Source organism: Antechinus flavipes, chromosome 1 (assembly GCF_016432865.1).
Source record: "Antechinus flavipes isolate AdamAnt ecotype Samford, QLD, Australia chromosome 1, AdamAnt_v2, whole genome shotgun sequence".
Classification (NCBI taxonomy): Eukaryota; Metazoa; Chordata; class Mammalia; order Dasyuromorphia; family Dasyuridae; genus Antechinus; species Antechinus flavipes.
The window spans coordinates 382,690,904-382,758,014 of record NC_067398.1 but is presented as its reverse complement, the minus strand read 5'-3'; the positions used below and the strand labels follow the sequence as shown (position 1 = coordinate 382,758,014).

General features: G+C 35.7%; 1 protein-coding gene and 1 pseudogene across 1 annotated transcript; both read left to right on the top strand.

The window, feature by feature from the left end:
• The first annotated feature begins 9,246 nt into the window (after window positions 1-9,246).
• Window positions 9,247-9,660, top strand: LOC127561245 (ubiquitin-conjugating enzyme E2 B-like; annotated as a pseudogene).
• Window positions 9,661-26,324: 16,664 nt separating this feature from the next.
• TERT (telomerase reverse transcriptase) lies at window positions 26,325-60,113 on the top strand. Its single transcript, XM_051969806.1, has 17 exons — window positions 26,325-28,653; window positions 28,689-28,812; window positions 30,260-32,183; window positions 32,559-32,754; window positions 34,345-34,534; window positions 35,369-35,551; window positions 36,698-36,859; window positions 38,207-38,302; window positions 39,842-39,927; window positions 41,047-41,160; window positions 43,641-43,712; window positions 45,536-45,724; window positions 49,219-49,345; window positions 51,422-51,483; window positions 54,236-54,360; window positions 56,804-56,941; window positions 59,928-60,113. Exons 1-17 carry the CDS (start codon window positions 28,532-28,534, stop codon window positions 60,029-60,031), a joined length of 4,014 nt encoding a protein of 1,337 aa, XP_051825766.1. The 5' UTR covers window positions 26,325-28,531; the 3' UTR covers window positions 60,032-60,113.
• Window positions 60,114-67,111: the final 6,998 nt, after the last annotated feature.

Below are 67,111 nucleotides of genomic sequence, written 5' to 3'. Positions count from 1 at the left end.
AAATTCCAGGATGAATAATTTTTTTGGTCTTTTACCTCTTAAAAACAGTATTATATGATGTAGAGAAGTTGTAACTTGTATCAGTGTAGAGAATTGCACAAAATTTTGGAACTTTGAGATATTAAAGATAATTAATTATGAAACAAAATTCTGAGAATAATTATTCTAAGAGAAGTTGTTGCAAGAAAAGTTAAAAACTTTGAAAAGGTATTAAACTATCCAAACCTAAGAAATAGGTTTGCAAAGAGGAAAATTGGAAGTTTTTTTTTAAGTTTTAATTCCTGTTAGGCAAAATTATATGATAGCTTAATTGTTCTTTTTGAACAACAAATGAAAGACTAAATGTTGGAGGGCTTTTATTATTCCAAGATTTTCTTGAGACTGATTTTTTTTTAAAAATAGAATAGTATGTAGGCAAATAATCAATTTTTAAAATATGTATTAAATTGTATATGCAAGGTACTAAGGACACAACTGAAAAAAAAAAAAAAACAGCCCTCAACCTCAAAAATGTTGCATTCTATTGGGCAAGAGAAAGAGATACAATTCATACTCTAAGAAGGGAAAAGAAAAGTTGGAAAGATAGCACCTGAAGTAAGCCTCAATTGAAGTAAGCTAAGGCTTACTTCCTGATAATTGGAGATGAGAAGAGGGGGTGTCTTGTGGCAAATCCACAAAGACTGGAAATGAAATGTCATTGAAGTGGGCTTATTGGTTACTTTAGAACACCTTTAAATTCAATTAGTGGACAAGAAGGAATAATATTGGTTTTACTTGTCTATGCTTAGAAAAGAAACTTCAAAAAGGGAGAGAGAAAAAAAGCTTATGTGGGGGATTGGCATCTGGTGAAATGATTATAACCTAGAATCCAAATTATTTTAGACATTTCATCTTGCCCTTATTGGGAAAAATCCACCTAAATTAGCATAACAGAATTTACCACTGTGTTTCTTTTTCATATAAATTATTGGAATCAGGAGAAAAGTACATTATTCGTCTAATCAGTAAATTTTTCAGGCATTTAGAAACTGGAATGAAAAATATGGAGTTGACAATCATGAAATGAACTGAAAAACTTTGCAAAGGAAGTGATTTGGAGGAGAAATATGTAGGTAGTGATTTGAAATAAATGTGATCAAGGATGTATGGAAGACACACTAGTTAGGAACTTAATGTTAATAGGACTCTGGATATGCTTTTAGATAATCTAAGGGTCTGGTGAAATAGGAGTCATTTGACCCAGGCAATAACAATAGAACATAGCCAATAACACACAATACTGCCTTGGAGTAAGGAGTATAAATTAATAGTAGCATTTTTGTAGTGCTTCAAGCTTTATAAAACATTCTTCAAATATCTCATTTAATCTCACAGTAACCCTGTGAAATAGGTGCTATTATTATCTCTACTTTACAGATAGGGAAACTGAGTCCTGTGGCGTCAGAGATAGTGTCTGAGTTTGGATTTGAATTCAGATCTTTGATTCTAGGTCCAATGTTTTATCCACTTCTCCATCTCTCTGTGTTCAGTAAAACACACAAAATTAAAGTGTGTGCTGAAAATATTAGGGGAGTTTTGCCTAAACATTGCTCATGATATTAAAAATTAGATCACATGATTTCATAGTTAACACTAGAAGGGAGATGAGCAGAATGAGGAGAAAAGCAACAATAAGGAAAAATATATATATGTATATATTATAAATACTATACATATGTTGAAGAGCTGAATATTCAAATGGATCAGTGATGTCATCAATTCAGATGTGCCCTCCAGTAACACAGATTACAGCCCATTTTGAGCAATTCTTATAGAAATCTTCCTGAATTTCTCATTGCATTGTGTGGGAACCTTTAAAACTCTGGCTGTTTATCTGTTATCCCTCCTTACCATATGACCAGCCCATTTTCTCTATCATGTGCGTTCTTTTTTTTTTTTTTTTTAAGATTTATTTTTTAAATTTTATTTTAAAGATTTATTTAATATTTTAATTTTCCCGTTACATTTAAAACTATTTTTTTTAACATTTGTTTTTAAAACTTAGAGTTCCAGATTCTCCCTTATCCCTACCTTCCATTATAAGAAAACACATGTGTAGTTATGCAAAACATTTCAATAGGTCATGTGGTGAAAGAAAATATAGATCTCCCCTCCTAAAAAAAAGAAAAAAAAAGTTTAAAAGAGAGTATGCTTCAAACTGTATTCAGACATAATCATTACTTTCTCTAAATATGGAGAGGATTTTTCATCCTAACTCCTTCAGAATAGTCCTAGACACATATTTTCTTAATGATGTTTTTTAATCCTTTCTTTTTGAGTTCCTCATTGGTATATGTTACAGATTTTTCGAGTGTGGCTAGTTAGAGCAAGTTCCTTTGAGTGATTATAGATTTCTCCTAGGAGATTCTATAGTATTCTAGGACCTGATTCGATTATCACAATGTCATCCACAAATAAAAAGATCTAGGCAGGGGTCCTCAAACTTTTAAAATAGGGGGCCAGTTCACTGTCCCTCAGACTGTTGGAGGGCCGGACTATAGTAAAAACAAAACCTTTGTTTTGTGGGCCTTTAAATAAAGAAACTTCATAGTCCTGGGTGAGGGGGATAAACGTCCTCAGCTGCCACATCTGGCCCGCAGGCCATAGTTTGAGGACCCCTGACTGAGGATCTCACCATCCACAAAGAATCCCTATTTAATCTGCCTCTCCTCCATCCCTTTGACAAAATTTTGGTTAGCATAAAATTTTTTTTGTGGCTTACCTATTTATGATAAGGCCAAAAAATAGTTATTTGTCTTGTTTTATTGAACATAAAACAAGACAAATAACTATTTTTTGATCTTGCTCTGTGAATAGGAGAGAAATTTCTGTAAGAGGGCCTATAAAGCAGTGTTTTATTGTGCCTAATCAAATATTTTTTATAATCAAGAAACTACAAGCACAGTGGGATTTTAAATTGCCTACATATTTCAGTTAATTATGAAATGATTAAAAAATATTTATTGTTATATTGAATACCTCCTGTGAAAACTTGCTCATTGCTGACTAATATCCTCATTGAGAATGTTTGTTTGCTCATTCAACATATTGAAATGTAGTGATGGAAGAATAAATTTACATTAGTTAAACTTATGGATAAAATTCTTATAGTCAGTGTTTATTTCAAGTTAATTTTCCATTTCCCATTTTTTACCGTCCACCATGTTTAAATTCATGATAAAGTTAGGTAGAGTTAGGATAAGTTCAGAGTTTTGTTTTTTTAAGTCAAGTTTGAACTTAGCCCTGATGAATTAATAGTCAGACTATATCTGAACAGCTATGTTATTCACAGTAAGAACAATTCTTTTTCCATTAAAATTTAATATATTATATTACCAATGTTATTTGGTACATACAATATCCAGTACCTATCAATTCTTTTTTTTTGAAGAGTGATTCAGGATGTAGAGATTTGAGGCTTTTGTGTATTATATTAGTCTGTGGCCTTTCTCATTACTTCTTCCTAAGCTTTGCTTTTCCATAATTTTCTACCTATACTTACCTTCTTTTTTTTTTTCAGTCTTTTGACTTTTAAAAAATATTTTCTGATGTCTTGTGGACAGCATTAGCTTCTATTTGTTCAGTTTTGGTTTTCAGAGTTAATTTTCTTGGATAAGGCTTTTGCATTCCATTCCAAGTTGTTAATTCCTCTTCCACATATTTCTCCCATGACTCTCATTTCTTTTCTATTTCCCACACTATCCTCTAACTCCTCTCATGTTTTTTGAAATCATTTTTCTCTCTCTCAAAAAAAAAAAAAGCAAACAACTTTTTCCTTTATTTCTTCCAAGAGTCTTGGTTGAATCTGTGTCCAAACTGCATTTTTCTTTAAAGTTTTGCTTGTGGATATTTTGGGATCTTTTCTCGGTTTTGTGTTTTGAGCTTCTCTGTCATCATACTAATTCTTTGTAGTAGAATTATTTTTCTTTTAATGGCTCGTTATTCCATCTTCCTTCTTGACTTTGAATTTTATGTTATGGATACAAATGTCTGGGCTAAGCATTTGTCTCCTTGAGTCCTTCTGCTGATTTTTTATGAATATTGAATGTTGTGTGATTCTAAAATCTCAGCAACAGCTCAGGCTGGGGACCTGCAAACTTTCAATGATCCCAGAGTGATATGATCCAAGATGAAATCTTCTTACTTCTCTTTTGGTCTGAGTTCTGCAAGTTCCTGACCTAGATTTGGGCAGGTCTGTACAAGATATTTATTAGCTTGTTCCTGGTTTAGGTAGCCAGTAGATATTCCCACACTTAACTACTCTTAGCTTGCTGGGAAGTTTTGTAGGTTCAGAGTGATCAAACTGCATACTTGCCTTTGATCTGGTATCCTATTTATTTCAATACATGTTTCAGCCTGAATTGGAGGCTGGAACTGAGTCCCAGCTCTGCTCCTAAGGTCAAAATCATACAGCAACTATTTGTTTCTGAATTTGTTCCCCAGTCAGTACACAGCTAAGACCTGTGACCACTCCTCTTCTTCACTGCTAGACATAGTTTTCCTCAGTCCTCGTATCTGTAATTTGCAAATGGATAGCAAGCAACAAATGGCACCTGCTTCTGCATCCTGCACTTGGTCCAGATTCCCTCTGGAACTTCTTCCTATCCTGGTATTTCCTGTCCCAGTGTCTACCACCTCAGTCACCCTTCAGTTCTTGGGTGCTGAAATTCTCTGTGACAAGTTCATGGCCAGAACCTGTCCCTAGTGTTCACAGACTTCTTTTTCTATTTTCTTATGCCAATCTAGGCTGGGAAAAAAAAAACAAAACAACACTGATTTTCTTCACCTTGGATTTCCTGATCAGGATTTGTTCTGGTGCATTCATTGATAGAACAATTCACAGATATGTTAGGAAATGCTTAATAATACTGAAAGAAAAATATATGCATGCACAGACTTTTAATTGTAATTTGTATTACTAACACTTTCTTAAATCTAGACTATCAACAAAATAAGTCACGCCCTGTTTTGTAGTAATTGATAATTTCTAAGGTGTAAATGCTCATACTGAAAATTTATTTATCTACTATCTCAAGATGAAACTGATTTCAGTATATCCCTGCCTACAATATACTTCATTTATCTGAGAGGGATTAATAATCAGGCCTGGCACATCATAAGTACATAATAAATACTTGTTGTTTTTTTTCCCCTTCCTTCCTTCCTGTGGTCAAACAAATCAAAACTACCCTTTTCAAAGGAAGAGAACGAGGTATTTGGGAAACTTCTACATAGGTAGATACTTCTATATAGGGATATTTCTTCACTTATATTATACTTTTTTGGGGTTACATGATAAAGGGGTCCTTCCCTTCCCACCTCCTGCTTCAGAGCAAATCCTCTGCTTTCTATTTGACACAACACAAGGATACTTTTTAATTGGGAATTGAGCTCAAGTTCCATGGACAATAGTCACCCATCAGATACCTCCAGAATCAGAAGGGGGATGCCCTCACCCTTCTGGATTAAAAACCCTAAGTAAACCAGTCTGGGATGTGACTACCTCCTATTTGCCTGATTGGGCTCTGCTCAATAGAGGTGCTAGACATATATTCATTCATTCATCCTCATGCCTCTCCTCATGTTTTTTTCAGCTTCCATAGTTTCAGTCCTACCTGCTGCAAGAAGCCCTGTCTTAGTCCCCTCAATCTTAGTCCCTTCTCTCAGAGACTCCATTTTATCTTCCATAAATCTTGTTTACCCATAATTGTTTGCATGTTGCTCTATTACCTGATTGTAAACTCCTTAAAAGCATGGATTGATGTATTTTTTGTCTCTGACATGGAGTAGGTGCTTAACAAATCTGAGTGGTCTGACTGATTAGAACAAATTGAATAGATAGAATACACAGAGTGATTATTACGGTTCTGATGTCTCTCAGGAGCACTCAACTCAGCAGTTTACTAAGATTAGGCAAAGGATCCAAGGGGCAAATTCTCATTTCAGAAGTCATATTTTGATCAGAACTTTGAAGTATGATTTCAGGGTGAAAAGGTAAGGCCACAGTAGCACAAGAGTTCTTTCAGCTCATTTATTAAGCACCATGTATAGACTAAGCATCTGAACACAGTGGATTCTCTCTATAGGAATAAAAAGAAAGCATTAGATTGTTGGAATATGGTGAAAACATGAAGTTAATTGGATTCCTATAGAGTCAGATTCAGTGATTCAAGACTAGTCTGGTGAGAAATAAAGGTCTTCAGTGCCCAACAGTAAGGTGGGCAGGGGTAAGACTAAGAGGAAAAGAGGAGGATTATATTCTTCATCATAAATTGGTTCTGTCTGTTCAGCTCATTTCTTTCTACATCAGTTGGTACAAGTTTTCCTTGTTTTTTTAAATCTATATCTTTACCTAATATAATAATAATCTATTATATTTATATAACATAATTTGTTCAGCCATTTAATTGAGTTTTTTTTCTTTTCTACTTTTTCCTTTGGTATTCCATAAAATACTGCAACATTTTCCTACATATGTCCTATTCCTTTTTAAATATAGTTTTACATTTTATCAATATTTTGTTATACCACAGTAGTATTTTATTACATGCATATCCTACAATTTGTGTAGTCATTTCCCAATTTATGAATATTAGGCAGCTAGGTAGTACAGTGGATAGAGTGCCTCTTTTTTTGTTCCTTATGGAAAAGGAACACACACACAAAAATGATATCTCAAAACTAAGACCAGCAGGACTAACTGAAGATGAAGAGGCAAAGGGAGAATCTAATGAGAGAAAACAGTAAAAATAAATAAATATACACACTCACACACACTCACACACACACACACATATAAATATATAATCAGATAAAAGCAAAAAAGAAAAAGAAACAAATAAAACTCAGATGTTACAGTATTTCAGGGTCCTTTGTAGCTTCCAGTTACACTTAGGTTTCTATTTTCCTTATGATGGTTTAGGAGGAAGCATGACATAGTAGAAAGAATAGTAAACTAGTGGTAGTAGAGTAGAGGTAGTTGCTAGAGCCCTGAGCCTGGAGCAAGGAAAACCTGAGTTCAGACACTTAGTAGTTATTCCATCTTGGGCAACTTCCTTGCTCCAAATCTAAAACTGGAAGGGACCTCAGACCCCGTCTAGTCTAGTCCATCTATCCTCCATTTTACAGATGGGGAAACCGAAGCATAGAGAGGCTAAGTGATGTGCCCAAGTATAAAAATAACAAACAGTATTTGAAAAATCTCATCCTGTAACTCATTCCAGCCCCCTTTCCCATGCACAGCCACTTGCACAAAGAGAAGCTAATTCCATCGTTCCCTCTACCATGATTATAGGGATAATTCCAGAAGCAGCCAGAGGCAAGGAGAGGATGACATCCAGCAGTACTTCATACATACACACATGTATTTTGTATGCATGTATGTGTATTATTATATATGCACATGGTTATTATACATACATGTGATTATATATCACATTATATATATGCATATAATTAGATTATATACAAAAAGCTTAGTAGAGCAGAGGATAGAGTGACAGATTTGGAGTCAGGAAGACCTGAAGTCAAATGTGACTTCAGACATTTTATTAACTGTGTGATCCTGGTCAAGTCACTTAATCTCTGCCTCCCTCAATTTCCTCATCTATAAAGTGGGGATAATCATAGAATCTACCTTCTAGGGACATTAGGATAAAAAAAGATAATATCTGTAAAGCACTTTGCAAATTTTAGAGCACAATTTAAATGCTAGATATTATATAGGTATATACATATATGTGTATTACACATAACATATATATAACACACATATGTATATAACATATAGCACATATATATATATATATATTACACATATATGTATATACATTTGTTGTTCATTCAAAACAAGAGTTGTGCTAATTCATTGTGACCCTATGGACCATAGATAGCATAGCAGACCCTTCTATTCTCCACTATCTCCTGAAATCTGTCCAAGCTCATGTTCATCGTTTTTATGACACTATCCATCTCATTCTCTGTCATTTCCTTTTCTTTTTGTATTCAATCTTTCCTAACATCAGGGTCTTTTCCAATGAATCCCATCTTCTCATTATGTGGCCAAAGTATTTAAACTTCAGCTTCAGTATTTGATCTTCCAATGAATAGTTTGAATTAATTTCTTTAAGTATAGATTTATTTGATCTCCCTAATGTCTAGGGGATTCTCAAAAATCTTTCCTAACACCACAGTTCAAAAGTGTTGATCCTGTGGTCCTCAGCTTTTCTTATTATCCAACTCTCACAGCCATACATTGTTCCTGGAAAAATTGTAACTGACCATATATACTTTTGTTCATAGGGTACTGTTTTTGCTTTTTATTATGCTGTCCAGATTTGCCATAGCTTTCCTTCCAAGTAGCAAGCGTTTTTTTAAATTTCAAGGCTATAATCACTGTCTGCAGTGACCTTTATGCCCAGGAATATAAAACTTGACACTAATTTTATTTCTTCTCTATTTGCCAGGAAATGATGGGGCCAATTGCAATGATATTAGTTTTATTGATGTTATGCTTTAAGCCAGCTTTTATACTCTGTTCTTTCACCATTTTCAAGAAACTGTCTGCCATCATAGTGATATCATCTGCATATCTGACGTAATTAATATTTCTCTTGACTAACTTATTCTAGTTCTTAATTCATAAAGCTTGGCATTTCCCATGTAGTATACTGAATGTAAACTAAATAAATAAGGTGACAAAACAGTCTTTTTATGTTTCTTTTCCTAATTTTAACCCAATCACTTGTCCCATGTTCAATTCTTGTTTCTTGACCTTCATATAGGTTCTCTGGAAAAGAAATGAGATGATCTGGTTCTATCATCTCTTTGAGGTCTTGCTACATTTTGTTGTGATCCATACAGTCAAAGCCTTTAATCTAGACAATGAAGAAAAAGTAGATTTTTTTTTTTCCTGGAATGCTCTTGCTTTCTTTATAAATCAGGGAAGATCTGGTCTCTAGTTCTTCTGCCTCTTCAAAAACCAACCTTCTGATAATTCTTGGTTTGTATGTTGCTGAGTCTAACTTGCAGTCTTGTAAATATAACTTTGCTGGTAGTGAAAATAAGCACAACTGCTCAGTAATTTTAAACTTTAGGATTGGAATATAAGGAAACCTCATGATTCTTTTCTCTCCCACAGACCCCAGGGGGAAATAGGGAGTGGGATGGCGGCGGTGAGAGGGGGGATCATGGCCTCCAGACAAAAGGAGATTTATTCAGGATTTCAGGGGATTGCCAAAAGACCTACTTGTGGGTGTCAGCAGCACACCATCTGAAAACATCATGAAGTGGAATGCAGTTATACTTGGGCCAGAAGGCAACTCCTTTAATGATGGTACCTCTAAACTCATAATAGAATTCTCAGAAGAGAATCCAAATAAAGCTCCCACGGGTAGGTTCTCATCAAAGATGTTTCATCCAAATGTCTGTGCTGATGATGGCATATGTTTAGATATTCTCCGAATCGTGTCCTCTATTTTAACATCAGTTTAGACTCTTCTGGATGAACTTAATCCCAACAGTCCTGCCAATAGCCAGGTGGTGCATTTTTATTAGGAAAACAAACAAGAATATGAGAAAAGAGTTTCAGCTATTGTTGACCAAAGCTGGAAGGATTCATAATAGACAACTGCTCTATTCATCTTCCTCATCACTGTATATAATTTACCTCTCAGTAGAAAGGCTACCAGAAATTTTAAGTATCACAGTTTTTAAGTACTTAGTGACTTTAAGGACTTAACTAAGACACTTAATGTGTCTGGAAAAAAAAGAAAAGGAAAGGAAAAAAAGCCTTCAGTTTAGAACCTTTAAAAACTTATATATCTTGATTAACATAGTTTTTATTGCATGAGATGAACTGTTATTCCTTTATAAATTTATAATATATGCTGTTTGTATTTTTCCCAAGTGTATAATATTGGTGTGAAGTTTTCATGATAGACTAGACTATACACATTTTGTAATTTGTACTTTTTTTCAAATATTGAATGCCTTATTTTTGAATTCTTTAGATTTTTTAAATTGGAGAACAGCATTTAAAATTTTTTTAAATATATAAATATTACATGCAAAATATTAAATACATAATCTCAGTGTAAGAGACTTTATCACTTATTTCCTTCTCTGATTAAGAAGGATTGATACATAAGTATCTCTTTCCAGTCACTGGTATTTGTTTTATCACCCCAAATTTAGGGGAATAATAATATCTTCTCAATAGTTTGCCAGGAAATGTAAGTCAAATGCATGCTTCTTCAACAACTCATAGTAATTTCATGCCCCAGTTCTGAATATGCATCTTAATTACTCTTAATAATCACAGTACAGAGCTATTTGAGTTCATTATGATGCTTAATTATTGAAGGATCACTTGCCTTTTTTGTTATTTCACTAAATGTTCTGGATTTTGAAAGTTGGCATGAATTTTTTTTAATTATTAATTTACTTCCTAGTAGAATGACAAATCAAGAACCAAATTTTTTGTTTGATTCAGGCAAAGTTTGTGAAAGAAATTATTATTTAGTCATTAAATGCCAACCTTTAATATAGACCTATATTTCTTTTTCCCCCAACGAGGTCTTCTAAATTGCTGTCATGGGGAAGAAAAATATCCTCCAATTTGTACAAAAGCTAATTACACATGAAGTTTACAGGGTTATTACAATGCTTCAGAAAGCTAATGCTAAGATGTGTAAGAATAAATGGGAAACAACTTTCCCCAAAAAAAAGATGGGGGTGGGGGGAGATTGGGTTGTAAATTGATCTTTTATAATCCAATGGCCACTGCTGAGTTTTCCAAATTTGCTGGCATATTGAGTGTGGCAATTTAATACCACCATCTTTTAGAATTTTAAATAGCTCAGCTGAAATTCCATCACCTCTGCCAGCCTAATTGATAGCAATGCTTCCTAAGGCCCATTTGATTTCATTCTCCAGGATACAGGACTCTTTATCAATAACCACATCATGTTGGTTATTGATGATGTTAAAATCTTTTTTATTTAGTTCTGTATATTCTTACCACCTTTTCTGAGTTTCTTCTAGTTCTCTTAAGTCGCTATCATTTGTTCTTTACCATGCCCATTTTTGCATGAAACATTCTCTTAATATCTCTAATTTTCTTGAAGAGACCTCTTATTTTCATTCTATTGTTTTCTTCTATTTCTTTGCACTGCTCATTTAAGAAAAACCTTCTCTTTCCTTGCTGAATGAAGTGAACTATGAAGGCTGTCTCACAATTTGGAGACAGTGTTCTAAAGACTGAGTGAAGGTCAGCTGGGCCCAAGGGCCAGGTTTCTCTCTCCAGAAATCACATGATTTACAAGGAATGGGACCTTTTCTTTGTGAGACTAAGTTGGGGCCACGTTGGCACTGAAACTACAATATAAGGTAATTTAGTAATCCTAAAAGATATGATTGGGTTGAACGTTTTCCCTCATTTATGACTTAGAATGTGAGGTCATTTGTCCTGGATAATCGGGGCAAAGATCCAGCCTATAGGGAGTGTTAGCCCAGGCCCCTATATAATTCTTGTCTGTCAACTCTGAGATACCACTACACACCTGTCAGATTGGCTAGAATGACAGAGAAAGGTAATGCGGAATGTTGGAGGGGATGTGAGAAAAAAGGGACACTGATACATTGTTGGTGGAATTGTGAATACATCCAGCCATTCTGGAGAGCAATTTGGAACTATGCTCAAAAAGTTATCAAACTGTGTGCATACCCTTTGACCCAGCGGTGTTTCTATTGGGCTTATATCCCAAAGAAATCTTATAGAAGGGAAAGAGATCTGTATGTGCAACAATGTTTGTGGCAGCCCTGTTTGTAGTGGCCAGAAACTGAGTGGATGCTCATCAGTTGGAGAATGGCTGAATAAATTGTGGTATACGAATATTATGGAGTATTATTGTTCTGTAAGAAATGACCAACAGGATAATTTCAAAAAGGCCTGGAGGGACTTACATGAACTGATGCTGAGTGAAATGAGCAGGACCAGATCATTATATACTTCAACAATACTATATGATGATCAGTTCTGATGGACCTGGCTATTTTCAGCAATGAGATGAACTAAATCAGTTCTAGTGGAGCAAGAATGAACTGAACCAGCTACATCCAGAGAAAGAACTCTGGGAGATGACTAAGAACCATTACATAGAATTCCCAATCTCTTTCTTTTTGTCCGCCTGCATTTTTGATCTCCTTCACAGGCTAAATGTACACTATTTCAGAGTATGATTCTTTTTGTACATTAAAATAACTGTTTGGATATATATATTAATATTGTATTTAATTTATACTTTAACATATGTAACATGTATTGTTCAATCTGCCATCTGGGGGAGAGGGTAGGGGGAAGGAGGGGAAAAATTAGAACAAAAGGTTTGGCAATTGAAAATGCTATACAATTACCAATGCATATAACTTCTAAATAAAAAGCTATTTAAAAAAATCTTGTCTGGTAACTGGGCCTTGCCTCTCTTTGCCTATTTGCTTGTGTGGGGAAGGAGATGCTCTTTCTCACAAGATCCGTAATAAAATTCCTTTCTGCTTTTGCCTTGAAAAATCTCCTTAATTTATTTGCACCAATGATCTTGTCCTACACATTGCTATTCTCTGGAATTCTTCATTCAGTTAAATATATCTTTCCTTTTTTTTTTTTTTTCTTTCCTCAACTATTTGTATAGACTCATCAGAAAGTCATTTTGCTTTCTTGTTCTTTTTTTTCCTTTGGAATGTTTTTTGTTGCTGTCTCCTGTGCAATATTGTGAACTTCCATCCATAGTTCTTCAGGCAACCTACCAGATCTAATCCCCACCACTCCCACCCCCTCTCTTTCTATATGTGTATGTGTGTCTATATACATACATAATACATATGCATACATAATATAACTCTACATATATGTACACAGAGACACACAATACCTCTGCAAACATACATATATGCCATTTATCCATCCAACTGGCTAAATGGAGAAAGGGGAAGAGAGACAGAAAGACAGAATCAGAGAGACAGAGACAGAGGAGAAAGAAAGATAGAGATAAAGAGACAGAGAGAGAGAAAAAAAGAGACACAGAGAGAGAGAGAGAGAGAAACAGAGAGAGAAGAGAGAGAGAAGAGAGAGAAACAGAGAGAGAAGAGAGAGAGACAGAGAGAGAAAAAGAGATACAGAGAGACGTAGGGGGAGAAAGAGAAAGTCAGTCAATCCTGGATGTCCAGAAAATTAAAGTTCTCCAGCACTACAACAGCTATGACAACTTAGTGGGCAGCTAGCTGATACAGGGGATAGAGTGCCAAGTTTGGGGTCAAGACTCCTCTTCCTGAATTCAAAACTTACCCAAGACACTTATTGTGTGACTCTGAGCAAGTCACTTAACCCTGTTTGCCTCAGTTTCCTCATCTGTAAAATGAGCTGGAGAAAGAAATGGCAATGTACCCCAGTGTCTTTGCCAAGAAAAATCCCAGTTGGGGCATGAAGAAAAGGACATGAAACAAGAGAATAACAACAATAACAAATACTTATTAGATTGTGAATACCTTAGGTGTAGGAACTATAATTTCATTTCTTTGTATCCCCAATGTTTAGCACAGAGCCTGGCAGGTAACATGCTTAATATTTAATGTTTATTGACTGACTCACTCATTATTTATGTATGTGCCATGACTCCATTAGATTGCCCACAAGGGCAACAACCATTGCTATTCATACTCTTCCTTTGTACACAGTAGACACTCAATACATGTTGTTGTTTTTTTTAATTGAACCAACTTGATTCTTACTCTAGCTTTTCCCATAACCCTTTTTCCAGACCACTCATCTGAGGGAAAGAACTTTGTGGCTTGTTTCCTACCTGTCTGGGTCAGGCTTTGAGAGAAATGCTCTCTGATTTTATTAGGAAAAAATAAGAGATTTAATTCCTAGAGTAAATTTCAAGCCTTCAGCATCCGAATAAGTAATTGTATCTCACATTTTCTTAACCTCCATCAGGTAACTTTTAGAGCTGCGGAAATCCAGACATGTAAAACAGAGACTGAGCCATGTTTACACAGGTAGAGGGATTAAAGAGCTGCCTTTGGAGGGATTTTTTTTTCCTAAGTACTTTTTATTAGTTTTTATTAGGTGGCTTGAAGAGTGAGGAAAGGCAAACAGGGAAATGGAAATGGTATCTGGGTGGATTAATACAGCAAAGTCACTACAGGGAGAGGATCAAATGTCTGATTCACTAAGAAAGTCACCAACAAAATTATATTCACAAAAATTTGTAATGCACTGACAAGTCAGTTTTTATTATATATATGCATATATATATATACACACACATATATACATGCTATTTATATATAACATAAATAATATATAAAAGCTTAATGCATGTATATGTATGTACATACACACATATATACATTTCATATAAAGGCTTGTTATATATGTATTATATACATATAGGCATATTTGGGGTATGTAATTAGCATATAATTTAATATACTATTAATTAAAATCCATAATATTTTCCATAAATATGTATATGTAGACATATTGTATACATATTTATATATATGTGTGTGTGTGTGTGTGTGTGTGTGTGTGTGTATACATATATGTGATGGTATATGTATAGTAAGCCTTGAGATAGATATCAATTTGTTGATCATCTATCCATCTATCTATCCATCTATCTACTCAGATGTGGCCAGAACTGTGCTAAATTTTACAAAAATAAAATGTTCCCTACACTAAAGAAGCTTACACTTTAAATTGTCTTACTTTTCATGCCTTAATTTGGAACTTTCTTGGCAAAGACATTGGAGTGGTTTACCACTTCCTTCTCAAGCTCATTTTACAGATGAGCAAACTAATGCAAATCCTTTGGGTTAAGTGACTTGCCTAAGATCACACAGCTAGGAAGAATCTGAGACTACATTTGAATTTAGGCTTTTTGACTCCAGGCATGGCACTCTTACTACTGCTCCATCTAGTAGTCCCCAAACATTTATAATACTGGACAATATAATAAATATTTATTAGATTCTACTGCATGTCAGGCACTGTGCCAAGAACAAAAATGTTCTACTTACTTTGTTTCTATGTCTCTTACTAAATTCCTTTGTTTCTATTTTTTTCAGATATTTGTAGATTATTATTATTTTACTTAGCTGAAGTTGTGGATTTATCGTTAATTTGATTCTACTTTCTTCACTCAACTCTACTTAATATTTTCCCCACATTCCTCTGAATTTTTCAAATCTGTTATTTTTTTGTGCTATAATAATCTCCCATGATGTAACAAATTTGGTACAGTCATTCCCTGATTGCTTGATACAAGAGTTGTTCCTAAATTTTTACTCTCAAAAATAATGCTACTATTAATATTTTTACCCAGACCTATATTCCAAAGAGATCTTAAAGGAGGGAAAGAGACCTATGTGTGCAAAAATGTCTGTGGCAGCTCTTTTTGTAATGGCAAGAAACTGGAAACTGAGTGGATGCCCATCAGCTGGAAAATGGCTAAATAAGTAAGGTATATGAATGTTATGGAATATTATTGTTCTATAAGAAATGATCAGGAGTATGATTTCAGAAAAGTCTGGAGAGACTTACATGAACTGATGCTGAGTGAAATGAGCAGAACCAGAAGATACATGGCAACAAGAAGACTATATGGTGATCAATTCTGATGAACATGACTCTTTCCAACAATGAGATGATTGATACCAGTTCCAATGATCTTGTGATGAAGAAAGCCTTCTAGAGAAGAGAGAGGACTGTAGTAACTAAATGTGTATCACAACATAACATTCTCACTCTTTTTGTTGTTCTTCACTTGCATTTTATTTTCTTACTCATTTACTTTGTTTTTTTTTTATCTGATTTTTCTTGTGCAGCAAGAGAATGATATAAATGTTTATACATATTAGATTTAACATATATTTTAACATGTTTAACATATATTGGATTGCTTGCCATCTAGGAGAGGGGGTGGGGGGAAGGAGGGGAAAATAGGAAACACAAGGCTATTCAAGGGTCAATATTGTCAAATTTTTCGTGCATGTTTTGAAAATAAAAAGCTTTAAAAATTAAAAAACAAATTTAAAAAAATGTGGCCAGAACTATTAATATAGCGATATAGATAGATAGATATACCCAGATTAAGTCATTTTTTTCCTATTCTAGCCCCATCCTTATGGCATAATCCTAGTAGTGGTATCATTGAGTCAAAGGGTATGACCATTTGTAACTCTTTCTGTTCTCATATAACTCTGAAAACTACCACAATTCCTAGCTCTATCCACAGTATAATAGCATCTCTCTCCACAGACCTGCCAACAGTGACTTTAATCATTTTAATTATATTTGAGAATTTAGTGGGCATAAAGCATTATTAAAAGATTAGCCTTTAATTTTTAGAAAATTTGAACAATTTTCAAGTGGCTATAGATAATTTGTGTTAGGTTAATTTGTGTTGGTTCAATTTTTTTTTTTTTTAGTCACCTGTTGGGTAAGTGTTGGAGAACTGTCTGAATTATCCTCAGCTATCTATTTCATCTTATTTAGAAACAACAAGATCTCTCTATTGCAATATATTAAACAGTGTAGAAAGTATTTTTTGAACCATCAGAGCATCATTTTCTTAGAATATTGTCATTTTAGTATGAAGTTCATATCAGTCTTCCTTTTATAGCTATTGGTTTTGTGAAGGAAGGGCAGCTAGGTGGTAGAGTAGATAAGTTGCCAGATGGCAGAGTGGATAAAGTACTAAGCCTGGAGTCAAGAAGAAACATCGTGAATTCAAATCTGACCTCAGACACTTACTACACATGTGATCCTGAGCAAATCACTTAACCCAGTTTACCTCCGTTTTCTCATCTATAAAATGAGCTGGAGAAGGAAGTGGTAAACTACTTCAAGAAAATCCTAAATGGAGTCACAAAGAGTGGGAAATGAATAAATAACAACACTAACAAGTTTTTGAAAATAGATTTTACACTAAATTCTGGGAAAGAGTTTTTTTGGAGAGTAAGTCTATCTACTGGCAATTTTGAAGAAAATATTTTATTACCAATAAATCAACTAAATATACCTGTATATGACTTTCTGCTTTCTATCTGATTTGCACTTATTTATTGAATTTAATTCTTGTTTTCATGGTAAAATATTTAATCTTTATGTTTTCATAATCCCTTTGTGGATAGAATGCAAATCTATTAAAAAAAAAAAAACACCCATTTTGTGAAAGAGAGCCAAACCATCTGCCAGTAGAAATAAGTAATTCTCAAATACAATCCTTAAAACTAGGCTTTATACAGTGCAGCTCACAAAATGTGGCTTAAAAAAACCTAATCCTGACTATTTACAATACTGTGGCAGTTGAGAAATGTTGAATATGATGAATGTGAAAGACCTATATGTCTAGCTGGAAGCAGATGAGCAAAGACCTATTTATATGCTGTCCTCCAGAATAAGGGAGAAAAAAAAAGCAGTCATTCACAAGAGTTTAAACATCATAAAAGGTTAGCATTTCCATGTCTAACCAAAAAATGTTTATTGACTGACTGACTAACTGAATAACCATGGAATCAGGAGGCCTAACCAATACAATGGTAGGCTTGGGAGCAGAAAGATTCTTTTTTTTTTTTCTTAAATTCAAATTTGGCCTCAGGTACTTTCTAGCTTTGTGACATGGAGCAAATCACTTAATGATGTTTGGCTATCATGTGTAAAATAAGCTAGAGTAGGAAATGGCAAACTACTCCAGTATCTTTGCCAAGAAGACCCCAAATAGGGTCACAAAGAATGGGACATGGCTGAGCAACAAAATAAAAATTTAAGCATTAAAGTATTAATTCAGAAAACACAACAAAAATCACCTACAGTCAATCATTTCAGTCTATTTCCTTTCTTTTCACTTCTATTGCAGCCATATTAATTGTAACCCTACCATATTAACCTATCTTTGATGACATTATTCCTCTATTCAAAAATCCTCAGTGCTTCCCCAGTGTCAACTGAAAGAAGTTTAAGTTCTGAATCCTGGTATTCAAAGCCCTGCTATACTTTGGCTATAATTTCTCTCTCCATCCTTATCATGTACTTGTTTTCTTCATGCACTCTCAATTTCAGCCTTCACAAAGTTGTCTCTGATCCCCCAAGACAGAAGGGAATACTACTTTTTCAGATTTCTCACACAACTTTTTCTGGACATCTTATTAGCATTTATCAAACCCCCCTCTACTCCCCTTTCTACATAATGAATAGCAAAATTTTTGCCATCAGAGTTTATACTGTGTCCTTTTTATACTCAGAATTTAACATAGTGCATTTCACATAGTGGAGTCCTTAATAAATGTTTGCTAAATTGAACTAGACATCCAAATTGTTTTGTTCATTTTGGGATTTGGGGAATTTAAGTCAAAATTATATAAGATTCCTTTAAAGATGGAATTGTGAGATAATTTTGCTTAACAACATTTTTCAGTGATTAAAAAGAAGTTATACCTATCCCCAAAGTTATTCCCACTTTCATGTGGAAGTCTAGCATAGACTACAAATGTAAGAGAAATTATCAGTATAGAAGGTGAGGGAATTAGCATTTATATGGAACTTACTATGTGCCAGATATTGTGATAACCATTTTAGATTGAGAGTTCTCGAACTAGGGTCTATGAAATTAAAAAAAAAAGTTTTTTTGACAATTATATTTCAATATAATTGATTTTCTTTGTAATCTTTATTTTATGCATTTAAAAACATTATTCTTTTTTAAACATGGTGACAATGTTACATCCAATATATGCATATATATTTATACAATTATCTTGCTGCACAAGAAAAATCAAATCAAAAAGAAAAAATGAGAAAGAAAATAAAATGCAAGCAAACAATAACAAAAAGAGTGAGAATGTTATGTTGTGAGCCACACTTTTTTCTCACAGTCCTATCTCTGGGTGTAGATGGCTTTCTTCATCACAACATTGGAACTGGTCTCAATTATCTCATTGCTGAAAAGAGCCATGTCCATCAGATTTGATCATCATATAATCTTGTTGCCATGTACAATGATCTTCTGGTTCTGTTCATTTCACTTAACATCAGTTCATATAAGTGTCTCCAGGCTTCTCCGAAATCCTCCTGCTGATCATTTCTTATAGAGCAATAATATTCCATAACATTCATATACCATAACTTATTCAGCTATTTTCCAACTGATGGGCATCCTCTCAGTTTCCAGTTTCTAGCCACTACAAAGAGGGCTGCCACAAACATTTTTGTACATGTGGGTCCCTTTCCCTCCTTTAAGATCTCTTTGGGATAGAGGCCTGGTAAAAATACTGTTGGGTAAAAGGTATGCACAGTTTGATAACTTTTTGAGCATGGTTCCAAATTGCTCTCCAGAATGGTTGGATTTGTTCACAGTTCCACCAACAATGAATCACATCTCCTCCAATATTTGTCATTATTTTTTCCTGTCATCTTAGGCAATCTGACAGGTGTGTAGTGGTACCTCAGAGTTGTCTTAATTTTCATTTCTCTGATCAATAATGATTTAGAGCACCTTTTCATATGACTAGAAATGGTTTTAATTTCTTCATCTGAAAATTGTCTGTTCATATTCTTTGACCATTTATCAATTGGAGAACGGCTTGAATTCTTATAAATTTGAGTCAATTCTCTATATATTTTAGAAATGAGGCCTTATCAGGACCTTTGAAAATAAAAATGTTTTCCTAGTTTATTGCTTCCCTTTTAATCTTGTCTGCATTAATTTTGTTTGTTCAAAAACTTTTAAACTTAATATAATCAAAATTATCTATTGTTTAATAATGAATTCCATTTCTTCTTTGGCCACTAATTCCTTTCTTCTTCACACATCTGAGAGATAAACTATCCTTTGTTCTTCTGATTTGCTTATAATATCACTCTTTATGTGAACCATTTATCATGAACCATTTCGACCTTATCTTGGTATATGGTGTTAGGTGTGGGTTAATGCCTAGTTACTGCTGTACTAGTTTTCAATTTTCCCAGCAGTTAAAAACATTATTCTTAGAAAGAGATCATAGATTTCATTAGTCTGCTTAAAAAGTCCACACACACACACACACACACACACACACACACACACACACACAAAGTTTAAGAATCTCTATGCTAGGTAATGAGGTAAAAATTCTCCTGTTTGTAGATAATAATCATAATAATAAAACCTAACACACAGCTAATAAGTGTCTGAGGCTAAATTTGAACTCAAGTCTTCCTAGTTCCAGGTCTAGCAGTTCATGCACCCCACCACCCTACTACCTAACTACTACTGATGAGGTTTGAATCATTTTCCCCCAAAGTCCAAGAGAGAGAATAAGAGAGTTTTGGGCTTCCCTCATCACTACCATGACAATGTGCTTATTATAACAAGTACAAGAACACAACAGAGTCTCCTAAATGAAATCCAGAATCATTCACAAGAGTTGTTTAACTATCCATAGAGAATAAAAATAATGGATATTTTCTGGCCTGAAACAAATGGTTGGATCTACAACCCATAGCAAGAGTTCATCAGTACATATGTATTTTAGGCAAGAAAAAGCTTTCACTGAAGGGGAAAAGGGGAGTGGAAAGGAGGAAGTGAACCTTCTCATCAGAAATAGCTCAAAGAGGAAATAAGATACATACTCAATATGGGAATAGAAATCTATCTCACCCCACAGAAAAAGTAGGAGGGGAATGGGATAAGGGAAGGGGGAAAGATGATAGAAGAAAGGGAATATTGGGAGAGGGAGTGGTCAGAAGCAAAACACTTGTGAAGAGGTTAAGGGTTAAAAGAGAGAAAGAATTGAATAAAAGGGGATGGAGGGGAATACAATTAGCAAGAGTAATTATGAAAAAAAATTGAAGCAAATTTCTCTGATGAAGACCTCTTTTCTCAAACTTATAGGGAGCTCAGTCAAATTTATAAAAAATTTTAAAAAGAGCCATTTCTCAATTGATAATTGAACAAAAGGTATGGCCTACACCCAAAGGGCTATAAAATCATGCATACCCTTTGACCAAACAGTACCACTACTAGGCATGCATCCCAAAAAAGATTTTTTTAATGGAAAAGGAATACAAAAATACAAAAAAATATTTATAGCAGTTCTTTTCTCAGGGCAAAGAATTGAAAATTGAAGGGATGCCTATCATTCGGGATATAGTTAAATAAATTAGGGTATGTGATTGTAATGGAATACTATTGCTCTAAAAGAAAAACTTGGAAACTTCTCCATGAGCTCATGCAAAGTGAAATGTCAGATGATCAGATGTGAATAACTTTGTTAATCTCAGGTATTCAAAGATCCAAGACTACTCTGAAGAGCTTATTATGAAAAAATATTATCCATATCCAGAGAAGGACCTGATTGTGTCTGATACAAATTGAAGCATGGTTGTTATTATTTTTTTTTTTTTTACTTTATTTTTTTCTTGAGGGCTTTTTCTGGGGGGAGATCTGTGTTCTCTTTAGCAACATGACTTCTGGAAATGTTTGGCTAATTTCACATGTGCCTTCTCAATGGGAAGGGGGAAGTGAGGAACAGGGAGAATCTGGAACTCAAAAGTTTTTTTAAAAATGAATGTTAAAAAATTGTTTTACATGTAACTGGGGAAAATAAAATGTTAGCTTAAAATTTTAAAAATACATACATATCTTAGACAATTACTGTGAATGGATGATGTGAATTGAGCCCAGAAATACATAGAAGAAATTATTTGGATTGCTTTGGGGCAACTACACAACACTTTTAACCACCCCAAGCTTCTTCTTATAACAATGAATCTTTTTAAATAAACATGGTTTTTTCAGTTATGCTGTAGGATTGTGTGCTAAACATACATAACATTATTTAAAAGTTGGGTCATTCAAAAGATAGTGGAAAAGTATAGGATGACCATGAGTAGGCTATAACAATTACCCATGAAAAAAAGCAGTGTAGGAAAATCATAAGAGAGAGTTGAACAAATAAGGAAACACCTAAAGAAAAAGAAGGAATAGTAGATTAGAAAAAGACAAAAAGCCAGTGGAGCCAGCTTCCACCTTTTGGCACTAACTGAAACATGGCTTTTTCCTTGAAGACACCACATTGCTTGCCACTCTCTTCAATGTTCCTTCTTTCACTCTAACTCAGGACCAGAATGATTATTTTCCATGCCACAACATTTTTCTGATTACATTAAGCACAAGAATACAGCAGAATTTCCTAAACAAAATCCAGTATCATTCACAAGAATTCACTTTATCCATAGAGAAAAAAAAATCATTTGCCAAACTTTTTTTCTTTGAAGCTAACATCATCCAGTTCTATCATCTTGTCCAGATCCTTCCTTCAGTGTACTCCTTTACCTTCTTCCACTTTTGATTCTTCCATGACTTCAGCCCTAGCTCAGAATTTTCCTTACCAACCCAATCCTTGGTAGCTCCTATATTAATGTTCAAGACCTTTCTAACAAATTTGTGGCTCATATGATTAGCTTCTTCAACTCCCATAAACTCTATCATGAATACCCAAAAAGGTACTCAGTCCGAGAACTTATCATCACCAGAAAGTCTCCTTCTCCAACTGGGATCCAGAACTTTGAAACTCCATTTAGCACCTTCTTTAATCAATTCTGTCTTTCTTTCTCTCACATTGGTTCATTCCCCTTGAAACTTTTTTTTACCTTCATAATGACATGTGGTCCCCGTATTCTTTCTTATTTTCTCAACATGATGAAGTTTAGGTTTTGGGGTTCCCTTTTATTAGGGAACCAAATGATGAGGTCTAGATTTAGGGAACCAAAATGAGATTAGAGTTTCTAGTGATCAAGGAGTTACATGATAAGGTCAAGTGGCAGGTTTGGGGTTCAGGGAACCAAATGGAGAGGTTTGTGTTATGGGCCAGAACTTGAAACAAGGTACTAAGTGGAATTGAGGAGACAATGGCTAAATCTAGTTTAGCATTGATTTAATCCCACAACAAATAATGGTTTTCTAGTGATATAATGATTGGTTTATACTCAGTGTACAGCCTATAAGCTAAGAGTCTCAGCCAGGATTTATTCGGAGAGAAGGCAAAGAATTGGCAGCAGGAGCTTAAGCTCTCAGAACCAAGGGGAGAAATTCAATTGATCTTCGATCTTCCTGGTGGCTGGCCTGGACTCCTGCACTTCCCCCACTAAGACCAAGGCCAGATTAAAAGGCTCTCCAGAAAGCTGCCCAGCCCCAATAATAAAGGATCTGGACTACAAGAAAGCTAACTGGGCTCCAGGAAAGGAGGCAAGAGATAATAAAGGATTTGGATTTTAACACCTGGCTACTCTTGTGGTGATTACTGAACTGAAAGGAAGGCTGCTCCCAGAGACCTCTAGGAAACCAACCAAGAAAGAGAACATTACAGATTTGGCTTTCCTACATCCCCTTCGGATTCAGCACAAGGGTAGGGAGTTTTAGGGAACCGTCTTTTGGCAGTGCAGAGATTCTCTGTAAAGGAATTTACAAACCTGAAAACCTAGATTAATAAAAGCGGTTTATTATAGGGATTGGGAAGTAAGGTTAGAAATCCTGACAGAGAGGCATAAAGTTTTATTAGGGAAATAGGTGAGGATAAAGAGAGGGTGACACTGGAAAAGAATATTATTCCAGTGGGCAGAGGCTTCCTTGGCATAGCATGGCATGTTTAGAACCTCTGCAAAGAGAGGATTTTAGATTGGCTCTTTTATAACAGGAGTTTTGGCTACAAGCTGGGTTTCAGCTTGAGCTGAATTTGAATAGAATTGAATGAGTTTCTTTAATTGAATAGGGTTGGAATTCTTTTAGCTCAGGACTGAACCAACCCCACCTAGATAACAGAATGAAGCTGTTTATCTTGTTTCCTCTCTGGTGGGGTCCCTCACTGAGGCAAGAGTTGAAGGAGATTTTCTCCTTCAAGGAGTTTTAGTTCAGGGTCCCTTCTTCAAGCACATCATTCCTACTCTTGCTTATTGGCTTTACTTTTACTTCTCTTTATAATATTGACCCTACAGTTAGACATGACAACAAGGTACTGCCTTTCAATCATCCTCTTGCCCACTTGTCCTTCATTCTTCCTTTACTGCTAATCTTTAACCATGACTTAAAAATCACAGAATCACAGAATTACCAAATTTGAGAGGTACAAAGGGCTTCAGTAGCCATCTAGCCTAATCATACTTATGAAAAAGTTACCCATTACAACATCTCTAATAAATGGTCATCCTAGTTCTCTTTAAAGACTTTCAGCGGAAAGAACTTATTGTCTCCTCAGACTACACATTCCATTTGTTATTTATATCAATCTTAAATTGAGTTCTTTGCATCTTCTACTCCTCACTGTTCTTGTTTTTTTCCTGTAAGGCTAAATGGGATAAATGTGTTCTTGTACACAACAGCACTTCAAATACTTGAAGATAGTTGCTTTGATCCTCTTTCAGGCTCACCTTTCCTCCATTCATTCAATTTATCCTTATATGACATTGACTCAAAGCTTTTCCCCATCCTGGCTATCCTTTTCTGGACACTTATCAATGTCCTTTTAAAACTGGGGCACTCAGAACTGAACATAGTACATCAGATATGATTAGAAAAGGACAAAGTATTAGGACTATCACATTTTTATTCTTTTAAACCTTGAGTCTCTAATGCAACCCAAGATTGCTTTAGCTTTTTTGAATGACCTATCACACTGTTGACTCATACTGAACTTCCATCCACTAAAAGCTTCAGGCAAGCTGCTGTTTAACAATTTTCCCTTTATCTTCTATTTGTGAAATCTGCTCCCTCAATTATAAGACTTATACATGTTATCTCTTTTGAATTTCACCTCATTAGATTCATACTAATGTTCTAGATTATCAAGTTCTTTTTGGATCCTGACTCCATCATGCAATGTGTTAGCTGTTGCTCTGGACTTGGTATCATATGTAGATCTGAAAAGGATTCTATTTCCAACTTATCCATATACTAATAAAAATCTTAGCACATAGTTAAGCACAAATCTTTGGAGCACTCTAGTGGGGACCTACTTCCAAAGTTGACACTGAATCATTAACGAAAACTCTTTTGAGTCTGGCTGTTTAATCAGTCCCTCTAATTATATTATTATCTAAATATCAAATAGCCCTTGCAGCAACATTCTCAGAAACCAGTTTAAGATTTATTGGGAAATACTTAACAAAATAAACAAAAATACAATAGGAAATATGTAGTTTTCTTTTTTCTTTCTTTTTTTTTTTTTTTTTTTTTGGCAGACACTGGTACAGGCAGTGAGAAAATATATTGTTATATGCCAGTAGTTCAATCTATAGCTTTCTAAATCAATATGTGGGCAGGGATCCTTATGCATAGTTTGGTAACTCCTCTTTTATTTGAATTTGACACCACTGATTTGGCCTTCATTTCTTTTTTTTTTTTGTTCCTGGCAACAATAGCATAAAATATTCTCAACTACCTGGCTAAAATCCAGATAAAGTCTATCTGTAGCATTTCCAAGATATCCTAATTTAGTAGAAAAAAAGGACTTTTGATTTTTGTTTTGACTTGTTCTTAAGGAAACAATATTGACTCTTTGTGATCATCTCTTTCTTTGCTAGATATTCATTTGGGTCAAGAAAATAATCTCTCTATGTATCATATGAGGGAGGAATAGTCAGATAGTAGGTCAGATAGTAGGTCTTTAAAAAAAAAAGATCTGAGAGTTTTAGTCTACTCTACTGTGGTCAGATGTTATTGTATATCTATTATTGTCAAAGAATAGTGTGTTCAGTTTAGGAGCCCCCAATTTAGAAAGATCATGAACAAGCTAGAGAAAATCCAGAGAAAGGATGAACACAACAGTTGAAGGATTTGGAGATAACGCCATGTGAAATGAATAAAAGCAGTTAGAAGCCTGGAGAAGAGGGAGTGGGAGAGTGGGAGTGGGAGAGAAGGGAACAGGCTAATTGCCTTCAGATATTTGAAAGGTTTTCATTAGGAAGAGGATATGGACTTGTCTTGCTTAACCCCAAAAGACAAAGTTAGGAGCAATGATTAAAATTTAATTGGAACAACTTAAGCTCAACAGAAAAACCTTTTCAACAATGGAGGTGTCCAAAAATGAAATACAAATATTTGAAAGATGGTGAGTTCCATCACTTCAAACATAGGCTAGATAATAAATGAATAAACAAGTATTTGTATTATATATATATGTATATATGTGTATATATATATATTATACACCTATTATGTACCATTATACACCATAATATATTGTTATGTACTATTATGTATTCTATTAGGTCCTAAGAATACAAACTTTAAAATGAGACAGTCCCCAATCTCAAAGGGCTATATACTAATAGGCAGAGACAATATATGTAGGAAAAATTGCAGTCAGAAAAGTTTTGCTTTGGTCAGTCACAGGAAGCAAAATAGAACCATAATTAAGGAGGTCAAATTTCACAACTTTCTCACAATCTAGGGAATAATTAAATAACTAACTTAATTATTCTTCCTAGAATAAGAGGTGGAAAGGACTGGAAGATTGCTGTTGTAATAGGGCAAGTGAAAGATCGATGGGGTGGATGGATGTGACACAACCAGGGGCTGACTAGAGACAAGGTTAGATGAATTAATACTCCACATACTGGTAGTAACAGCTGAGGATGGAATTCCAAAGCTGAGTGGATTAAGTACTTTAAAATATCTAGAAATCTGTAGCAGGGAAGATAAGATGTCCAAAGTCAATAATGGCATTCAGGTAATGTGGATGTGATAGAATTCATGACCAACTGTTGGCTGACATCGAATACTTCTGAGGTACGCTCCATAAGTGAATTTCTGTAATTCTTATTCAAATTTTCTCCTAGGAAAACATGGAGAATTTCAGAATACTTATTTCATTTTAAGAATTCAACAAATGCTTCATATCTTGGTATTCAAGTCATTTTCCTGGGCATTCATTATTTCTTTCCATGTAATCTTTCCATTATATGTTACTTCAACAAATAGAATCAATGATCTTTTTGTTTTTTAAGATACTTAGTAAAGTGTTCTGCTACTGGTTAGTGTTCAGTAAATATTTAAATTTATTCCATTAGTTATCTCATTATCAACAAAGCTTCTCACTCTGGAAAGAGAGACAAGTTTTCCATAAAAAGGGCTTAAATTGGGATAGAATAGATAGGAGCAAAGAGAAGGAGGGCGTCATCTGGATTATTTCTGACCAGTTGTTGGTTCTCCTTAGAAGAGGATCAATGACATCATGAAGTGACGTTTTGACATCTAGGAGAATTAGATTTAAGTGAGGCAGAGTTGCAGAGTCATCAATCTCATTATCTTCCAGTCATCAAAATCCAGTATCAAGACAAGAGTCAAGATGACTAGAGATGGTCAGAGATGCAGTGGATGGATGACCTTGATTCTTTGATGCCCCACCAAGCTCTAAGCACCTGTTTCAGTCCTCCTCATGGACCTTGCAACAAATAGTTCTAATCCACTTCTTTTGCCCAGGGAAGTTTTCACGGGCATGGGATAAACACCACCCCCCAATTCACCAACTGGTTTGGCCCATCTGCCCAGGGTGTGGCCCCTGAGCGTGTTCAGGTTTCTTGGAGCCACCAGTGAGAGTTGTGAAAGACCCAGAAGATGCGGGAGCAGCCTCACACCAGGAAGGCTAGGGGTCCTTGAACATGCGTAGTAAATAATCAAAATGGAACTTTAGCCGCTTATCTTATGCTTATCACAAAATCTTTCCTAGTAGAAAGGAGGATGTAGCAGTGGGATTTTTTTTCCAAGTTTCAGATGGGCCTTAGAAGTTCCTTCCAAGGCTAAGAGTTTATGATTATTAAAAATTTCCAGTGTTTAGTTCGTTGAGTGCCAAAAATAATAATAAATGAGGAAAAAGGGAGGAAATTTTATTCCTCTCTACTGAATTAATAATTATCTTAGAGCGATCCAATTCTCCCTGAAAGTGCCGATGAGGGCGCAGCTAGGTGGCGCAGTGGAGAGCATTAGCTCCGAAGTCAGGAGGACCTGAGTTCAAATTTGATTTCAGACAGTTAACACTTCCTGGCTGTATGACCCTGGTCAAGTCACTTAACCCCAGTAACCTCACGGGAAAAAGAAAGTGCAAGTGAAAATTAACAATTTGGCATCCGAATCTTTCCTGCCGGTAGCCTTTTTCTAGAAGTTGTTCCCCTTTAAGAAGCCAGACTGCCTAAAGAGCCCCCTCCCCTTTTCCGCTTCCGCTTCCGTTCTGACCCCGCCAGGGGCTCGGTCTCTAGTGGTCGGAGTAGCTTCGGGTCGCGGAGCTTCCCTACTTTCTCCGCCCTTCCTCTGTTAGCTACCACTTCAGCTTCAGTCTCGGGTTCTACAGCTGCGTCCTGCGTTGCTACAGCAGCAGCAGCAGAAGGAGGCGGCGGCTGCTGCAGCAGTTGCAGCCGTAACACCCGCAGCTCGGGCCGCAGCGTCCACCCTCGCGGTCTATGGCATCTCGATCCCCGACCCCGCATTCCCTGCTGGCCTCCTCAGCCTTCCGTGGCGTGCGGGCTGTGCTGAGGAGCCGCTACCGCGATGTGCTGGGTCTGGCCGAGTTCGTGCAGCGCCTCGAGGACGAGGTTCGGAGTGCGCGGGGCCCGGGGACGGCCCAGACGTGCGGCTCCAACGCAGCGAGGACCCCGAGGTCTTCCATGTTTTTGTGTCCCAATGCGTGGTGTGCGTGCCTTGGGATGCTCGGCCCCTCCCCAGGCCTTTCACCTTTCAGCAGGTAGGAGGAGCCGTGGGGTGGGTGTGTCGGGCTTAAGCCTTCTGTGACCGGAAAAGTATTGGGATTATAGCTCGATGGTGCCGGGAATTCTCACTCACCCCGCCCCCCAAGACTGGGGCAAATCATTTCACAACTTGAGCTTCTCCATCACTATTTTTTAATTCCTAAATTATTTCCCATTCCAGTTCTCACAACAGCATCTCTCCTTAAACTCCACATCCCTCCACACAGCTCATCCTTTTTTTCCCAAACCCCCTCCTATTTCTGTTGAGTGTATTATTACTGTTCTAGGGTGTCAGATTTATAACTATATCCCCTCTTGGATCTTCCTCTACAAATGATTTTCTTTTATTTATTCATTTATTTAGGGGAGGGGCAAGGCAAAGTGATCTAGGTTACGGTGACTTGCCTAGGATCACACAGCTAATAAATGCTCCATGTGTCAAGTGTCTGAAGTCACATTTGAACTCGAGTCCTCAGGACTCCAGGGCCATTGCTCTGTCTACTGCAATACTTTAACTGCCCCTCATCACCAAAGTGATTTTCTATAAGCTAGGTTCTCACTGTGCCATTCCTCTACTCGATAAACTCCAGAAGGTCCCTAGTGCTTGCGCTGCTGTATTAGGGGGAAAATGTAAACTTATTTATTAAATTTCAAAGGTCCTTCACAATCTGGCCCCAGCCTCATTATGCATATAGTGTAGCTAGACATGCTTTCTCTCTGTTTTTCACACTAGCACTTCATTTTCCTTCTCTGAGACTTTGGATTTGGATATTAGGCCTGAAATGCTTTCTTATCTCACCTTTGTCTCATACTATCTCTTACTTCCTTTAAGTTGTGGTTCATGCAGCCTCTTGCCCCAGAAATCATTCCTGATTCTCCCAGCTGCTAATTAGTGAATTCCCTCCCAAACAACATTTTGTTTACCCCCTATCTATTTATTTTTATATTTAAATGCATAGATTGTCTTGCTCCCATAGAATGTAAGGGAAATGATTATGTGAGACCTTTGAGAACAATAGTTGTATTTTACTTTTCTTTGTATCCCCAGTATTGGCAACATGTTACCTTAAAATGATTGTTGATTGTCTTATATTTTCTGAAAACTTCCTCCAGGGGTGCATAGTTCCAGCTTTTTCTAGTTTGGTGCCCCATATGAGGGAATATCTTTATAAGTTTTTTTTTTTTTAAGGGAACAAAGTTATTTATTGTTACACAGCTTTGTGTTTGTTAAATAGTAATATATTTTGCTGTACAGAGGAGCAAATTTTTTATTTACAAGATGTTACTAAAATCATGGGAATAACTTTAAAATGTTGAACATATTTTTTCTCTCTGCTTTGAGTTACTTTGAGATAAATTTTAGCTCCAGGATAACTTTATGAATTTTATTTAGAAAGTTGGAGAAAACTGCCACCAATAATTTTGAATTTTTTCTTTTTTCAGTTGTCTTCCCAGAAGGAGGTGGTTGCTAGAATTGTCCAGAGGATTTGTGAAAAGAAAAAAAAGAATATTCTGGCTTTTGGTTATACCCTATTAGAGGAAAACAGAATGCCATTGCCAGTTATGTTTACGACAAATGTCTACAACTTCCATCCTAACACGATAACAGAAACAATTAGTGTTAGTGCTTTGTGGGATTTGCTTCTGAGCAGGATAGGAGATGATGTGATGATGTATATGTTAGAGCACTGTTCCATTTTCATGATGGTACCCCCAAGCTGCTCTTACCAGATCTCTGGGCTACCTATCTATGAACTCTGTTTAAAAGATTCTGATTTCCCATCTGGGTTCACACGGAGAAAATATCCAAAGCAGAAACCAGATGCTCCACATGATAATATCAAAAAGATTACCTTCCACAAAAAATCCTTGGTCAAATTAGATGTGAGGAAAGAGATGCTCAGATCCAAAGACAAGGCCTTAAAAGTTTCAGGTCAAAATCAGAAGAATGCAGAGGATCTGGTAGACAAACCTCTTCAAGATTCTTGTGGGACTGATCAGGGATCTAATGCTCACCAAGTAGAAAAACAAGACGGAATCCATTCAGTACATTCCATGACAGCTGTATTATCAAAAAGGCAAAGGGGAGATGAAGAGGAAAGTGAAATCTCAGCAAAGCGGCTAAAGAAAGAGGAGTACCTTCATGAAAAGAGAAAAGAGCTGGTCTTGGGACAGGGTTGTGATTTTCATGAGAATGAGTCTAATTCTAATAATGCTGAGAACGTGACCCAAAGATCAAAAGAAATCTCTTCAAGGCATTTCTCCAGTAAGAAATCTGCTCTTAAAGGAGATGGTGGTGAGGCAAAATGTTTCACAGAGACCAAGGATAGCCTCCCCCTTTTGGAAAATAACGATGAGGATTTAGCATGCTGTGATTCTTCCATTATCAAATCTACCTCTGAAGACAAAATAGAAGCCAAATCTTCAGAAGGTTTGGTTGGACGACCTAAACCAACTGATGCCATTTTCTCACGTGTTCTGTGTCCTGAGAAAGAACCACCAAAGAGACTGAGAAGTGCTTCTGGTTCCATTATATACATTAACAGGAAACGTTTCTTGTATTCTGGCCGTAACTTCCGAGAATGTTTGCCTGCATCATTTATGCTGAATCGTTTACACGATTCACTATCTGGGGGTCAAAGGCTAGTAGAAACTATCTTCTTAAACTGTCATCTCTTTGAGCTGAAAGGTGACCCACATCAGCAGAAGACCCTCTGGAAAAATAGACGACTCCCTAAACGTTATTGGCAGATGCGGCACTTGTTTAAGGAATTGATACAGAACCACCGAAAGTGTCCTTATTTCATGCTTCTAAAAAAGAACTGTCCCCTGAGATTTTCAGCAGCCAAGACAGATCCTGCTAACCAGCTAAAGACGCCACAGGCCATTGCTTCCAATCATTTAACCAAATCTGAGGAAATACAGCATCAGATCCAAGATGGAGGCCAGCAGCAGGAACAGATATCTGACGTTCCCCCGAGCTGTGAAAGTAGCATCATGAAGGAGCCTAGTTGCTTACTTACAGAGCAGACACCTGATAAAGAATCGGTCCTTTCCAGTAAAATGTCTAAAAAACCACCATCAGGATCAGACACAGTTAGGAAGGCAGTGTTCCCAGGCAAGGATGGTAGTGATGTCTTACAGCTCCTCAGTTGGCACAGCAGCCCTTGGCAGGTGTATGTGTTTCTGAGGGAGTGTCTTCACCGTTTGGTGCCCACTGAACTCTGGGGATCAAGTCACAACAAGTGCCGCTTCTTTAAGAATGTGAAGAAATTCCTCACTCTGGGAAAACATGACAAGTTTTCTCTTCGGGAGCTGATGTGGAAGATGCGAGTAAAGGATTGTGCTTGGCTTGCCCTGGCCAAAGGTACTAAGTCTTATCTAACTTGCATCTGGTTAGTGATGCAGCTAGGTAGTGAATTGATAGAGAGCTGGGCCTAGAGTTAGGAAGACTCTTTTTTTCAGATCCTGTCCTCAAATACCTAGTTTTGTAACTAGGGGAATCATTTAACCTCTCTTCTATCTGTTTCCTTGTCTATAAAATGGGACTAAGACTAGCACTTAGCTTACAGAGGTATACACCTGTTGAGGGCTGCTCTGCCAACTTGTTTATCAAATGGGATCATATTTAAGATATTTTTATTGTAAATTTCTAAGTGCTATATAAATGTTAAGCATCAAGATGTTAGTTAATGGACTCTGCAGACATAATATCGTTTTCTGACATTTTGATTTATTTCAGGGAATCATTTTGTTCCAGCCTCAGAACACCATTTACGTGAAGAGATCTTGGCCAAATTTGTATACTGGTTGATGGACACATATGTAGTTGAGTTGCTCAGGTCTTTTTTTTATGTAACTGAGACAATGTTCCAGAAGAATAGACTCTTTTTCTACCGGAAGTGTATTTGGAGCAAGCTGCAAAATATTGGCATCAGGTATTTATCTTTAGAGCAATATCTAAGCCATAGAGGGAAATGATGCTGATACAAGAAGAAAATGGATTTATGTCTTTAGTGTTCAAATATCACATATTTTGTGAAGTGCTGGTCCTGTACTTTTCCCAGGATGTGTGAAGAAATCTCAAATTTAGAGTTATGAAATTGAATGTTCTTTCTTGTCCAGTTTGTCTTGTCTGTTTTACTTATAGGTTACTTAGGGGTTGCACTAGAAGAAAAGGCATCTCTATGGCCTTCCGATCAGAATTAATCCAGGGATCTGGTTAATGAACATTTTTGGAGTAGACGTAGATTTCTATGGATTAGAGCAGGTTACCCACACTATTAACTTAAATAGAATAGCAAGCCAGAACCCAGTTGGTATATTCCATAACAATTCATTTAAAAGAAAAGCAAAGAAAAAGAGAAAGTTTTCTTATGAAGAAAAGAGAGGGGCATTCATTCACAAAAAGAGTAAAGGGATGATTTTGAGAATAGATCAATTATTCTACAGCATTATATATAATCATATGCCCTTATATCATTCTTTCTCCCTTTCTTCAAATAGAACATAGGACAAGGACTATTACATTCTTTATGTTTGCACATACAAGTGAATATTATAAATCTATTGTTGAATTGCCTTGAATGTTCTCCTTGTAAGTGTAGATCACTCCATAGGTGATACCTCTCCTTTGAAAGGATAGGATAGTCAAATTCCACCAATAAGTTCTTTCAAGAAACACTCAATATAGTGAATTTCAGTACAGCAGAAGACAGAAGAATCTCTTAGGTTTGGAGATCAGATCTTCTTTAGAGTTGGGTAATTTTCCAAACTGAATATTGAATACTTTTGTGAACATTTGGATTGTCATGATTCCAATGATCAATCAAATCAGTTTTCAACAAAATCAATTTCCAACTTTGATTGGACATTACTCCAAGTTAAGAGATGCGTATAATTGTTCAGAAGGCTAAGAAATATTTGCCTTGGTTCTTTTCACATTTCCTATTCAGCATCAATGCTTTTCCAGTTATTGGCCACAGGCTATCATTGGCCCATGAGAGCTCCTTCTTGAAGAAAATATCAATATTTGCAATTGGACAAAGCCTAGAATTTTTGTTTCTGGTGAAATTAATAATTTCCTCATAGAATTTAGTAAAAATCAGAATCTACATGTCTTAGCAAAAGAGGGGTCTTTTTCCTATTAACTTGGGAGAGAATTTCTTTTGTCTAGCAACTTAATATTTATTATTTGATGGGCTGCTAATGGAATAAATGATTATTAAGGAATAAATATTTACTGTTTTGTGGACTGCTAATGGAATGCATAGGGATATGATTATAATTCAGTTAGTATAATGAGTGGTGTGACCTTGGCAAGTCATTTAACCTCTGTCATAGTTTCCTCAACTGTAAAATGGAGATAATAATAGCACCTTATTTCCCAGAGTTCTTGTGAAGATCAATTGAAATAATATTTATAAATTATTTAGCACAAAAGAGGTCCTATAATAAATTCTGTTATTCTACTATTAACTGTTATCTTTATTATTATTACTGTTAATAACTTAATATTTGTGTTTTAGAAAACACTTTGATAAAGTACATCTTAGAACACTATCAGAAGAGGAGATAAAGAAAAATTTGGAAGCAAGATTTATCTGCCTGGCATCTAGACTTCGATTCATCCCCAAACCCAATGGACTTCGACCAATTGTAAATGTAGACAGCGTCATTGGAGCCAAAGTATCCAATAAGGGAACCAAAGATAAGAAAGTAATTATATTTCATATTCATAAATACATATGCACATATTTCATTTTTTCAAACTATATATGTGTACATATATAATATATGTATATGTACATACCCACATATATCTATTTTGTTTTTACATTGTTTAGCTTTCCCTCTCAGGTCTCAGAAAGCCATTCCTTGTAATAAATATATATTTTTTGAAGGGGGGAAATTTTTTTTAGAAATTAAGGCCAATCACATCAGAAAAAAATTTGACAATATATGCAATATTCTATAACTATGAACTCCAGCCTCTACAAAGAAGAGGGAAAGGTGTATTCTCATAACCCTTCTTTGGAGCCAAGCCTTGATCTTTATAATAAATTCTGATTATTGATATAGTTTGGAATGTTTTTGTTTTTGATTTGGTTAATTTTGTCAGTTGTTTTTCTAATGTTGAATTTTGTACTCTTGGTAAAAAGTAATTATACTCATGAGACTGATTTTAGAGAAAACTAATTTTTTCAGCATTTTATTTAAAATTTAAAAATAAATGTTTGTTAATGATGGTGATATATAGTTCTCTTTGCTTTATTTTTTTCTTTTTTTAGGTGTTAGAATTATATATTTCTCTTGTAAAAGAAATTGGGCAAAGTGCTTTTTCCATTTTTGAAAATATTTTTTATAGAAAGCTATTTTTTTTCTTTTAAAATTGGATAGAATTTTCCTTAAAATCCATAGAACTAGGTGTTTATTATTCCCTCTTTCCTCAACTCCATCCCTCCTCCTTGGGCTATATGTAGAGGATCATGGTGCCATTTGCACTGGATCATTTGGGATGTTTTTAATCCATTCTCTTTTTCCCCCCTTTAGATAAGGTGTTTTAATGGCCAGCTTAAAAACCTGTTCAGTGTTCTTAATTATGAACGGACTCTTCACCCTGAAGTCTTGGGTTCTTCTTTGTTTGGGATTGACGGTATTTATCAAGCTTGGCGGCAGTTTGTTCTCCGAGTGAAGCAATCCAAGGACAAAGTTTCCAACTTTTACTTTGTAAAGGTGAGACTTTCTAAGGGTCATTATGCTAGGAGTTGGGATATCAATTCTAAATTCAAATATTCCCTGCCTTCATTTCTGCTGGGGAAGACAACACATACTCATAAGTATATACAAAATAAATGCCAAGTAAATCTTTGAGGTGTAGGATATTAGCTCAAAGAATATCAGGAAAGATTTCCTATAGAAGTTATAACGCTATTTTGTTGTCGTTGAGGCAGTTGGAATTAAGTGAGTTGCTCTGGATCACCCACCTATTAAATGTCAAGGGTCTGAGACCACAGTTGAGCTCGGGTCTTTCTGATTCCAGGGCTGCTGCTGGATCCATTGTGCCACCTAACTGTCCCTATCATGCTATTGCAACTATTCCATCCAGAGAATTTAAATGAACTCTGACTTCAAGAAACTTTCACTCTAAGATGGACCATAGTGACACATATGTGTGAATAGAAAACTTAGATACATTTGAATACATATAGTGTGTAGTTTTAGACTTTAATAAGCTTAAAAGTGCACTAAGACTTCTGGGGTGCTGTGTGCACACACATGTGTGTAAAGTGTACACATAGTTGAGATCAACTGCAATATTTTATTCATGAGAAGAAATCAAAATCACAGCCTCTGAGTTAAGAACTCCTGTAAAAGAATTTCATTGTCTTTCAGAGAATCTTGGGTCCTTGCCTTTTAAATGATAGTCACTTTTTTTTGTTTTTGTTTTTTCTTTTTAGTATTTTATTTTTCCAATACATGCAAAGATAGGTTTTAACATTCACCTTTGCAAAACCTTGTATTCCAAATTTTTCTCCCTCTCTCCTTTCTACTTCCCTCCCTAAGATAGCAAGCAATTTGATATAGGTTAAACATGTGCAATTCTTCTAAGCTTAATTCCATATTGTCATGCTGCACAAAAAAGTCAGACACAAAAAAGCACAAAAGAGAAAAAAATGAAAAAGAAAACAACATAAAAAAAGGTGAAAATGTTATGCTTTAATCCACATACAGTCTCCATAGTTCTTTCTCTGGATGTAGATGGCTCCATCACAAGTATATTGAAATTGCCTTGAATCACCTCATTTTTGATAAGAGCCAAATCTATCACATTTGGTGTTCACTTTTGAAGATCTATAACCAATATTTGTTTCCATATAGGCTGATGTGACAGGCGCTTATGATACTATCCCCCATGACAAGCTCGTGGAAGTGATCTCCAGTATTATTAAGCCGGAGGAGAAGAAAATCTACTGTATCAGACGTTATGCTGTAGTCCAGAAGAATGCCCATGGAAACATCCAGAAATCCTTTAAAAGACACGTATGGCAAATATCTAGTGTCCTTAATCTGACATTCTGATCTTGTATTTGCTTAGACTTCTTTACTTTCAGAGGATATACAAACAGAATTTTCATTTACAGATATTATATGTAGAAATATTCTTGATTAGAAAGATAGCATGGCACAGTGGATAAATTGTGAGCTTAGAGTTGGGAAGAACTGGGTTCTAGTCCCACTTCTGATATGTACTAGCTGTGTGATTGTGGAAAAGTCAACATCATTCTCTGAACCTCAGTTTCTTCATCTGTATAGATAATATCTATAGTATCCATCTCCCTGGATTATTGTAGAAATTAAACGATAAGTACTGTTTGTACTATGCTTTCCTAATTTTAAGACATTACTTAATGCCAGTTACTTATATTATGCTTATGTGTGATTATGTTACTTATTAATATTATTACTATAGCTTTGTACTCTGCTTACACAAGACAAGAGGTTGTGGGCTATTTATTCAAGTCTATGATATAGTCTCTTGACAGTTTTAATCCCTTGTTTCAATTTTAGAAAAATCATAAATTGGAAGGGAACTAGAAACCATTCAATTGATTCTCATTTTACAGATGAAAAAGTTAAGACTCATAGAGACTTGCCCAAGTTTATACAACTAGTATAGGCAGCTAGTTGGCTAGGAATAGAGCACTGGGTGTGGAGTTGGGAAGACCTGAGTTCAAATCTATCCTCAGACACTTACTATCTGTGTGATACTGGATAAGTCACTTAACCATTTTTGCCCCAATTTCCTTGTCTATAAAATGAGCTGGAGAAAAAACTGCCAAACCACTTTGGTATCTTTGCTAAGAAGAGTGGGATATGAGTGAGCAGAAACAAAAATAACTAGCAAGTATCTAACTGAGTCAGGATCAGACGCAGGACTTCCTGATTCCAAGTATACCATTGTATCTACTAATTAGTAGTTCAAATAAAGAGAGTGAAAATAAAAAAGGAATAAATTTAAGTGGATCTAGTTATATTCAGTATTGTTGGAAATTTTAAAATGAGGTTCTTAATTTAGGAAATTAGTTCTTGATAAAGATAGAAATGAAGAAACTCTAGGGTATAGTTTCAGCAATGAATTTCTAGAATTCACGCCATGCTAAAGAGCATGTGATGCTCAATTAGGCACTCACATGTTTGACAAAACCTTACATGGATCTTTCTTTTTTTAAAGAAAATATTTTGGTTTTTATCATTTACATTTCTATTCTTTTGAATAAAGTTGCTATTGAGACTTTCAATGTAATGGACTTTGAATTTAGATTGTGGAACCCAAATGCTTCCAGTGTCAAGTTTAACCAAAACTGTTTTCTCCTTTGTTTATCATAGGTTTCCACTTACAAGGATGCCTTGCCTTATATGAATCAGTTTGTGGCACATTTGCAAGAAACCTCTTCCCTGCAGAATGCCATCGTGGTTGAACAGGTTATGCTTATTCAGTCCTATTCAGGAAATAATTGTTAATCAGCTAAGTGTTGGGGATACAGAGATGAATTAGTTAATAACTATTTATTAAACATTTTCTGTCGGCTAGTCATTGGTGATACAAAGACAGAAATTAAATAGTTTCTGCATTCAGGGGTATTAACATTGTAATGGGTAGGTGTATATTCCATTTGAATTCATTAAATGTTGAATGACATTCTTTGTGATTGGGAGTTATGCGAGATAAGACTAAAAAAGCAAGGAAGCTTTGAATGCCAATAAAAGTTTATATTTTATTTGATTAGCATTTGGGAAGGTTTTAGGTCAAGAAATGAAGCTTTACGAAATGAAAGCTTTAGGTCAAACTTGCATATTGGGAAGATTATGTTTAATGTTATTAAAGGATGATTTTGAGATTGGAGAGATAGGATTTAGGATAGGAAAGAGAGGTGAATTAGAATGATAATTGGGTCATAATCTTTATGTGGGTTATTGATGTATGAAGCTACTGTTACTGCTATTACTATTGCCACCACCATCACCTACTATTATTACTATCACCAACTACCACAACCATTTACTACTATTACTGCTATTATCACCAGCATCCACTACTACTATCACTGCTATCACCTATTACCACCATCTATTACTGCTACTATTATGTACTACCCTGATTACCAAGTGCATTAGACTACATTAGAGAAAGAAATAAGCATTTATATAGCACCTCCTTTGTGCCTGGCATTGTGCTAAGCCTTTTGCCAAATATCTCATTTCATAGGAAGGGGGACAGAATCCATCTCAGACATGCAGGGAGCAAATGAATGTTTTTTAAAATGGTGTATTAAAAAGTCCTTCCCTTTCATCCCAAGTATAGGAAGTTGAAAAGAAGGGGAGGGAAAGTAGACATTTAGCTCATCTCTTCACTCTCAAGTTGGGAGAGGACCTTAGCAGCTATGGAGAAAAGACTCTCCCATTTAGGACATGGCTGGTTCCCTCTCTCACTTTGAGGGGTGTTGGGGTGGAGGAAGCTGTAACTGACCTCAGCTGTCAGAGAACAGAGACCTAAAAGAAAAGCTTTAGGAATCTGCAGTACTGATTCTCCCACTTAGTGGGGATGGCCATAGAAGGGGAAAGCTGTGATCTGAGGTGACTAAAAAATGAGATGGAGAGCAGCTAGAAATGGAGGGCTTCCTGGTAGCTAGATCCTGGATGTCAAATCTATAAATGGTTCCTGGTGGAAGGGCTTTATCTTCCTGTCAAGACCAAATGCCAGGCACAAAGGAGATGCTATATATATATCTGAAATTCTCAACCTGAGTTACCTTGTATATGAGATGAGGAGAAAATATGTGTAAAAAATAATAGTACTGTCCTCTCTGGTTTTGTGCAGTTATAATTCTCAAAATGTAAAAAAAAAAACCTCACCAGCCCCAGTTGAGTCCCTGCTATGCCTGTGTGTAACTTTCCCTTGTTTTTTCTTAACTCCGTCTCTGATGCTAATTTGTTTACTTATGATTTTTTTTTTTTTTACAGAGCTGTTCCTTAAATGAGACCAGCATCAACCTCTTCACTTTCTTTCTGCATTTGATTCATAACAGCATCCTAAAGATCAAGAACAAGTAAGATGCAGTCAGACATTTTTGAGAGATCTGTCCTTTATCAGAGAAGCTTCATTCTGGCATCATCTCATTCAGACGGATGGCAGGGGAGGTCAGCCCACTACATTCCTCCGTACACCATTTCCCATGTTTATTTTCTCTGCTTTTTTCCTTGCCTCCCTTTCTTTTGAAGAGGCAGTAAGTGAAATACTGGACCTGGAATCAGAAAGACCAGAGTTCAAATCCTCCTTCTGATACTTAGCTAGTAGCTCTCTGGTCACTGGCAGATTACTTTATCTTTCCAAGCCTAGGTCATCTCCTCTTTAAAATGAGAAAGGGAAAGAAACAAGTATTTATTTAATTCAACTTGGTCCTAAGCACTGTACTAAGCTCTTTACAAATATTATCTCCTTTGATCCCCTTAACAATCCTGAGAAGCATTTGCTATCATTACCCCAGTTTTACAGGTGGATACTGTGGCAGACAGTTAAAGTAAAGTGACTTGTCCAGGGCCTCACAACAGATAGCAAGAGTTAACATTTATATAATGTGTTTTATTATAACCCTCCCAGGTAAGTGCTGTTGTTATCCCCATTTTATAGATAAGGAAACAGACAAACAGGTTCAGTGAAGAGGCAAAAGAAATAATATCATGATCACTAATCAGAGACATTCCAAACTGAAATGTCTTAAAACTACACTGCTTTGGCTCTTATGCATAAAGATGAATGTATCAGAGGGGGAGGCAGCAGAGTGAGGGCCACAGACCCTCTCCATAGGAAAAACTTCACTCTTTGCCACCTCTTGGCAAGGGGGAGGAGGGGAGGCTCACAGGAGAAGGGGGAGGTGAGCAGTCAAACTATCACCGCAGCCTCTTGGCCAGTGAAATCACTTCTCTCTCAACCAAGCAAGAATCCCCAGAGTTGAAGTTCTCTGACTGCTGGTCACGGCTCAGAACCCAGTGAGCAGCATTGGCAGCAAGCTCCCTTCTCTTGAATGTCTGGGATCCTCTCTTAAGTTCTCGTTGATAAGTAATATAACCCTTTTTTTTAGTTTCTAACAACAGCAACAATAATCATTATTAACAATAAAATTAGCTCGACTCTAAGTCTCAGTCTCTTTTTTTCTCCCTCTTTCTAGGTACTACGTCCAGTGCCAGGGAATTCCACAAGGCTCTATTTTGTCCACTCTGCTGTGTAGTTTATGCTACGGAAACATGGAGAACAAATTATTCCCTGGAATTCAGCAGGATGGGTAACATGTTATTTTATGTTTTTAAAAATAGTCATTTGAATTTAATAATAACTTAATCTGACATTTCTATAGTGTTTACTATATGTCAGGCACTACTAAGCACTTTACAAACATCCCACTTAAGTGTACAGTTAGTATCTCAGCCATGGGATAATGGAGAGAACAGAGGGAAATGAAGGGGTTAAGTGTCTTATCCAAGGCATCTTTGTAGATGCTAGATTTGAACTCTGGTCTTCCTAACTCTGAACCCAGTTCTCTAGAGCCATCTTGCTTTCTTGATCAAATGTATTATTGATATATTTATTATGTTCCTGTATCATATACAGTGCATTATTAATAATACCTTTTCCTTTTGTGAATTAATATAGGAATAAAAATGATGATAATAGTAATAGATTGCATCTATAGAGTATCCACTGTGCCCTGCACTATGATAAGCACTTTACAATTATTATTTCACTTGATCCTCATGACAACCTTGTGAAATAGGTGCTGTTCTCATCCTCATGTTACAATTGAGAAAACTCAGGAGGGGGAGGAAGTGGAGTGACTGGCCCATGGCCATATCCCACTGAGAAATCAGGACTTCCTGGCTCCAGCCCTCTAGCACCACCTGGAGCTTTAATTAAGTTTTAAATGTGAATCTTCAACTTAGTCACCAGGTTTGCTTCTGTAGATTATACCAGAGGGCTCTGATGAGAGAGCTAACATTGTATAGATAATAGATAGAGAGCCAACTCCACCAAAACAATAAGTTCTAAGTTCAGTTCCCACCTTTCAAGGGACACTAGAGCCATGACTTGGGGCCAGTCCCTTAACTTCTTAATTTCTTGGGTATCTAAGACTTGCCTATTGGTGGGCTGTGGTGGGACGTGACTTCCCTTACCTAGAAATCCCCTACATCTAAAAAAATCCCCCAACTTACCATATCCCTTATCCTTTTGACAAGAAAACCAAACAGTGAGTACATTTCATAATATAAAAAATGCCTTAAACATTTAAGTATGCTGTTCAAGTAAAATTTCAAAACAAACAAACAATGGTGAAGAAGTTAGTAAAATGCCAGTTTGCTAAGTTGGGGGAATAAGTTAAATCCACAATATTCCTTTCTATTTTCCTTAGGGATACCTAAGAAAGTAAAATCAGTAAAATCTTATTGATTTGAACTAATTGGAGGAATAACTGGTCTGAACTGCAAAAAGTCTAAATATTTGAAATAGTTTTATTACTTTTAAGGACATAGGATAACTCAGGCTGGGGTAATAAGATATTAACTTAGCAATCTGTATGGAACTTGGTTTTGTAAATAAATGAATACTTTATGATTAGTTGATTTTCATATGTTTGAGATAAGTTTATTACCTTAAATATTTCTACTGCAACTTTAATTATTTTCTAAGTTCACTTGCTTTAGTACAGCTTTTTGTTGAGATATAATGTAGCAACAAATTCAGCTCACTTTTTCCAAAAGACTCCGATTTCTCATTGAATGAATTGGAATTTTTATTGAATGACTGGCTCAAGTCTTGGTTAAAAATTGCTTTTGATTAACTTTTGCTATGAGGCTTTGGCTTATTAAGGTTATTTCTTAACCAAGTTTCAAATCATATATTGGAATAGACTTTCATGAAACCTGAACATTTAACTCATATATTGAAAGGCACTAAATGGGTGATTGGTACAATGGAAAAATCACTGCTGGATTTGGAATCAGAAGATCTGTGTTCAAATTGTGTTGCTATTAATAAATATCTTTGTGACTGGAAAAGTCATAAATTCAGGGCTTTCTCCATTTCTTCATCAGGAAAGTAAGTAAGTGGGTTGAACTGGATGGTTTCTTTCAGCTTCAAATCTATACTTTTCATTTCCTTCTCTGTCTCATTTTATAGATGAGGAAACTGAGGCAAATGGAAAGAAGTGACTTGCCCAGGCTCTCATAACTCCTAAATGTCTGAGGCCAGATTGAAATTTAGATACCCCTGACTTTGGAACCAGCTCTTTATCTACTGTACCATCTAGCTGCCCCTCGAATTTGTGGGGCTCTAAGCCTATAAAATAACACTGATTAAAACACCTACTGGGTATGCAAAAAAAGATTTTGAAAAGATTTAAGAAATTCAGCTTTATTCTGATTTCTCTGATCAGGAATTGAAAATTTGCACCATTTGAAAATGCTTCTTGTCATTAGCAAACATTATTACACATATACTCCCTCTCTTCCCCTTGTCCACACACCTTTCCTGTTTCCTACTCATAATAACTGAGGATTAATCAGATTGAAATTTATAGGAGAATGTGTATATTTGTATTCCTTTTATAGAAATGTAGTATTAATATTATTTATTCTGATCCCACTGGGAAATTATATTGTCTTTTTTACTATTAATTTGAGTCTAGTTATTTTGGTACATGTCATTTTGCTGCTGAAACCCAAAAGTGTCATTAAAACTCTCCTTCATCCTTTCTTCTCAATCCTCCAGATTGTTGATCCGACTAATTGATGACTTCCTGCTTGTGACACCTCATTTAACACAAGCCAAAACCTTCTTAAGGTATAAGAATTTGCCTCTTTGATCATGTATAAATTGTATTTGATTTTGCCTTTCAATTACTTGCTAAAATTACAAAATTTTTATACTTGGGTTTAAAAAAAGATTTTGCAAGATTGAGGGGAGGGAATAAAAGGAATGGTTGCTGAATTAACAGAATGGTTAAACAGAAGGTTGGCTGGGAGAAAAATAAAAATATAGCAAAAACAAAATCCCAAAATGAAGGATTTTGACAGGCTGCTTAATATGAGTCAACAGTGGAACATGGCAGCCAAAACAATCAGTAGAGGGTTAGTTTGTATTGAATGTCAGTGTCCAGGATTGGGAGGATAATCATCATCCTGTGTTGTGCACTGCTAAGACTTCCTAAAATCTCTTATATTTAGTTCGTGAGGCCCCAATTTTAGAAAGATACCAAAAAATCTGGAAAGCAGGCTCAGCATAGTGACCAAAAGATCATGCTATAGGAAGGTTGGGTGAAGGAATTAGGGAATTTTAGGCCAGAAAAGAGAAGGCCTTGTTTGGGGGCAGAGAGGAAACCCAGGGACCTGGTTGTCTTTTAGGTATTTGAAAGGCCACATAAGAGAAATTAGACTCGTTTTTCTTGGCTGCCAACAAAAGAACTGAGAGCATGGGATGAAAGTTTAAAGAAACATTAACATTAACATGAGGAAAAAGTTACTGGGACTATCAGAATACATTAAATTGCCATGGAAGGTAGTGAGATCCTGTCCCTGGAAAATTTCACTAAAGAGCTGAGTCCTCCATAACTTCTTAATCATGTTGTAGGAGGAAGGTTCTTTTTGCGTGTGGGCTTAGACCAGAGAGTCCTAAACTTGGTCTCAATAGTTTATTGTTATTAATACAAAAATAGCTTATCATGTTATTAATATGAAAACCATTTATTTGTATGTATGTTAGCATGAAAAATTATTGTGTATTAACACAAAATAGTTTATCATGAATAGTTTATATATATGATTATGAAAAGTTTATTCTTTGTATTATAAAAATAGTTTGTGTGAATTATAAAAGTTATTCTGTGTACTATGAACATAGTTTATTATTATTATGTGGATTATGAAAATACTTTATCATTATTATTGTTATTAAAATAACTTGATCTCAAAGACTCCTTGAAAGGTTCTTGGAGGTATCCTGAGATCCTGGACCATTAACCCACTTTGAGAACCTCTGATTTTCTTAGTGATTCTACTCCTGTATCTGTTAATTCAGCACCTCTAAGTATCAGTTGCTTCTTGGACTGCAAGCAACTGGAATTCTGAAAAGCTGTCATTAAATCTAGGAGAATTTCCAAGGTTACTTAGACCACCTGAAGTGATTCCTAATAGTAATTCTAGATAGTGTGGATTGTAACTTTTTTTCCCCATTAGTGGTTCTGTGATGATTATCTAGCCATTTTGGACTTAAGCTTCTGGTTTACCCTCATGTGATTATTTGTCTTTCATATCTTTGGTAGTTATCCTTAGATAGAATTATTAAGCTTAGTAATGTTAGAAATGTAGAGGTTTTTTCATTTTGTCTTTTTTTCTATCTTTGGACTGAGATGCTATCAGTAACTGGAAAGGAAATCCTGCAGTCTTGCCTCATATGCCTCTAACATGAATTTCCCTCAGACTTCTACAGGTTCTCTGGTTGAATCTGTTCTATAAATCAACTTTCAAAAACCCCTTAATTTCCTTTTTTTTGCTTCTTAGGGATTTCAGTTGATAGACAGTTTCTAAAATACCTCTTTTAAAAATCTCTTGTTAGGGAAGTTTTCCTTCCTCCTACAATTTGTTAACCATTTCCCCACTCAAATTTAGGACTCTGGCAAAAGGTATTCCTGAGTATGGCTGTTTAATTAATCCTAAGAAGACGGTGGTGAATTTTCCTGTGGAAGAGGATATTCTAAGTGAATCTGACTTTACCCAGTTACCAGCCCACTGCCTATTTCCATGGTGTGGTTTATTACTCGATACAAGGACCCTAAATGTGTTTTGTGACTATTCCAAGTAAGTATATTCACTTGGCTGGATAGTTGTTGAAGAATTTGCAATAGGGCCATAGGCCTGGGAAGAACGAAAAGACATTGGGCTACACTTAGCTTGCCTGTATTAGTATGACAAGTAATTATCAAACTTGTTCCATCACCTCCTTGTTGCAGTATGTAGCAATATGTCATCAGAACTGGGCTTCCAGAATATCACCTCCTCATTATTGGGAATGAGAGAATTGAATGGAAGGCCAGTGATTTCTGCTCTCTGTAAAGGAAAAGGTACTGTTCTCATATCCCGTAATCAATTGCATTTCCTCAGTGTCCCTGTTCTTTCTATTTTGTTTCAAGTTGATGGTACTAATGTAGCTGTTTATATTTATCTAAGAGTCTGAACCCTTCAGGAAATGGCCAATAGGGAGGCTATGTCCCATACGCTAGAGATGGCACAGGTCTGCCTTTTGGCATTTATTTAGTGAAGAGAAGGATTTGTTTTATTTGCAGGTGGTGGATTTTTTTCCTTCTCATAGATGCAATTTACTAACTAAGTTTGGTAATTGGTAAAATCAGTTACATTTGTCTAGCTTTTTCACAAGGTCCTGTTTTTTTTTTTATTTTTTTTTTATTTAGTATTATTAGTTAGAAACTCATATCTTGTTTCCATTTCTAACTTGCTGTCAAATCAAACCTTTTCCCTCTTAAACCAACTGTAAGTTTTAATACTTCTTCCTTATTGTTAGGCTATTGTGGAAATTAGTTGAATAATACCTGATTAATTACTTACACGGCTCCTCCCCAAAAGATATTATAACTACTAGATGTGTTTTTTTTTTTAATCCATCTTATTAACTAGAAAGTCTTCTAAACATTGACTAACATTTGACTTTCACAGCCTGAAGAACTAGTTTTAATTACTGGACTGTTTTATATATATTGGAATGTTTGTGCCCATTATTTTCCTTCAAAGTTAAATTTTAAAAGCTTCCATAATTCTTATAACTGTGGTTGATTAAGATTCCAGGGATTTTTATTGACTGCCCCTCATGCTTGGAATACTCTTATTCCTCATCTCTGCCTCCTGGCTTTCCCTGGCTTTAAGTCCCTTATCTTTTGTGAGAAGCTTTTTTTGATCCCTTAACACTTAAACCTTTTCTCTATTGATTATTTCCAGTTGTTCCAATATGTTGCTTCTATATAGAGTGCAAAATGCGTAAGACCTAGGAATAAAGTTGGCAACCACTCACTAGATTTATAGAAATACAATTATAAATTTTTTTTATAGAAGTAAGAGAAAATTTAAATAACTGTAGCAGTAGTTGCTTCTTATGGTTTGATCCTAATATAATAAAAATTACTAAATTAATTTACAAATTTAGGATAATGCCAATCATTACTGAGAGAATATCTTAAATAAAACTAGACAAAATAATAATGATTCATTAGAAGAACAAAAGGCCTTAAAATCTCAAGGGAAATAAAGAGGGGAAAAAACGATGGAATAAAATTAGCATTTATATATCAACTTTAAGGTCTGTGTGCTATCCTTTACATAAAATGATTGCCATATCCATTTTACAGATATGAAGCAAATATCAGGGTCATATAGCTGATAAGTGTGTGATTCCAGATTCAGATGTAGGTCTTACTAACCACACTACATATTGCCATTTCTTAAACCAGTGTTTTTATAATTTATATACATATAAATATATTTATATAATTTTATAAATTATATAATTTATAAATAATTTATAAGTTTTATAAATTATATATCTTTATAATTATAAAGCACTAATTGTTTAAAACCCAGAAATGTTGCTATATTGAACATAAAAGTGTATGATTATAAAAGGTCACATCACAAAACCATTAGAAGATAATGAACTATGATACCTTTCCTAACTACAACGATGAGAAGATTCTTATGATGGAAAAGTTCTTAGAAGATAAAACAGGAAGTTTTGATTGCATAAAGTTAAAGTGTTTTTGTGCTAAAAAAAAAAAAAAAAGCCTCTAAGAATAGAATTAGAGAAATAGCAGAGTATATCAAATTTCACCCCCAAAAAGCTATATCTAAAATAGAGAATTGACAAAAATTTATAGCACTAAGAAATATTCCCTAATAACTAAATGTTCAAAGGCTATAAACCAAGTTTTCTTTTTTTTAATTAAAAAATATTTATTTGCCAAGTTTACAAAAGAAAATTTGTAAACTATAAGTGATCTCATGAAAATGTGAAAAAGTCAGAATTTGAGGAAGGCTGTAAAAGATTACCTTATTCAGAGGCAATAAATTAGGTGCAAACATTTGTGGAACAATAAATAGACCAGTTTGGTTGGAGTTCCTTTGAGGGGGGAATTTTAGGAAATAAGGCTAAACAGATCTTCTCAGGACATTGAAAGCCAAAGTAAGGATCATGGGCTTCCTATGTTGTAGGCACAGATTTTTGAATAGAGAAATGAGTTGATTAAATGATTTTGATCAAAGTGATGTTTTAGGAAGATTAATTTAGTATGGGATATAGCATGAACTGGAAGGTAGAGATTAGAAGCAAAGAATCAAATAAGTAGACTATTGTAACATACATTGTAAAATACGTTGTAAATACATTGTAATATACATTGTAAAATATGTGAAGATCGAGTTAGGAGAACTTTGTGACTAAATTAGATATGGGAGGCAAGGGAGAAAGTAGATAACAAAAATGAATCTAAATTATAATCCTGGATTCTTAAAGAAAGTGCCAGTAAAAGAAAAAAGGAATTGGGAGAATAATTTACTTTGGGGGAGGAGAGGGGGAAGGCGGGAAGTTTGGTTTTCAATGTACTGTTTGACATGATGAGTGAGATATGGGTAGACATGGCCAGCAGGTTGTTGGAATAAAGTTCTGGAGTTTGTCAGAGTCAGGAATGAACATGTATCTTCTCTCTTTATCTCTCTAGAATCCCCTAGAACAAAATCAAGAGAAGGCAGCAGGATCAAATAGATGTTGAGTGTTTTCCCCCTCAAATAGACAATGAAATGCATATTAAGCTTCTACCACTCCACAAGCATTGTGAAAGTTACAAAGACAAATGAAAAAGTCCAATGGGCCTTAGGGTACAACAGCAAAGTGGATGTTGATATTTCTACTTTCACATCATTTCCACAGATAAATTCTATCAGTTTTTGATGATGAACCATGTAACAAAATCAAAGACTTGGATGATGAGAATTTTCTTTTCTGGGTCTTCACTAGAGGTGGCAGTCTCCAAGCTGCATCTCCATAGTGTCTGCTTCCCAGGAGGATGACTGGAGAGCTGCTATTCCCCCAAGCTCTTGGATCCAGGGTCTAGGCTACCTCTATTGGTTTCTGAGCAGGATAGTGGTAGAGGTGGTGGCAGTAGTTTGATTTGCCACTTCTGGTATCCTCCAAGATCCCTGGCTGCTCTGTGCCTGGCAGTGCGGCCCTACCAGCTAGGTAATAGGGACAGCTGAGCGGCCTGACCTGGGCCTTCTTTTTTCTCTTCCAGTTATTCCCGTACTTCCATTAGAACCAGCCTTTCCTTTGACCACAGCGTCAAAGCAGGGAGGAATATGCGGAACAAGCTGGTTGCCGTGCTCAGGATGAAGTGTCACGGTTTATTTCTGGATTTACAGGTGAGCCCTTTCATTTCCAGGTGATGATTTCCAGTCTTCAGAAGCAAGGCAGCATCCTGTGTTTTGAACTTTGGGTGACTTGGTGTTTGGAATTCAGTGGATCGTTTGTAGCAAGTAAGATATATATTTAAGGCCTGAGAATGTGAATTTTGTTGTTTAATCATTTCAGATATGTATGACTCTTCATGACCCCATTTGGGTTTTTTTTTGGCAAAGATGCCAGAATGGTTTGCCATTTCTTTCTTCAGCTCATTTTACAAATGAGGAAACTGAAGCAAACAGCATTAAGTGACTTGCTCAAGTCTCACATTAGTAAGGGTCTGAGGCTGCATTTGAACACAAGTCTTCCTGACTCCAGGGCCACTGTTTTATCCACTGAGTTGCCTAAGGATGTGAATTTTAGCTCTGCTGTTTACTTCTTATGACTTAGACTTCTTTTGTCTCTGTGCTGGCAGAGAGATAATAATACTGCTCTTTTTCATTGCTGAATGTGAAAGGATATCTACAAATAGTTATTAAATTAAAGGAGTTTTTTATCCAGTTAAGTAGCCAGTTCTTAATGGTAGATTTTAGTTTAAATCTATAGATCAGCAAATCTCACTGTAGACCCAAGTTTCATCTTTGTCCCCACCCTTCGTCACTTATAGCCATTACAACTATAACATTACAGCCAGGCTCTGTAAGATCTAATACACTATGCCCACTGGATAGAAGTTAGTAATGGTTTTCTCTTCTGGCAAATAAAAAAATTAAATATACAAAAACCTGTGTCCAGTGCTGGTGTTAAATATATCCAAGATATGCCCAGTGGAATAGGGAAGAATTTCCAAGTATTGATTAAATGACAGGTAGGAAGAGATAGTGGGCAAAAATCATATCAAAAAATAATTTTGTTTCATATTTTCCCATCCTGGGATTGGGGAGCAGAGGAGATTTTCAGCATAGAATTTCTTAAATAGTAGTAGCAGCAGTTTCAGTAGGACAAACTGCCAAGGATAGAGAAAAAGAGCAGTAGGCAACTTTGTGAGGAGGGATTGGGGTAGGAAGAGGATGAGCAGGCCTCCGGTTTGTTTCAAATGATCCCTTTTTTCTCATCTGCCTTGACTCTGGACCTTAATGCTTATTCCTCAGGTCCTATAGACTCATGCTTTTCCTGTAGAGTTGAAATGAAGCCCCCAGTCAGTATCTTTTGCCACTGTGTACCCTCACCCCCCAACTAGAAGCCAGATCCGAAGGCTTATTAGCTCAGCCAGGAAACAATCTCTAGTTACTTCAGGGCTCCCTAGATCCTCTGCTTTTATTACCCCTAAGATTTACAATATAATGAAAAAGAGTGTCCCAGAGTTGCAGAAGCATCAAGCTCTTGTTCATCAGTCATCTCTTCACTTAAGTGCTTCACAACCACAAGGAGCTGCCCCTCCCCAATTTGGCAGGGACTGGAATGGGATTTTGTGGGGAGAGGGAGATAAAAGCTTAGGTGGGCTGAGTTGTGGTTCTCAGCAGTTCTCAACTGAAGCCTTGGATGAGGTGGAAGGTGAGGGAGAGGGGGAAATGCAGAAATGGAGAGAGAGAGAAAGATGGTAAAAGAAGGAGGAGGAGCAGGCTCTTTTTCTATCCCTTTTCCCAGGGGTTAAGAGACACCTAGATGGAACACTTAAACAAGTGTCCTTCCTTCCTGCCTTCCTAAAGAAATCTGGATAATTTATGGAAGTGAATAATCAGATGAAGAAAAGCTGGCTGCCCATGTTCTAATAAACAATGAATTAAAACACTGATTAAATACTTGGTTAACCATATGCTAAATATTCTGAAGCTCAGAGAATTAAGATAGTCAAGTAAGTTATACTCTATTTGCAGATTTTGGAGGTTTCAGCTATGGGGTAGACTTGAAAATCTAGAAGCCCTTAAAAGGGTCATTAGAAAGAGACTAGTAAGTTTCCAGGGTCCTCAGTGTGATTGTAGGCTTTGGATTTTCCTTTGTTAAAATTTTTCTTTTATCCTACTTCATGATGATTGTAGAAAAGAATGAATTTCTGTAAATCTTATCCCTTTTTTGGTCCTTTTCATTCTGACCAGGTGAATTGTCTTCAAACTGTCTACATAAACATTTACAAGATATTTTTACTACAGGCCTACAGGTATGTCAGCATCTTCTGTAATGAGTCCCATTACTGCCTTAGCCCACAAGAGGGAGGCATATGCCACCAAACTAGGAGGTTAACTAGATTGCTTTTAACAACTATTTTCATAATGTTGCTTCTTAGTTACTGTGGTGAAGTATAATCTTTTCTGAAAAAAAAAAATCGTAAATGGAGGAGACCCTTTTCCTCCCAAGTAACAGGAATCTTTTTTGTTGGTTATTGGTAGTATATTCTTTCTTGTAAGTGCCTATCCTTATAGTCTGAATCTGTATCAGGCTCTTAGCTATATACTTCTACCTACTGTATTCTTGCAATTCTTTGCCCATGGCATAGATATGGTCATGAAATTAGAATTATGGTACTTGGGGCTAGACATGTTTATCAACTGGCTAGGACATGAAAGAAAGAAAAATTGTGGTATTGTGTTATAAAAAAGAAGTTAAGAAACGTAAGAGCCCTAATGGCCAGATGTGGGGACCTATATTAACAACTGAACACACTAACAGGAGGAAGAGGAGGAGGAAGAATTAAGTTCTTCAATAAAATGGGCCCATTTGTTAATTCCTTAGCATTAAAAAAGAAAAAAAAAAAAAAACAGACCTAGGTAGAAAATAATCTCCTTGGATAGTGCTTTAGATAAAGTTTTACTTGTAAGTAGAGGAAATTTTTTTTAAACTAAAGCAATACCATAAAAATAAGAATTAGTAATGCTTAATTAATTAATATAAGGATAATAATAACTATGCATAATTATATATGTCAGTGTATACACGTTTATATATATGTATATATATGTATATATATACACACATAATACAGAACAAATTTAAGAGTATCTTAGAGGATCAAGCTGTGTCGATCGAGGCACTGCTTTATTTTTTTTTAATGTATAAATTAAATAGAATCTAGGTAAGCTAAAATTTTTTTATTTCAAAGTAAAATTTAAAACATTTTTGTATCACCTGACATGCTTAGCCCTTCTAGTCATAAAGACCCTCAGCATCCTAAAATTATTTCCTTAACGGAGTCCATTTATTTGATTTTGAATTAATATAAGCCCATGGAATTAATAATTATTTCTAAGCATTGTCATTCTTATAAATATGTTAAATTCTCTGACAAATTATTTTGGAATGATATTGTTATTATACAATATATGTGCATACTCTGAGGCATACTTGACAAAGACCTAAAGTATAGTATATTGTTCTGTCTAAGAATACTGCATTCTTTTTATTGAAATAATGGATGAAGTGAATTTACTAAATTTTTCAGTTTGGAGCTAAATTAGAAGTTTAGATGTGAATCATATCAGAAAGCTAACATTTCCTCCTCATCTTCAGCAATTAAACCTTCACATTCACTTTCAAACTTCCTGAGGCATCCCAGTGCCTCTGTTGCTCAGAAGGCAGGAATAGTAGGTGGACTTTAATCACATGATTTAAAAGGCAAAAGAGAATCCATTTCTTTTTTATTGTAACAACAGTGATTGACAGATGGGGGCAAGTAGGAACTATGATTAGATTTTCTCTGGACTTTATCTTCTGAATTTATGATTAGAAGAATTTTTCCATAGTGAAACAACATTTTATTCTCGTAGTAAGGCCAAAAAACATCATTTATTAACTTGCTCATTTTCCTAACTTGGCCTTTGGACTGGTAGATTGGACATTGACCTGCACATTTTCCTAGCCCAGATTTATTCCATGTTAGGTGGAGTTTGACTGCAGATGACTAACTTTTTGATGACTTTATAGCTGAACAAGTGAAGCATGTTCTGTGAAAGTATTTTGATCACTGGTTAATGTTTCCTTTTAGAGAAAGGACAAAGAGGAGAGGCAGGTAAAGAGAAGCTAGCTAAAAGTTATCTACTTAAAATCTTATCACTTAGAGTATTACAGAACCTTGTACAAAGAAGCTTCCTCCCTTTTCTCCCTCTCCCCCCTCCCTACTTTGCCTTTAAAAGCTATACCACTAAAAAAGTAGTGCCTTCTACTTTTCAGTGAGAAAAATCTTGAGTTCACTCTAGACCCGGTTGTATAGTGACAAACTATGAGTTAGGTAGGGGTGCTTTTGCTGTTGAACTTCACACTAATTGGTACTTTCACAATGTTTTTGCAGCGAAAGTCATCCTGACTGAAATGATCCCAGTGGGTCTCTCTCTGCCCCACATGGGGTATGTGTGTGTGTGTGACCCAAATGGGTTGATCGTATATGTCTGTCTATGTGCCTAATACAGCCCAAGGCCAGGATTTCGGCTCCTTGGCTTACCCATGTTCTTGTTCCTCTTCCATATTATACCCTCCATCCTTGTTGTTCTTCTCCCACTGGCTTCCCTGTGTCGTCTCCTCTTTGGAGAGGTTTTGGGAGGAGATGAGGGGGTAACTACTGCACATGGGTATTCGGGGGGAAGAGTGAGAGAGTGTCAGGCAGGCTGTAACCACAGTGTCATGTAAAGGGGAACCCAAGGACAGTACTCCTCCAGCCCTGAAGGGCAGAAGCCTTGACTCCTGCTGGACAGAGAACACAATGGGCCCCTTGGAGCCCCAGTGTTTTAAAATTTGTTTTATCTCTTGACATTAAAACACTAATAATATACATCTTGACCCATCATTAGCTCCAAGCAGATAAGAGATATCTTCTTTTTGTGGTGTATGTGTTCTCTAGCACAGGAATAGACATAAGAGGTTTTTGTGTTTTCATAATTCATGGGACACTTGACTTACATATCTTTATCAATTTTCCTTAGGTTTCATGCATGTGTTCTTAAGCTACCATTTAATCAGCAAGTCAGAAAGAATCCTGGTTTTTTTCTCTCAGTTATTTCAGACATTGCATCTTGTTGCTATTCCATTCTGAAAGCCAAGAATCCAGGTATGTTCAGGTGAAATTGGGTGTTATTTGGCCTGGGCTATTATTACAGGTTATTGTGATGAATTTAATTTTGTTAGTGGTTCCTGTAAACGTACAAGTATCCGATAAAGGCTTGAGTATTTGGAGGAAGGAAAACAACTTTTCATTTTCATTTTTTTGACATATGGATTTCAAAAAGTAACTCACTTTCTTGAACTAATTATGTTTTAAGCCCTGGAGCAGACATTGGCATATTAATTCAGTGCCTGGTGTGGAATGCAGGGTTTATAAAATTCAGATATACTGTCAAATCCAAGATGGTTTCCTTTCATACTCACTACTGGTAGCCCATGAACAAATTTAACATATTGATTGAACAGAGGTCTGTTTTTGTTTGTTTGAATTATAGACTGATCATAATTTGGTAATTCTTCTTCCTTGTTATATATCTATATTCAATTTTTCCTGTTTTTTTATTTTTTATTTTTCTCAGTTATATGTTTATCAAGAAGTATACTTTCTAAAAATTGCTGTCAACTAACAAAGTAGATAAAGAGAAGGACCTGGAGTCAGGAAGATCTGAGTTCAGATAGGATCTCATCTATTTCTTGGCTTTGTGACCCTGATCTAACCTTTGCTTCAATTTTCTCATCTGCAAAATAGGGATAATAATAGGACCTACCTCCCAATGTTGTTGTGAAGATAAATCATAGCATTAATGCATGTTTTTAACTAATGTATCTTGTAGAAAAGATATAATATAAATGAAAAATATGAATAATAATAATAATAATGCAAATGTAATCATTTCTTGTAAGTGGATGATCTAATCTCAGAACAAGGAAGCAAACATGCTGAAATTGTACGATAATAATAATAACACTGGACTGAATGTTAGGAGACTCAGATGCCAGTCCTGCTTTGCCAGTGACAGCTAGGAAGTCATTTTACCTTTCTAGGCCCATTTTCTCATCTATAAAGATGAGATGTGAAAATACTAGATGATCTCTTAAGGTCCCTTCTAGTTCTAAAAGTCCATATATTCTTGATAAACACATGACTAAGGAAAACAAAAGGGATGGGAGGGAATGGGAAAGAAGAAGAAGATCTTGTATTATCATTGTCTTCCGTTTTGCAGAGTGAATTGATGTTTATTACTTAAGCACTTGAAAAAAATTAGTAGATATCCATGATGATTCAGGAAGATAAAAAGTATATAAACACTCAGAATCATCCTGATGGACAGATTTGCAATTGTGAAATGACAGAAGAGACAGTTCTTGAAATCATACCATAAACATTCTTCTAATTTTATCAGTGTGTAGTATAATGTACTAAGCTTTCCATTACTCATTCTGTTGTAATGAGGAGTATCTTGCAATAAATCTAAATAGGGTTGTTAAGAAGAGGTACTACACCTCCCAAACTTGACTTTTCCCCTTAGCCTTTCTTTTTAATAAAGGGCCAAAATGCAAATGACTTTCTGCCAACAGGGTAGTTTCTCCCATTTCTTTGGTTCTTAGGTTTATTTTTTGCTGAAATAATTATTATTTCTTTCAGCTTGTAATTTCCCTTTTAGATAGTTATATTTGAGAAACTCTGACTGAAGCTGTTCTTTTTATGCATTATGTTACCTAAAGAATTAAAAATTTTAACACTGCATAAGAGTATATGATTTGCAGTTCCAATTGATCTATGATGAACAGAATCAGCTACACCCAGAGAAAGAACACTGGGAAATAAGTATGGACCACAACATAACATTTCCACTTTCTGTTATTGTTTGCTTGCATTTTTTGTTTTTTCTTCTCAGGTTATTTTTACCTTCTTTCTAAATCCGATCTTTCTTGTGCAACAAGATAACTGTATAAATATGTATACATATATTGTATTTAACATATACTTTAACATATTTAATATGTATGGGACTACCTTCCATCTAAGTGAGTGGATAGACGGAAGGAGGGGAAAAGTTGAAACAGAAGTTTTGCAAGGGTCAATGTTGAAAAATTACCCATGCATATATTTTGTATATAAAAAGCTATAAATTTTTTTTTAAGTATATGATTTGATGATCTTAGTACATAAACTGAGTTTTTTGGGAGGGATTTGTTTTTGTTTTTGAAAAGACATTTGAAATGTCATTTTAAAATATATTTAAACATTCCTAATGAAATATTGTGATATTTTTCTGCAGTGAGATCTTTTTCAAGGTTAACCTCCTCTTCACTTATCAGACATACAGACAAGCAAGATGATGTTGTTACTACCACTTTAGTTTTAGTATTTCTTTAAAAAAAAAAAAGAAATGTGAGCTATGAATAATTATTACTTGTGCTTTTATTAGCATGAATTCTCTCCCTTCGTGTATAGGCAGGAAGTTGCATATCTGTAGGAGATGCTTAGAATATATTGAAATTGGGGTTGGGGTTATGCAGTCCTGAACTCATTTTTGTGTTTCCAGAAGTTACACTGGGTGCCAGAGGAGCCTCGGGTCCTTTTCCTTTTGAAGCAGCAAGATGGCTGTGCTATCATGCTTTCTTGAATAAGCTGGTGAATCACAAGATAGTCTATAAGTGTCTTCTGGGAACTCTCAAAACGAGTAAGCAAATGTGTGAAAATAAAATTTTTGGCATGTTAAACCAAATCCTCATCAATTGATCATTCCATTTATTTGTATAGACTAATGTTTTCCACAATTTTTATGTATATCTGATTACCGTATGATATAAAATGAGAAAGATTGTAGGCCAGGAGACTAGAGTATAATTCACATGAAGATAAGACTTCAAATGCAATATGTATATTGCCCAGTTTTTGTTGTTGTTCAGTCTTTTTCAGTCCTGTCTAGCTCTTTGTGACCCCAGATGGGGTTTTCTTGGCAGAGATACTGGAATATTTTGCCATTTCCTTCTCCAGCTCATTTTATAGATGAGGAAAACTAAAGACCATCAGGTTACTGCATGTATACTTCTAATAGGGACTTTCTAAAAGGAGAGAAAGCTATGGATCCATTATTAGTAGGGCATATGTGATAGTTATCTACTCTCTCTCCCTCAGGCTCTATTTATAATCAGTGACAGCTGTCTGAGAGGACTGGGATTACAATTCTATTTGTAGCTGAGGACTAGTTTGAACCTAGCTAAGCCATAACAAAAGCTAACTGAGCATGTGGATGATATAATGGATGGAGCACTAGGCCTGGAGTCAGAAAGATTTATCTTCCCAAGTTCAAATCTGACCTCAGACACTTCTTAGTCATGTGACTCTGGACAAGTCAGTTAACCCAGCTGCCTTAGTTTCCTCATTTATAAAATGAGCTAGAGAAGGAAATAGAAAACCACTTCATTATCTCTGTCAAGAATATCCCAATGGGATCACAGAGTCAGACACAACTGAAAAACGACTAAACATAGTTAAGGAAATACTTGCAGTACCACTAAGAAGATGATAAAATTAAAGGCCTGAAAGAGCACAGGAAAGGGCATAGGAAAAGGAAAGACAAAACTATTTGTTGATGACATTATTTACTTAGAAAATCCTACCAAATTAGTAAAGATACCAATAGATACAATTAATAATTTCAGTGAGATTGCAAACTCCAAGATAAAAACCACAAAAATCCATAGTATTTCTTTATGGTAATAACAAAATCCAGTTAGCAAAGCACATTGTATGGATTTGATTACAAACATTCCATAAAGAAATAAACAACAACTTTAATAGCTAGAGGGATATTCAGTGCAATATGATAAAAATGATAATGTTACCAAAGTTAACTTTAGATTGAGCATAACTACCAAAGGAATACTTAGCGGAATAGGTAAAATTACAATTCATTTGGAAGAAATTAAAATCTAAAATATTAAGGGAAGATGGGAGATGTAATAATGAAAAGAAATAGTACTTTTAGATCTCAGATTATATAAAGTAGCAAATATCAAAACTATTTAGTACATATTAAAAAATAAAAAAGTAGAACAATGAAACACAATATAAGGAAGAATCAGAATTTGAACTGAATAACCTTATGTTTACTAAACTCAGATACCTAGGAAAACTCTCTATTTAACCAGAACTACTGAGAAAACTGATACACTTTAGCCTTATGCAGACATTTTACTCTATGTAACAAATTCAAAGTAAGAGATCATACCATTAAAAATTAGAAGAGAAGGTCATACATATCTTTATAGATATGATTGAGAATGAATGTGTGCAGCTAGGTGGCGCCATGGAGCAGAGAGTGCTAAAATGAGTCAGATTCATTTTCATAATTTCTTATCTAGCCCCCAGATCCTGAGAAAGTCACTTACCCCTGTTTTCCTCAATTTCCTCAGGTGTAAAATGAGCCAAAGAAAGAAATGTCAAACCATTCCAGTGCCAATAAAACCTCGAATGGGGGTCATGAAAAATCAGACATGATTTAAAAAAAATAAAATAAAATCAAAAGAGAATGATTTCTCAACTAAAACAATTGCAAAAGACAGTAGATAATTTTAAGTATGAGAGATTGAAAAACTTTTGTACAAGTATACTTGATTCACTTAGGAAAAGAAAGGAAGCAGTCAATGGAAAAATCTTTGCATCAGATATCTCTGATGTAAACTAAAGTAAGTAGAGGTAGGAAAACATTATAAATAATGACTTTAACAATATAAATGCAAGAAATAACACCCACAGAATATATGAAATCCAGTGTTCTGGAACTAAAGACCGAGCTCGACCTTGATTAAGACCTATGAGAATATATCTTTCCTTGCTCCTTTGCAAAGGTTGGTGTTCATTCAGTGTTAGTCCTTTAATGTCATGATTGGTGGTCACAATTAGAATTATGAAGTTGTTGGGCAGCTTCATGGTGCAGTGAATAGAGAGTTAGCCCTGAAGTCAGAAGGAACTGATTTCAAATCCCGGCTTAGACACTTAGCACTTAGCTTTGTGACCCCAGACAAGTTACTTAACCTTAATTGCTTTCTTCCTCCCCTTCCCCCCCAAAAAAAGAATTATGAAATTGTTCAGTTTTATTTTTTCTTTCACATTATTGTGGTCAGAATATAAAGTGCTCTTCTGGTTCTGGCTTCACAACATCAGATAATTTGAAATTTCTCAAGTTTTTCTGACTTTTTCATATTTTTTGTTTCTTTTGGCTCAATAGCATTCCATTTCATTCATAGTTTCTTCAGTCATCCCTCAGTTGTTGAACCCCTCCTTCTCATCTAAATCTTATGAAGTATGTGTGACACAGTCTAGGTAGTGCTCAAGTTTACTAATCTCTCCTCTCCATTTAAGGTTCCTGACCTAGTCTTTTACCCTCTGCTCTCTTAGATACCTCAGAATATCCTTTTCTTACTTAACCCAAAATAATAGTTCTCTTTTTCTTAATAGATCACTTCCTATCACCAGAAAAAAAATTCAACCAAATACTTTATTCTGAATTGTAAAATTCGTAAGACATTTTTCTTCTCTACCCCCAACAACTTCAGAGTTGTGTATTTGTTGTTTTAGGCAGAAAATAATCACTTAGTGGCAGAAAAGATAAGAAACATTGTCTGGTTTTTGAAGACTAATCTAATACTATTTATTTACAGGCAAACTGCAATTATTCCGGAAGATTCCAAAGTCTACAATGCAGATGCTAAAGGCAGCATCAGATCCATCACTCTCTCAAGACTTCAAAATGATATTAGATTAGTTGTTTGAGTCATTCATTTCTCCAGTGTTGAATTGAGATGAATAACATGTTACATTAAAGTGTCCCTTTTTCCTGCCTCAGACTCTAATTAAAACTAATGCTTCCTTTTTTCATCACCAATCTTGATAATAATTGGTAACCAATTTCACAATAAGAAAAAGCCCATGAGGTTCTCCATACATTCCTCCACCTCTTTATCTTATAGGTGAGGAAACTGAACATTTCCTTTCTTTTTTTTCAAGTATTTAGATTGAACTGTGTCTATTGAATTGGACTGTTAGAATATAAGCTCCTTGAGAATAGGAAATGTTGGGGAAAAACTGGAACCTTTCCCAGTAAGATCTGGAGTGAAGCAAGGTTGCCCACTATCACCATTATTATTTAATATCGTATTAGAAACACTAGCCTCGGCAATAAGAGTCGAGAAAGATATTAAAGGAATTAGAGTAGGCAATGAGGAAACCAAACTATCACTCTTTGCAGATGATATGATGGTATACCTAGAGAACCCCAGAGATTCTACTAAAAAGCTATTAGAAATAATTCATAATTTTAGCAAAGTAGCTGGCTACAAAATAAATCCCCATAAATCCTCAGCATTTTTATACATCACCAACAAAACCCAACAGCAAGAGATACAAAGAGAAATTCCATTCAGAATAACTGTCGATACCATAAAATATTTGGGAATCTATCTACCAAAGGAAAGTCAGGAATTATATGAGCAAAATTATAAAAAAGTCTCCACACAAATAAAGTCAGACTTAAATAATTGGAAAAATATTAAGTGCTCTTGGATCGGCCGAGCGAACATAATAAAGATGACAATACTCCCTAAACTAATCTATTTATTTAGTGCTATACCAATCAGACTTCCAAGAAAATATTTTAATGATCCAGAAAAAATAACAACAAAATTCATACGGAACAATAAAAAGTCGAGAATCTCAAGGGAATTAATGAAAAGAAAATCAAATGAAGGTGGCCTAGCTGTACCTGATCTAAAATTATATTATAAAGCAGCAGTCACCAAAACCATTTGGTATTGGCTAAGAAATAGATTAGTTGATCAGTGGAAAAGGTTAGGTTCACAAGACAGAATAGTCAACTATAGCAATCTAGTGTTTGACAAACCCAAAGCCCCTAACTTCTGGGAAAAGAATTCATTATTTGATAAAAACTGCTGGGATAATTGGAAATTAGTATGGCAGAAATTAGGCAAGGACCCACACTTAACACCATATACCAAGATAAGATCAAAATGGGTCCATGACCTAGGCATAAAGAACGAGATTATAAATAAATTAGAGGAACATAGAATAGTTTATCTCTCAGACTTGTGGAGGAGAAAGAAATTTGTGACCAAAGATGAACTAGAGACCATTACTGATCACAAAATAGAAAATTTTGATTACATCAAATTAAAAAGCCTTTGTACAAACAAAACTAATGCAAACAAGATTAGAAGGGAAGCAACAAACTGGGAAAACATCTTCACAGTTAAAGGTTCTGATAAAGGCCTCATTTCCAAAATATATAGAGAACTGACTCAAATTTATAAGAAATCAAGCCATTCTCCAATTGATAAATGGTCAAAGGATATGAACAGACAATTTTCAGAGGATGAAATTGAAACTATTACCACTCATATGAAAGAGTGTTCCAAATCATTATTGATCAGAGAAATGCAAATTAAGACAACTCTGAGATACCACTACACACCTGTCAGATTGGCTAAGATGACAGGAAAAAATAATGAATGTTGGAGGGGATGCGGGAAAACTGGGACACTAATGCATTGTTGGTGGAGTTGTGAACGAATCCAACCATTCTGGAGAGCAATCTGGAATTATGCCCAAAAAATTATCAAATTGTGCATACCCTTTGATCCAGCAGTGTTTCTATTGGGCTTATATCCCAAAGAAATATTAAAGAAGGGAAAGGGACCTGTATGTGCCAAAATGTTTGTAGCAGCCCTGTTTGTAGTGGCTAGAAACTGGAAAATGAATGGATGCCCATCAATTGGAGAATGGCTGAGTAAATTGTGGTATATGAATGTTATGGAATATTATTGTTCTGTAAGAAATGACCAGCAGGATGAATACAGAGAGGACTGGCGAGACTTACATGAACTGATGCTGAGTGAAATGAGCAGAACCAGGAGATCATTATACACTTCGACAACGATATTGTATGAGGACATATTTTGATAGAAGTGGATTTCTTTGACAAAGAGACCTAACTGAGTTTCAATTGATAAATGACGGACAGAAGCAGCTACACCCAAAGAAAGAACACTGGGAAACGAATGTGAACTATCTGCATTTTTGTTTTTCTTCCTGGGTTATTTATACCTTCTGAATCCAATTCTCCCTATGCAACAAGAGAACTGTTCGGTTCTGCAAACATATATTGTATCTAGGATATACTGCAACATATCCAACATATAAATGACTGCTTGCCATCTAGGGGAGGGGGTGAAGGGAGGGAGGAGAAAAAAATTGGAACAGAAATGAGTGCAAGGGATAATGTTGTAAAAAAAAAAAAAAAAAATTACCCTGGCATGGATTCTGTCAATATAAAGTAATTATTAAATAAAAAAAAAAAAAAAAAGAGAATAGGAAATGTTTTGCTTTTTGTGTTTATATCTCTGCACTTAGCAGAGTAGTTGTCACTTAGAAAGTACTTAATAAATGCTTATTGATTTATTAATTGTTGAGTCATGGATTTAGATCTAGGAGGAACCTTAAAAACATCCATAGTTTTCTATAGCAGTGGTCTCCAAAGTGGTAGTCATCACACAACCTCAAGGAATGCATGCATCAGTCTAAAGATTGAAGCACACTTGCTCTTGGGGAGCCAATAGTATGGTTTGTCTCCTACACAACAGTACCTGAACCTCATCCAATATAGATATTCCACTTCCTCATCCTATCTTGCTGCTATTTAAGCTCTTTTTCTTTTCTCTTCATTGGACATCAGTCTCTTAGGGAAGTAATAATCAAATTGGGACCAGGCCCCTATATCAGCAGGTGCACAAGTACCATTGGAAGATTCCTCCCCTCTCTAAACTCCTCACTCTTTGTCCCCATTCCATCCCCAGATAACCAAGACTGTGAGTGGTAACATTCAGAGGCTTGTATCTCAAGGACAGTGACCAGGAGATAAAGAGCTTGCCCTCCCTCTTTTTTTCGGGGGGCAGAGGGGGAGGTGTACTTTGTAAGCATTAGTTGAAGAGCATCACCAAGACATGCATCACAAATCTCAAAGTTTTGGGAGTTTTTTTTTTTTTTTTAAGTAGCTTTTTATTTACAAGTTATATGCATGGGTAATTTTACAGCATTGACAATTGCCAAACCTTTTGTTCCAATTTTTCCCCTCCTTCCCCCCACCCCCTACCCTAGCTGGCAGGATGACCAATACATAATAAATATGTTAAAGTATAAATTAAATACAAAATAAGTATACATGTCCAAATCGTTATTTTGGGAGTTTGAACTTCTGCCCCTTTCTGTAAAGAGTATTGTAATTCTTCTGGCCACTCAGTCAAAACTTCTTAAACTGTGGGTTTCTTTCTATATGGGATATGGGGGTTGCAGAATTATAATTTATTATCAGTGTTTGATTTGTTTACCTATTTTATATACTTGAGGTCATGTAAAAATTTTTTGGTGAAAAGGAATTGTGAGTGGGGAAATTCTAAGAAGCCCTGCCTAGGTGACTTTGGGGTCCTTACTGTCCTTCCATACATTATCATAAAAATAGCTAATATTTTTATAGCACTTACTGTGTGCATGGAATTATACCGAGTGCTTTACAACTATTTCATTTGCTCCTCACAACCACTCTCGGACACAGGTACTGTTATTATCTTCATTTTAAAGGTGGTAAAACTGAGGCAAACAAGTATTAAGTGACTTACCTGGACTCTCATAAGTAATGTGTCTGAATTCAGATTTGAACTCAGTTCTCCCTAACTGCAAGCCCAGCACTTTATCCACTCCATCACTTACAATGATTTGCCAAACTTTTGTCAGTTCTAAAGCACACACGACATCTTTCACATCTATCCTATCTCCTTTGTCTCTACCAACGTGGTCACTATTTTCATTCAGGACTCATCACCGCTACCCTTTGGAAACAGTAAAGTTCTTTTGAGGATCTCAACTCCCCTTTCACACAAAGCTCTGTTCGTTTTTTGTTTTGTTTTGGTTTTTTATGTGGATCTCTATGGGAGCACTAAAACACCATAGTCTAAAAGCATCCGAAGTTAAGGATCTCCCAGAAGATATTGGAGCAACACATTCTGGATATGAATGGGCATAACACTGGCAGGAGAATCCACATCAAGAATGGCATCAAGGAGATGTGTCAGTGAACAAGATGAGTCACTGCAAGCAAGAGGTGGGACTGCTTCCACGCTCTAATAATTCCAAGTAAACAAACCCCACAGGATGGGGAAACCTTGACACTGGATTAATGGGAATATGTGGAGAATGGCATGTATGTCTTCAGAGAATGCCCAGATCCAAAGATCTCAATTGTTGGAGTGCCACAGAAATATGAGTTTCCCCTTGTGCCATATTGCCCAACCAAGTGAAAAATAATTCTTCCCGGTTGATTAATGTGCCAGGCGTTTTAGAGATACATGTGCAGGGTTTTAGAGATACATGGACAAGTAAGATTTGATCCTGACCTCAGGGAGCTTACATAGAGCCAAATAAATCTAAGATTCCAATAAGGTTCCAAACAGGCTGATAAAAGGAATTTATCAAAAGGAAATCTGGATGTTCCCTATAACCATACCAAATAAATACTAGGTAATGGGGAGAGGAGGAAGAATACTAACAACTACAGGGCAGAGGAAAGGCATTTGATCTGGTCTTTGATCTGAGAGATACTAGGGATCCTAAAAGGCTGGGCTCAGGAGGATTAATATAAAGGCAACAGAATGGGTGATGAAATGTGTAAGGAATAGTATGGCCAATATGGAGCACAGGGTGCATAAAATAAAGGAATAATGTATAACTAGGCTAAAAAGGTAGGTTGGAAGATTAACATTTGAGCCTGGAGGCAATAGGAGCTTCTGGGATTTATGGAGCTAGGAACGTTATAATCAGACCTGTCATTTCCAAGGACTGGAAATGAAGAGACTTCAGACATGGAGATTTAATTTAATGTTGAAACATTAGTTCTGAGAGATGATGATGGTTTGAATTTGGGTGATGGCTAAGTGATTTGGACAAAAGGAGACAGTGGTGAGAGGTTTGTGAAAGTGAATCTTCCAGGACTCTGCAAATGACAATAGTAAGGGGAGGGAGGGAGAGATGGTGCCGAGGATGATTCAGAGATTGGGAACCTGGAAAGGAGAATGCAATCCATGACTGAAAAAGAGAAGTTAGGAAGAGGGTTGAGTTTTTTCAGCAAAAAGATAATGAATGATAGATAATTAGCAGATGTCTGCTCTCTATTCTCATTCTTTTTCTATGATTTGAAGTATCCAAAGGTTCTCCTTGGGAAAATTAAAATGAGCATTTTTGATGATATGAATAGAATGCTGGATTTGGAGTCAGGAAGACTCATCATGAGTTCAAATGTGATCTCTGACACTTAATGGCTGTGTGATGCTGGACAAGTCACTTAATCCTCTTTGCTTCAGTTTCCTCATAGGTAAAATAATCTGGAGAAGGAAATGGCAAACTACCCCAGTATCTTGGCCAAGGAAACCATAAGTGGGATCATGAAGAGTCTGATTCAACTAAAAACTGACCAACAATGGAGTCTCTGTGTTTCTGTATATTTGATTTGTTCACCAATCTGTCATGCTTTGTAAAATGTTTCCTTTTATAAACGTGATCTTGTCCACGAGTGAAAGGAAGATGACTTCCTACCTACAACAAGTCAATTACTCAGTATATGGGGAAGGTTATCTTTTTTATATATCTGTTACAGAGGAAAACATTCCAAATGACTGAGTTTAATGGATTTATTATGACCCAAAGTCCACCAATGCCCATTATAAACTTATATACCTGGTGCCAGATTCTCTGAGTCTCTCTGTGAAAGGAAGAGTACAACTTCTTAGTGGTTAGGTCCTCTGGAGATACTGGCATGTGGGCATTTGAACAAACAGATTAGTATAATTTATAAAAGAAACAAAATGAACCCTTTATTTAATGTATTTAATTATACAGTTCAACTCCCCAGAGCCCATTTAAGCTATCTACAAGTTACCAACAAAAACTTCTATCCCCAAAATCAACCATCGCTTTTTGAAAGGGGCTACAGGGCTGTAGTAAAGAAGACTTCAGAAGATTCAGAATATCAAAATCTAATGCAAAGAAACATGGAGCACACATGACAGTGAAATAAATCAGATGGAATTAGGCACAATCCACTGGGGTCCAAGGAGATAGGGCATCTTCACCCAATAAAGTCTGAAGATTTTCTTTTTTTTTTTTTTTTTAATTGGGTTGTTAAGTGGGTTGAACAGGACTAAAACATTGGAGGAAAAGAGCCAGGATCCTGGATCTGGAAGCATTTGCTGATTCCTGATAGTGGAAACAGAGAAGATTCCTAGAGAATTGGTACATAACTGATACTCAAAAAACTCCCCTCTGATGGAGAAAGGGGGCATTGGTTATGATTGCAGATTTGACTGGATGACACAGGGGTTTTAAAGCTTTTGGGGGGCATATTTATTTATAGCTACCTGGGGAGATGACCAAGGTCATCACAGAATCTCTAATAGGTAGTATCTTGATGAGAACAAAGAGCTCCATTTTATGTCTTCTTTCATTAGAATTTAATTTTCTTGAGGATAGGGATTTAACTTGCTTAATTATGTTCACGCTCCCCCTCTTTCACACTCCCTCCCCTTCCCACCCGGACTTAGCAGAATACTTGACACATAGTAAGCATATAAAAAAAAAAATTGTCTTTACAATATTGTCTTGCTTGAAAATATCTAGTAAGGGGAACTCATTACTTCCCTACTAAGCCCATTCCATTTTTGGATCACTTTCAAGTTTGGAAGTCTTTCTTAACTTGAAGTCTCAATGTGTCTGTCTGCAATTTCCA

Excerpts from the sequence above, each read along its gene's own strand:
- TERT (XM_051969806.1), top strand. The coding sequence starts at position 28,532 with ATGGCATCTCGATCCCCGACCCCGCATTCCCTGCTGGCCTCCTCAGCC. Across the intron at positions 36,860-38,206 it reads AGAAATCCTTTAAAAGACAC|GTTTCCACTTACAAGGATGC; the intron begins GTATGGCAAATA and ends TGTTTATCATAG. Across the intron at positions 41,161-43,640 it reads CCTGGAATTCAGCAGGATGG|ATTGTTGATCCGACTAATTG; the intron begins GTAACATGTTAT and ends TCAATCCTCCAG.